Source organism: Oryctolagus cuniculus, chromosome 4 (genome assembly GCF_964237555.1).
Source record: "Oryctolagus cuniculus chromosome 4, mOryCun1.1, whole genome shotgun sequence".
NCBI lineage: Eukaryota > Metazoa > Chordata > Mammalia > Lagomorpha > Leporidae > Oryctolagus > Oryctolagus cuniculus.
In genome coordinates, this window is record NC_091435.1 from 154227082 (window position 1) to 154299170 (window position 72089).

The window sequence follows — 72089 nt, forward strand, 5'->3', positions numbered from 1 at the left end:
GGCGTGTGTCTGCGTTCCTGCCGTCTGATGTGTATGCGCGCGTCTCTTTGATTGCACACTGCTGTCACTCAGAGCGCAGGCAGACACCAGCAGATTCTGTCACAACAGCTGACTGTGCAGGCCTCCCTCTGTACTCCAGCACAGACATTCCTCTCAGACCCGGAAGGAGCTGCACTCCTGGCCAACTTTATTTTAAGAAATCGGTTGCTTTATTTACGGAGAGTCCCTTCCAAAAGGTTTCCCAGCAGAGCCTAGGAGGGCGATTTTCTGCAGAAGAATTAAAGCCCAGGTTCCAACTGCATCGTAGATGGAGGTCTGCCACATGTGTAGTGCAGCCGATGCGAGTCCCACATGCTTTATTAGATTGCAATCATTTCTGGCACTTAAACATTTTATGAAATTTGTTCAATTTTCTGGGTGTGTTTTATAGGAAAAAATTCAATGTTTTTTGGCAGTCCTGTGAGGTAGACAACGGCAGTATCTCTGAATAGTGTAGTGCCCAGAAATCAATGATAGAGCATTTTATTTAATCCACCCATTGAGAACTGAACTGTGATGCTTGTCTTTTCCTCTGGGGCACCCATGATCATCATGATGCATGGGGAGTGTGAACTTGACACAGGGATATCATTTTCCTAGCTAGGAAAACAAGCCTACAGCAACATATGAGGGTTCTTAAAAATGCCTGGAAAATGCATATTACGAAGACACTCTGCAAGGATTTCAAAATTTTCTGCACCAAAAATAAACCTATCTTTTAACTCTATTTTTCCCCTCATGTTGTAAAAGAATTTATTTATTTGAGAGGTAGAGTTACAGAGAGAGGGAAAGACAGAAATGTCTTCTATCTGCTGGTTCACTCTCCAAATGGCTGCAATGGCCGGGGCTGAGCCAATATGAAGCTAGGAGCCAAGAGTTTCTTCTGGGTCTCCTATGTGGGTGCAGGGGCTCTATCACTTGGGCTATCTTCCATTGCTTTCTCAGGCCATAAGCAGAGAGCTGGATCAGAAAAGGAGCAGCTGAGACATGACTTGGCACGTATATGGGATGCGGAGGCTTAGCCTACTATGCCACAGCACCTACCAGTCTCTATATGTTTTGAAGTATCCTTGCATACTGTGTCTTTGTATGAATTAGTAACATGCATCACAAGTCGGCATATGTAGTTCACTCATGCCCGGTCAGTCCCTTTGTGCAGTGCACAGACGAGCAAGAGCAGGGTGTTCCTTTGTCAAGGTCTCTGGTGCCCCCTCCATAATCATTGAGAATGAGAAGGCTGCCCCCCTCCCCCACCCTGCTTCCTTTCTTAAAGACTTTTGCCTTTGGATTGTACCCCCCCCCCCCCACACACACACATTGAATTCCGTGATCCCAAGAACCAGATAGTTCCATTCTGCTCTTAATTCATGAGTATTTACCATCTCATGAAGGCCAGAGCGTAGAAGCTCTTTGGCAAATGATTAATGGTGTTTTTATCTTGATCATATAGATAGAGAGATCACAGGAAAATAAATGTGATCCACTTTAGGTGCCAGAGATGACATTTGTCACATCGTGGCCAGAAAGGAGAGGTACTGTTTCCTTCTTCCATCCTGCCCACATTTCCCCCGTGTCTGGGAGGGTAGATATTTGCTTTATAGCCTACAGCTGGAAGGCAACAGGTCTCTGCTGGGGAAAACAATACAATTGTGGAAAACACAAGAGGATGCATTTTCAACAAATTTAGTGAAGGGCTATTAATAGATACAGTGTGTGGAATGGGAAGCCCTCCAAGGACACTCCTGTCTCTTAGGGTTCCACCCTTGAGTTCTTTCATTAGACATGACTTTGGGATGCTCTCGTGAGTGTTTGCACTCATGATTCCGTCCTCACACTCTTCTTCAACTGGAAAAAGAGGAAGAGGAAAAAAAAATCAGATGCTGTGGTCAGTGGTGGGGGGGGGGAGGAAGGGGGAAACCGTGCGAAGGCTGCAGCTTTCTGAAAGATGTTTTAAACATTGTTTCAGCGGCCGTGATACACATGAGCTTGAATGACCAAGTGACCAAGTGGCCTGGGACTGAGTGCCCTGCCTTTCATTTTCGGGCGAGGAAGATCTCCCAGGGTCAGAGGACAGGGAGCAACAGAAGCAGTGCTCTCCCTGCACTTTGACTATGACGGAGCCATCAAAAGTCAACACTCGATGGGAATGGCCTAGGGCTGAGGGACGCCCTGCGCCGTGTTGAGCGCGTCTGGGGCAAGGGTGGTTTGTGAAGTCACTGTTCAGGGGTTCCTAGTCATGGTCTGTGAGTGTTACACCCCTTCCCCCTGCCCTTTGTTGTTGTTGTTCAGTCCTAGTCTGTTCTCTCACTCTCAGCTGTCAGCCCTCACTTCCCCTCCACCCTACTGATGGCCTCATCTCCTTTTCATGAGTCATGACCAAAGGGGGAGGAACAAGAGGGACCAAACACATCAACAGCCTCTGTTACCACTGGCTCACAAGCTGCTTTTAAACAAGAGTTAATCCTCACAGCTTCCACAAGACCACCCTGGATGTCCTGAGGAGCGGAAACTGGGTGCTCTTTCGGTGGGTAGAGAACGGGGCTCCCCACCTGTGCTCACCTTTCCCTTTCTCTCCTTCCTTTGCAACAGCGCCCCTTCAAGGAAAGAAGCTGGTCCCTTCCCTTCAGTGGCTGCCGCTAGATAGATTCACGCGGGAGGCTAACTCCCAAGTCTTCGATTCTTTTCCATGGAAAAAGCCTTGGATTTGTAGCTGGGAACCCGAGGTTCAAATCCTGGCACTGTCAATTTTTATAGACACAGGATTTCTGTTTGCTGAACCCCATTTTTCTCACCTATAATAACAGATGCAATTGGCACACACACGACAGGAAGAACTTTCAACCAATTTAGGGAAGAGCTGTCGGTAGCTACAGGACACGGGTTTGAGAAACTCTCAAAAAGCCACCCTTGCCCCCAGGATCTTTCTGGGATACACGTTCTGGGGTTGCTTTGGAGGTTTTGAAAATGCAATGTACATCTAAGGGCTAAGCGGAGGCTTTGCACATGCTAGATGCTCAGTTAAGAACCACCAGGCAGAAAAAAGAAGAGTGAATCAGACAGCAGAAATGAGAACAGGGAGGCATTTCTATAGTCAATGTCATCTTATAGAAAATTACTCATTGAAAATACATGAAAGGAAAACTCTTCTAATATCGAAATGCCTTGCTTTCCCGTCCCCTCCTGTAGCTAAAATGTCCTTAGACTGTGACAAAGCTTATCTTTCCCTCCCTCCACACCCCAGTTTTAGGGAGGGATCACGGGAGCAATAATTGACAGTAGAAGCACTGCAGAGGGGGAGGGAAAATATATGACACTCAATAAGGAAAGGAACATGGAGAAAGGAAGCTGAGTGAGGGGTGGGCAACTTGATAAAGCCCACTGCAGGGCTTCACAGCAGAGGTCAGTGAGGACGGTGCAATAGCGCTAGCTACATCCGCTCTGCACACACCAAGGCATTATGTGGGAAGTCTTTACACTGGAGCCCAGTTACACCTAATGGAATAGTGTATCTGTCTTCAAGCACAAAAAGACAGGCAAATGAATAAGGTTTTTTTTTTTTTTTTTTTTTTTTTTTTGGTTGCATGCTGCAGGCATGCGTAGGTTGGTCACCCAGGACCAGAGCAATGGCTCAAAGAATTTTCATCGTCCCAGTGCCTTTCCAACTTCTTGCCTTGCCAACCTTGATGGATGGCATTTACGCTCCAGATGGGTGCTCCTCCTGCAGGCAGTCACGTACACACCCAGAGAGAAGAAAAGCAAACGAGGCAGACAGGAAATTTGATTTTACATAGGAAAGAAAAAATGCCGTCTAACAACTCTCAGCTCTCTTCTTAGTGGCCCGAATTGTGTGCCGTGGCCACCACCTCTAACCGCAAGGGATAGTGGAGAAGAGCTAGTTAGTACATGCATGGAGACTCCATCCTCCATGGTTGCTAATGTAGCCTCAATCAAATCCACCTTGCTCTCTGTGGCTGCAGTGCCCAGCATGACAGCCAAAAGTCACGTGTAGATAGTCATACTTAAAATGTATTAAAAAGTCACTTTTTTTTCAGTAGTACTAGTGCCACGTGACCAGTGGTAATCATTTGGGGGCAGTGCTGACACAGAACACTCCCATCATCACAAAAAGTCCTCTTGGACAGATGAATGTGAGGAGTCAGAAAGTCTTGCAAAAGAGTTGGCAGAAGTACGAAACAGACTCCATAAAAGACAGCTGACATCCTTGGCTATGATTAGAACTTAGTGTTGATGGCGTGGGCGGGGGTGAGGCCGAGGAGCCTGGATGGGGACCAAACTCCAGAATGTTTCTGAGGAGTTGGTGGCAGAAGCACAGAGCCAGTACAGCATATGTACAAAACTGTCCCGGTCTGTGGCCTCCTCCAAAAATACCCGAGCTCGCCCTCTAGGATCAGAAAATGGACTCAGCTGTAGTCCCTTTGCTTGCGTTGTTGACTGAGCGCAGCTCCCCTCTCTCAGATGATCATGCAGAATACATTCCGAATTCAATTTTCTCTCCAGCGAGCTCAGCCCGGTCGTCAGGAGCCCACAGAAGTTAAGGGGTGGAGACATGACATAATTCCCAAGAATTTAGCAGCATTATTTGCCTAAGCATTAGGGGGAATTATTCAGCTAAGTCCCCACAACTTGACAGCAGGTGTACCTCTGAGAGCGCACCTCCCCTCAGCCTCATTACTTTGTACTGTGTCTCGTGCTGGAATCACACAAGATGCTCATCTGTCCAGAGGCTGCTGACGAGACGCTGAATGACTTGAATTTCACCTTGGCTTTGAACTTGGTTTTTCTCTTTCTGCTTTTCCCAGCCCCGTGCACAATTGGATCACACGGTAATTTATTACACTCTGGGCTGAAACAACGCTACAAAAGACACGTTCCATTCGTTCTCCCCTCCTGGTTCTTTACAAACAGGCAGCCCACCGCGTAGCTGTGAATGGGGGACACCGGCTCTGCCTGGGGAGAAGCTGTCCTGAGGGCTGCTTCGTGTGGTTCCACCGCCCGACGTTTTCTCTTCCAGCTCTGGTTGAAACTAGTTACACATATTGCTTCCCTTCTCATTTATCTTCACGTCCAGAAAACAGAAAGTGGATCTTCGGCGGCTCCACGGCCGTCACGGCAACACCAGTCATTAAATGACACAGAGTGCGTGGTAGCCACGCAGGAAGTGGATGCCGAACCGTGGACAGAGCCCACTGCCTCCGCGGGATGCTTTTAAAAACCCTCTTGTGCAGCGGCCCGCGTTGGCTCGCGGTCGGTCATAAATAAGGATGATGAGTGGCCTTAACTCGTGCTTTCCAGAACAGGGGTGCGTCGTCTTCTCTCATTTTGTAAAATGGCTTCCTGACAGAGTGGAATGTCCATGTCACCCTCACAGAAATATGGATTGGCCTTCAATGAAATATTAATGATGATCAACTCTCTCAGCTTTTCCTTTGTGAGGGCAGAAATAAAAAAGGAGCTGGATTTCTTGATAATGGGTTAAAACATTATTGCTCCAGGATCAATGTGCTGCCGCTTGGTCCTTCTTTCATCCTTATAGTTCTCCCTCGCCCTCATCCTTTTCCTACTTGCCCTCTTTTTAGAATGCCATGATTTTGAGGAGCACGGTGTGTGATTCTAGAATGGAACAGAAATAAGTCTTGTTTTCATCCCATGCTGATGTTCTTATAATAACCTTGGGAGAGCTACTTGTCTGTAACATGGACCCATTTGTAAAATGGGAATAATGAGTATAATAATAATGGTCATGATAATATCCCCCTTCCAGGTTTATGGTGAGAATGAATGAAAACCGTAAAGTCTGGCACATGGTTAGACCTCAAGATAATTAACTCATGATGAAAGCCTATGAATATTTCAAAACATGTTGTACACAATAAATATATACTATTGTTAAGATGTCAATGTAAAAAGCTCGTGTTATTTGGTGGTGTTGGGCAGAGGGAATAGGCAGGAGGTGACCTCCGAATCTGTCCAGCTGCCCAGGTAGCCCCCACCCAGGTTAGCTGCCCCCGTGAGAGACAGGGTGGAGGAGCCTGTCACAGGTGCAGCTGTCAAGGGATTTGGGGATTGTCTGTGGGTTTCTGGTTCTTGCCCTCTTCTGCCTCCTGATATCATTTGCGTTGGTTGTGCTGACTCTGGACATGTTCTGGAATCTTCTTCCCCCTCTTGTTGATGCCACCAGGATTACCGGGGGCAGCCAGAGGTGCTTCTGGGTTCTGGAATGAATGCGAGTTGGTTCTGGAAGGGGCTCAGACTGTAGTTCCCCGCTCTGGGCAATAGCACCTACAACCACCAGTGACATTGGCCTCCCTGGGGCGCTCCCCGCCCCCTACCCCCTCCTTAGGCTGCGGGCATCCTTCTCTGGACAGGGAGGGGGCTGAGGTGAGATGGAGCGATAAGCAGGAAGTGCAGTGGAATTTCATTCCTGGAAAAAAAAAAAAAAGGGACCTTGGCATGAGTTGCAGAATGGAGGGTTCAGGATGTTAATCACTGCTCCTTTTATCAGACAGCTTTATTAAGATCAATGTTTTTTGTTGCCAAATTAGAGTGGACCTAGAGCGAACTTCCCAGCAGTTATTAACACAAGTCCACATTTGCTGGAAGGATTGGGTACCTCCACGTGCTCAGCCATAGCTGGAAGTTACACAATATCTATATCATTTTTCACAGCTTTGTCATTAGCTGGTAATGATTTGATTATTTTGCAGATGAATCACAGTATAAATCTCTTTCACAAACACTACCTCCAAGTATTAATCAAAACCATTAAGGCAAAGCAGTCGGTGCAAATTAAAAAATTTGCATGTCTAAATTAAAAATTACAGTAATACATCATAAATAAATCTTTTAAATTCTCTATGGCCTCTATGCACATCCTTTCTTTGGTGTGTATATTCTATAAAAAGACCGTGAACACCAAGCATTTTTTCCATATATATATGTATATGTATGTTCTTGTGAGGATTATTTCATTTTAAAGGTAGCATTCAGGTCCTTAGGTGGAACCTGGTGTTTGAACATAAAAGGAAGAGGGGATTTTTCTCTTCCTTTCCTCATTTATTTCTTTTTTTCCCCAATGGAAGATTCAAAGACAAAGACGGTACAAAAAGGAAGAGGAGAGGAGCTCTTGCAGATAATTTGCCGTGTCTCCTTGTTGCAAAGTAAATATTTGCAAAAGGTGATGCTTCTTTTTCAAATAACTTTGAACTGTGAGGAAAATTACCAAGTTGTGTTTTAGGTAATATTTCATTTTGGAACTATTAACACATTACTTGCAATATGGGAGGAAATTAGAGGGCTTTGAGTGATGAAAGCACCTTTGGCATTAAAAAACTATTATTATTCCCTTGAAACGCCGAAGCAAATTAAAACAGGAAAATGAAACTTTCAAGTGCCCTGGATTTGAAAAGGCATTTTTCCCCCTTTCATTTGTCAAAAAAAAATTTTTTTTAAATGAGTTGTTTCATTGGAAACCTAGAAGAAATCATTTATAAGGCAGAACGTACTCTTTCCAAAATGCCTTTGTCAAGGAGTGTGGGCAGTGAGGTGGCCCCATGTGGCGGTCTGCACCGGTGCCGTGTTAGGATGGGCCCCTGGTGACAGGGAAGGAGATGTGTGGGTCCTGGTGACCCCGCGCGGCTCCGTTCAGGCACTGGGATAGCAGCGGCAATTAGAAAGCACTTTGGATCTGCCCAGGACTTAACCCAATTAACCTATCTGTAACCTATTAACCTAATTAAATAGAAGAGCTTCTCGTGAGGGAGGTGCACGGGTCTCTACCCATTTGTGGGGAGACGGTGGGGAAGAAGCCATGCTTTAGGGAATATTAATAGAGTTAGATCTTTTTTTTTTTAATACCAGAATTGGAACATCGAAACACGGTTGCGAAGTGCACCTCACAGGAGGCCGTGGAATTAACCAGCAGGTTAGTTTTATATTTACTTAGGCTTTTCTGACTTGAGGGGACATTACAGTACGTTATCTCTTCCTGAGACAGCAGATCAGTAACCAGGGCTGAGAGCCTTCTGCCTGGACACTTCCTCACTCCTTACTTCAAACAGACATCAGAGTACAGGGGAAATCCTTGGTGTTGTTTTCCTTTGTTTACTTCAATCCTCTGCAATTGCTTTAACACCATGGCTAAACATTTAACAACATAGCTGAAAATTCATTAAAAGGTAGGATTTCTAAGTGGCCTTTTGCAAGCTTGTGTGACCTTAACAAACTGCTTAATCTCTCTGGGTCTTCCGTTTACTGATCTGTGTAAAAAGAGTGGGTGACTGGAGATGGTCCCGTAAAGGTTTTTATTCCAGCTCACACTCTGGGATTTTATATCCTTTCTTCTCCCTCTACACCTCCTTTTGATTCCATTTTGAATGACTTTGCCTGGAACTGTGTGGCCCAATACAGCAGCCATGTATCTATTTAATTTTAAGTTAGTTAAGACTGAATGAAATTAACAACTCAGTTCTACAAGGGTAATAGCCATGTATCAAGTGCTCAGTAGCCATGTGTGACTAATGGCTTCCCATCAGTGCAGGAAGGTCCAGGGCTGGATGAACCTGTGGCTGAGTTCAGTTCTCACACTTTCACATCACTTGGTTTTGTCGAGCCCAGTCTCGTTTATGAGTGACGGAAGAAGCCACATTCTTAAGGCAAATTCATCTTTATTTGGTTTACCTTTGGAGACGTTTTGTAGCATCTGTAAAGTATTTAGCCACTCATTTGCTGGCTGGGTGATCTTGTTGTGTTCTTCTGGGCCTCAGTTTCCTTATCTATAAAGTGGGTTAATACACAGCAGGTATTGTGTAAGGTGGTTTATGTACAGCACCCGTCATGGTACTGGGGTAATAGTAAATGCTGAGTGACTGTTGCCATTAATAACCATGAAATAATAAAGCTCCTCGTTGGACTGCTGAGGAATTTTATTTATTGAAAAAATTGGATTGAGAATGAAATTTTAGAAAAATACCACAAATTCAGGTATTTTACTGTTGATAAAAAGGTCAGGAGAAATTAAGCCAAACAATAGCAAAAACCCATTAAGTCATGAATCTACTGGGGTAGAAGGAGAATTAAACACCTGTTTAGTTTTTCCCTTCAGTGCCTCTGATGTCTCCTCCCGAGCTTCCTGTCGGGTGTGATGGGGAAAGACCCTTTACTCATGCTTCTCACTCTCACATTTGGTACTTGGTCTAACTGAGAACAGAGTGTACTTGGGTCTGGCCCCTGGTCGGAGCTGCTCTTCTGTGCCTTTCTGGAAGATCCTCCCCGCACGGGTGGAGAGGGCATCTCCTTCCTAGTTGTAACTTCATTCTACCCAGTCCCCTCTTCAGAAAGGTATCTAAGCCTGGGGATTTCACGCCTTATAAGAATGATACTGGGAGAGGCTCCATAGAAGCATTGGCGTCTCCCATTAACTGAGGGCCAAGAGCAAAGAGGGGGCTGGGTGGGTACTCTGGATTCTTGTTTGAATATGTTGACGTCCATCTGCTCTCACAACTTCTTCTCTCATCCTCTCACAAGAGGGCAAGGATGGCATCTTTGTAACTTCAATATTGTAATAAACATTTGGGCAAATGCATCGCTCAACTGCTAACTATTTTGCAAAGGAAGATGTTTATGTTTCAGACTTTTCATAGTTCACGGAAGTGGTGTGATTGTGCAAGTCGGGAATGTCTCTTGACTTGGGCATCCCATTTTATTTTCCCCACACATAGCTTTCTCCATCTTTTATAATATTTATTACAATAATCCTACCACATAGATAACCTCTGTTGACATCTTAAAAATTTATGATAGGAGCACGTGAACATATTTAGAAAATTCAAAGGAGACAGAAAGGCACAAAACAGAAAATAAAGGTCTGCTCTTGCACCCACGCCTTCACTGAATCCCTGTAACAATGACAATCACTTGTATGCCCTTTGCGATGGGTTTAATCACCCCACAGGTATTATCCAGGTAGCCTCCTAACAGTGCACAGAATGCAAAACATAAGACACATAACGTTCAGAACTGCTTTTGTTTTTCTTTTTGCCTTATTGACATGTCCAAGATCTCTTTGTATTGTATCCTACAAAACACTCAGTTTTCATTTTATTAGCTGCGGTCAACCATATGGATATTCTATTCCATGATATATTTAATCCTTCCCTAATTGATAAACATTTAGGTTGTGTCCAGGTTTCCTTCTGCTCGGACAACCCATTGTTCATGTTTTATACCTATAAATATCAATAATATATATAGTATACATATTACATAAACATATATAATTATAAAATTTTATAATATATGTAAACATACATATCAGTAATATGTTAAATATATATAAATATATATGTCTCAAGTCAGTTTGTAGCTCTGTAATATCCAGGTGAAAGACAATTTTTTTTATTTTGGTAGCTATTGCTTATGGTCACCTAAAATGTTTTAATTTATTAATACCTTTATCACCAGAGTTAAGAATGACTGCTTCCCTATGGGCTAATGAACACGAGGTATCTTCACTTTAATGTTTGCCTACCTATTAGGTGAAAGAGGTTTTTTTGTTTTGATTTACACTTCTTTAATTGTGAGATTGAGCATCTTTTTTGTGTTTTTGTTGAATATTTTCATTTGTGTTTTTCCCCCTACGCAGCTACCCCTTTTTGGGAGAGGTTCATTTTCTCCCCATTGTTTTCTTTGAACACTTTCTAAATTGACCAGAGTAGCTCTCTGTGTTTCAGTTTTAGTTTTTGTCCAATTTGTTGTTTGGTTCTAGACTTCAGTTATAGTATTTTTTCATTTTATATAGCCAATTCTCAATGATTTCCTTTACTACTTTTGGACAACTTAGACTTTTGATCTTCCTAAAACTAAAAGGAATGATTTGTAAAATCTGTTATCCCAAAGCAATTATTAATAGTGCTTTATTTCACTTCCAATAATATTTTAGTTTGTATGATAAATTGTATGGTCATCCTCAGATCTGGTCCTTCCCACCCCTATCTGAATCAGATGAGTTCCTCTTTGACCATCAAATTTAAACAATGCTTTTTGAGGCCAAATAAAATAAAATAAAAACCCACTGATATAGGTACTTCATTCACTTGTTTAGCAGAACTTAGTTAAACTTATGAACTCGAAATCTTGGCCTAGGCAATATGAGTAATTCAAGGACAAGCTTCTAATAGGAAGGGTATGAAAACCACTGCAGTAAAAAGAAAAGCATGTTTATCTGTAGATTCTCAGCTCAGTCCACTTTTGCAGGTATGTAAATACAAATTTTTCTCTAAGTGAGAAGCCCTCTTCCACTGCATTGAAGTAAAGGAGTTATTTAACAATATAGTTAAGTCATACTCTTATTGCTTTTTTCAGAGAGTAACATAAATTTCTCAATGGAGAACAGAAAAATGAAAGAGAATACTAATTGGTGTGGTTATTAAATACAGTTCAGACAAATATAAAGGATAGCTGACTGAGTGATTAATAATTTGTTGGCAGGGCTGGTGTTGTGGCACAGCTGGTTAAGCTGCTGCCTGCAATGCTGGATATGGGTGGTGGTTCGAGTCCTGGCTGCTCCACCTTTGATCCAACACACTGCTAATACTCCTGGGAAAGCAGTGGAAGATGGCCCAAGTCCTTGCATCCCTGCCACCCATGTGGGAGACCTAGATGAAGCTCCTGGCTCCTGGCTTTGGTCTGGCCCAGCCCTGGCTGCTGTAGCGATTTGGGGAGTAAATCCGTAGATAGGAGTTCTCTCTCTCTGTGTCTCTCTCCCCCTCTCTCTCTGTAACTCTGCTTTTCAAATAAACAAATAAATAAATCTATCTTACAAAAAAGAATTGGTTGGCTAATAGTAAACATTTGGTTTTTCAGTAACTGTTTTAAAAAGAAAAGCCTTCTTCAGTATTTTATATTGTATTAATATCAGTACTTTCATAGTTATCTTTAGAATTTTTTTGTCTCCTAATAACCAATGCAAACTGTGATCTTTATAGAAAAAATTAGAAGAACTACAGAAAAGTGTGAATGAGGAAAAACAAATTTCTTTTAAAAATTGGCCGGCGCCGCGGCTCACTAGGTTAATCCTCTGCCTAGCGGCGCCGGCACACCGGGTTCTAGTCCCGGTTGGGGCGCCGGATTCTGTCCCGGTTGCCCCTCTTCCACGCCAGCTCTCTGCTGTGGCCAGGGAGTGCAGTGGAGGATGGCCCAGGTGCTTGGGCCCTGCACCCCATGGGAGACCAGGAGAAGCACCTGGCTCCTGCCATCGGATCAGCGCTGTGCGCCGGCCGCAGCACTCCGGCCATGGCAGCCATTGGAGGGTGAACCAATGGCAAAGGAAGACCTTTCTCTCTGTCTCTCTCTCTCACTGTCCACTCTGCCTGTCAAAAAAAAAAAAAAAAAAAATCTATGGGCACCTGTTTGAGTGCTGGCTGCTCCACTTCTGATCCAACTCCCTGCGAATGTGCTTGGGAAAGCAGTGGAAGATGGCTCAGGTATTTGGGCCCCTGCACCCACATGAAAGACCCAGATTAAGCTCTTGGCTCCTAGTTTCAGCCTGGTCCAACCCCAGTTGTTGTGGGCATTTGAGGGGTGAACTAGCGACTGGAAGATCTGTCTTCCTCTCTGTAACTCTGCCTTTCAAATAAATAAAAATAAATCTTCAAAAAAATGTTGCAAATAATTGCTGATGGCTATAGATGCACCAGAATTAACTAAAGCACTTTTTGTTGACTATGTGGGCAGATCCTTTTTGTGTATATTTCTTCTTTTTTCCAATTATAAACAAAACAGGCATGAACATCTTTTCAGGCACATCTCCCTGTGTATTGTCAAGCAGTACATTGGCAGAGATTCTAAGAGAAATTACTTGGTGAGAGAGTATTTACTTCTCTCTAAAGCTCTTAAATCCCAAACCCTATTCCAGTTAGAGAGTGGACAATTCCTACTGCTGAACAAAATGTGTCTCTTGCTGCAGGCCCACTGTGCAAGCAACCTGGATCCTAGTTAAAGCTATTAAAAACTTTTTAAAATTATTTTTATTATTTTTATTTTTTAAGAATTATTTTATTTATTTGAAAGAGTTGCAGAGAGCAGTCTTCCATTCCGCTGGTTCACTCTCCAAATGACTGCAATGGCCAGAGCTGAGCTGATCCGAAGCCAGGAGCCAGGAGCTTCTTCCAGGTCTCCCACATGGGTGCAGGGTCCCAAGGACTTGGCCATCTTCCACTGCTTTCCCAGGCCATAACAGAGAGCTGGATGGGAAGTGGAGCAGCTGGAACTTGAACCACTGCCCATATGGGATGCCGTCACTGTAGGCTGGGGCTTTAACCCCACTGCGCCACAGTGCCAGCCCCGCTTCCAAACAGTGGCCCATGGTGATGAAGCAAGTAGCTCTGAGCTCTTTGTTCCAATATTAAAAATACTTGTCCTAGTGAAAGGGAATTTCATGTTAGCTTCTCTGTTGTAGATTTTCACCATGCGGTACAGTTCAGAGATTGCATAAGAATGATTTTTGACCTGTTATTTGTGCATTGCTTGGATAGTGCATGTTTTCTTGTTTTCCGTTCTGGGTCAACAAGCACACAGTCATTTGAGCTCATCCTCCGGAGTCCAGCTTGAGAATCCCCACTTGCTGTCTCTGTGGTTTGCCCTCAATTTACTCTCTCCTCTCCCCAACTCCCTGGAGGAAAATTTGGCCACATTTATAGTGTTCAGAGAAATGTGAAGAATCCCTAACAATCCCAGCCACTTTATACAGTGTGGCATGTTAAGCACACGTGGAGTGTTTAAGAGTGAGCCAGGACTTACAGAGGGAAGGTTTGTATTTAAACGGGAATAAATGACTGAGTCATTGGGGATGAAAACCTGTTTGGCAATCCTCAAGAAGGGGTAGATTACTTCTGACAGGTCTAAACAGCCCGGACAGATAGGATCATTTAACTACATTTAACGAACACTGACAAAGGAATGCTTGATTAATGTCTCCCACCCAAATATCCAGGGACTGGCAGGTCACCTTCTCAAACCAATAGGCAGTTGAAGCTACTTCAGAATTCTTCATAATGCTTGATTGCAACATGCTTTAAAAAGTCTGACGAGGACCTGCCCCACCAGGATCCTATTTGGAAGATCCATTGAATGGGGCACATACCTATGCTAGATTGATGTTATGCTGATGATATTAAAACAGTCAATAGGGGCCAGCGCTGTGGCATAGCGGGTAAAGCCACCACTTGCAGTGCTGGCATCCCATATGGGCACTGGTTCGAGTCCCGACTGCTCTACTTCTAATCCAGCTCTCTGTAATGGCCTGGGAAAGCAGTAGAGGATGGCCCAAGTCTTTGGGCCCCTACACTCGTGTGGGAGACCCGGAGGTAGCTTCTGGCTCCTGGCTCCTGGCTTCAGATTGGCGGAGCTCCGGCTGTTGTGGTCAATTGGAGAATGGACCAGCGGATGGAAGATTTCTCTCTCTCTCTCTCTCTGCCTCTCCTTCTCTCTGTGTTACTCTGACTTTCAAATAGATAAATCAATCTTAAAAAAATGTATGAACCCTGAAATCCCAAATATTAAGAACAATTTCAGGGGAACACAGAAATCCATATGTAGGGCTACAAAATAATTGAATTTTAAAATTACCATAGATGTTTTCATAGTACTTTAATAGTGTTTATGCCAAGCACTTCTTGTGGTGCCATTTGTTTTTATTATATTTCAATAATATCTGTGAGTTTCTCACTTTGAGTTTTATAGCAGAATCTTTTCTCGGGCTTTGCTATTAGGATTTTAGGAGGAATCTACAGCAGTTGTAAAATCAGAGGCCAACTCTCTGTCTAGTATAGGCAATTCTTGGAGCTTGAGCTGTGACGTCTCCCTTGCTGTAGCTAACGTTGCTCAAATCCTTCCGGCAAAGAACAGGAAGTAGCAATGCCACACAAGTCTTCTGGCCACGTTAACTAGATTGCCAACACTTGCAACCTTTTCATGGGATCTCTTTTGGATGGAGTTTTTCTTTCTTGGCACTTTTTAAGACCACAGCCCTTTCTAAGTTGGCACCAATTTTTCCATGCATGGTTTCTCAAAAAAAAAAAAAAATACTGAATAGAGTTAATCGTCTGCATAAAGATAAACTCTAGGACATGCGGTTTGGCACAGTGGTTAAGGTGCCTTTGGTTAAGACTGCTTGGGATGTCCTCATTCCATATCAGAGTACCAGGATTTGAGTTCTGGTTCGGCTTCTAATTTCAGCTTCCTGCTAACGCATTCCCTAGGAGGCAGAACTTGGGTTCCTGCCACCCAAGTGGGTGACCTGAATAGAGTTTCCACCTCGCAGCTTCAGCCTGCCTCAGCTCTGGCTGTTGGGGGTATCTGGGGCATGAACTAACAGATGGAAGCTCTCCCTGTTGGTGTATCGGCCTTTAAATAAATAAATGAATATTTTTTTAAAAGTTGAACTTTAGCTATACTCCACTAACAGGAACACTAAGTCTCTCCTTTGTTCTGGCCCCTAGAATAGGGCCTGGACATAGTAGCCGTTCAGAAACCACTTAGTGGAAGAAAGAAGGCATGTTCTGTGGATGTGTGGTGTCAGGAGGCCCCCATCAGAGCTCCGGAGTCTCACAGAGCCTAGCAGGAAGATGACCTTCTGCACCTGCTATTTCAAGAAAACAAGGAGCAGCCACCAGTGAGGAAGCAGTGGGCATCTTTACCAGGGTTGGGGTGTCGTATGTGGAGGGTGGGATGACAGTTTGTGGGCAAGGCACTCTACCTAACTCCAACTTATCTGTTAAGTCTGAAATTCCTCAATGAGGATTTTCATGAGTCCCTTCTCTCCCCATGCCATTATGTTTGGGACTGTATGAATGTTTTGTGGCTGCTGTAAAAATCTTATTTAAAACAACAGGGAGACATCAGTTCTTTAGGTCAGAAGTCTAATGCCAGCCTCACTGGTATAAAACCCAGATGTCAGCTGTCTCTTTCCCTCTGGAGATTCCAGGGGAGCTTTTTTCTGCTCTTTTCAGCTCCTAGAAGCCACCTACATTTTTTGGCTTGTGGTTCCGTCTGTCATCTTCCAACCCAGCAATGGCAGGTTGGCCTTCTTATGTAATATTCCTCTGCCCTCCTCTTGAGCTGTCAAACCTCTCTCTGCCTTCCTCTGCCACTTCTCAGGACTTTGTGAATAGATTGGGCTCACCTGGAGAATCCAGGCCACCCTCCCCCCATTTCCTTGGCTCTGGGAGTTAGGTCATGGATGTGGGCCATTGTCCAGTCTCCCACAGGGAGCATTTGTTATACACACCTATACAGCAAGCTGTAATTCACAACATTTTTATAACATTAGGCAGATGTTAATTATTCAGCTCATTCTGTGACTGTTCCTCTTATGTCTGTCTGCCCCACTACACATAACAACCCAGAAGAGCATGAGAATCACCTGTTTTGTTTTATTCGTATATCCCCAGTACCCAGCACAATACTTTGCTTCTGGTAAGTGGTAACTTTTTTGCTAAATCAGTGAGCATTATTTCAACTGTATTTCATTTTTGTTCCAATGCCTCTGTGGGACAGGGATGCCATTCCCAATTTAAAGAACACACTGAGGTATAGAGAGCAAATAGTCTTCTAAATTCTTTTTGGCCAGTGCCCCGTGTTTCATGTTTCACTTGTTTCCTATCCTCGGGTGGTGCAGGTAGATTAGCTGCCACAGCCATGAGGCGTGTCGGAGGGCAGTGGAGATATCATCAAATGCTGATGTCACTGCCAGGGTCTGATAGACTCTTTTGACTGGAAATGGTTGACTGTTTGTGATTTGGTAAACAGGAACACTCACTACCAAACAGGATTTCTTGGTTAGGTGGCTTGGTCATCAGCTGCCCTGAGTAGATGGCAAATTCATTGTGTGGTTAACAGATTTTTCATCATAACCTGGAACCTCTCTGCTATTTTTACACACTAAAAGAAAAACTCAGTGATTAAAAAAATGTTTCTGCTTTGGCATCTACAAAACCCTAATTTTCTCAAGCCTATGTAGGGATCTTAGTTCACCGTGTAGCCAATGTGTACAGTCATTAGGTTGGTCTGTGGTGGGGATCTTTTATAAATTCTGGCAAAATGAATGGCCCATGGTAGGAACGAGGTAAGAATCTGCTGAGTTATCTGAATGACTATTGATGGAAGTTAGTGTTCCTTGGAAACCACTAAGAAGTAAGTCAGTGTTGTGAGAGTGTGATAGAAATATCAATTTATTTATCCTGTTGATTTCTACCTTATTCCAGAAAGCATATAATTGACAGAGCTGCGGGTGTGATGGTGAGTGTATGAAATCTAAGACCAAGAATAAGCTCTAAACTACAGGATTTTTCATGGTATTCCATCAGCAGCTTTAAGAGCTACCAATTCTACCGACTAACTGATGTTGGAAAAAGATAACATGGTATGATGGAATGAGATCAGACCTTGGAATATGGCAATTTGGTTTGTATTCCTGGATTCACCATTTACTGGTTATAAGAACTTGGATAAGTTGTTTCATTTACCTGAGCCCCAACTTTCATCTATGAAAGAGGTAAATGCTTTGAGGTTTAAAATAAATACTTTATGTGGAAAATACCAAGCAAAGTGGCATTAAAAGTGTTATTTCTCTTTATCTTCCCTCCATCTTTAAAAAGGCTTAAAAAGGTTAGCTTTTGGATTGCAAACATTTCAGGTTTTTAAATTTCAGGTTAGTTTTTTTAAAAATATGTATTTTCATGTACTTGAATGGGAGAGAGGAGAGAAAGAAGAAGAAAGAGAATCTTCTACCTCTTGGTTCACTTCCCACATGCCCACAACAGTCAAGGCTATCCAGGCTGAAGCCATGAACCCAGAACTCTACCCAGTTCTCCTACATGGGGGGCAGGAACTCTGGCACTTAAAGCTTTAATCGCCATTCTCCAGGATTCACTATCAGGAAGCTGGGTTGGAAGCCGTGTATCCAGGACTCAAACAAGCACTATGATGTTGGGTGGTGTGCCAAAGCCCCATCCCTGCAAACACTTCTTTGAGGAATGTCCACGCTCCTTATCAGCATCATAAAAAATTAGAAATTGATAATTGGTCATTCAGAGACATACCATTATTGACTACATGAAATGACTAAAAACTTGGCACAGCCCTGGCAAAGTAAGTCTTACAAAGTAGAACAGATGCAGAGAGCGGGACCAAGAGCTACCCACCAATGTGGGAGCACCACATCTAGAACAGAAAAAGTCAGCTATGTGTTTCCACTTAGAGACGGTAAGGAAATACACATTCAAGTTTGTTTAGCAACTGCTGCTTCCCCCGAAAGATCTTGATGTGTTTACTGATGCACTTGCCTATATAAATCAGGATATGGTAAGATTTTGGGGTCTGTGAATGAGCTCTTTGTCCACTCTCATGAATAGGTGAACACAGAATTGTGACATCAAATTAGTTCCCCGGGAAGTAATTGTTGACACGGGAAGATATGTGGCAATGGGAAGGACTGAATCGACTCTCAACTTGTGTCAATGAAGAGGGAAAAAAAAAAAAAAAAAAAAAAAGGTGCCATTTACTCCTCTGAGTTGAACTTGAAGACCAGGTGCACTTGAAGAAACCTGATAGACTAATGTAACTCTTCATCTATAGAGCCTTAGTAGATTGGAAACTAGACTTGAAAAATACAGTGTGGCCTCCATGAACAGACTCAGATTTCCAAAGGAGCTCAGTATGGGGGTGCAAGGATCTCTGGAATTCCAGCTCCATTGACAAGGCTAACCCTGTCTAAGATGGCTGCGTTAGGTTTTCTCCAACTGCCACCTCTACAATTCACTTCAGTACCCACCCCACCTTGAATCTGGGAGCATCAAGCAACCTTCCGATCCTTAGTTTGATTATGATTGTTATCGCTTCTCGGCCTTTTGGCTAAGATCAAGTGTGATTATGATTGTCTCCCGGGGAGTGCAGTGGGAATAGGAGAGTCACGTGGCACCGGTGGTCCAGTGAATGCACTTTGCTTTGCATACACATTAATGTCATGATCTTTGACCAATTTACTGCCTAGGCTTAAGTGATGTATTACCAAGAGGTAGATTTCATCCACAGAGGTTAACTACCTGGTATTGTGAGGCTTTTTATGAGGATGCTGGCCTATTTTCTCAAGTAAAGAAATGTAACTTGTATATCCTTTCTGTGCTTCTGCCTGTGCTGAACTACCTTATAGATCAAGAATTAGAGAACTTTTCTCATTCATATCCAGGTAGTAATTCTTTTGAGCTTTGTAGGCCATCAGTCTCTGTAACAAAAACTCAACTCTACTTTTGTAGGAAAGCAGCCAGGATGATATGTAAATGAATGGGTGTGGCTTGTGATGATAAAACTTGAAGCGTTCTTTTATAGAGAGACTGATGAATGAATTTAAATATTTATTTATTTATTTGAAAGTCAGAGTTACACAGAGAGGAGAAGCAGAGGGAGAGAGAGAGAGAGAGAGAGAGAGAGGTCTTCCATCTGATGGTTCACTCCCCAATTGGCCGCAGCGGCCAGAGCTGCACCGATCCGAAACCAGGAGCCAGGAGCTTCCTCTGGGTCTCCCATGTGGGTGCAGGGGCCCAAGGACTTGGGCCATCTTCTACTGCTTTCCCAGGCCATAGCAGAGAGCTGGATTGGAAGTGGAACAGCCAGGTCTCGAACTGGCACCCATATGGGATGCTGGCACTTCAGGCTAGGGTTTTAACCTGCTGTGCCACAGCGCCGGCCCCATGACGAATGAATTTAATAACCCAGTAGAACAGAACCAGTCCCCAAAATTTATTTTGGAAAGAATGTATTATTGCAGAAAAAAAATCACTAATAGAACTTGGGAACATAGAACATAGCTGGATTTCTTTAATTAGAAAACAAAGTTGAGTACTGTTTGATTTTGAATTACACAAGGCAGTATGAAGGGAGATGGGCACCACCACACATCCCTTTGGGGATTAGTGACTCTGAAGACCATTCCCTGGCCATGACCCCTGGCTGCCAGCTTCTATTTGCAAGCATCCTGCCCTTTGGGGTCCCAGAGCACTGCCTTAGTGTCCCTTTATAGATGTTTTCATCCACTGCCTCCCTTTCTTTTTTTTTTCCCTTTTTTTTTTTTTTTTTTTTTTTGACAGGCAGAGTGGACAGTGAGAGAGAGAGAGACAGAGAGAAAGGTCTTCCTTTGTCCATTGATTCACTCCCCAATGGCTGCTTTGAAGCCAGGAGCCAGGTGCTTCTCCTGGTCTCCCATGCAGGTGCAGGGCCCAAGGACCTGGGCCATCCTCCACTGCCCTCCCAGGCCACAGCAGAGAGCTGGCCTGGAAGAGGGGCAACCGGGACAGAATCTGGCGCCCCGACCGGGACTAGAACCCGGGGTGCCGGCGCCGCAGGTGGAGGATTAGCCTATTGAGCCGTGGTGCCGGCCCCATGGCCTCCCTTTCACACCAATGAGACATTAGAGTTTCTGTCTTGTATTACATTGACTTTTATATTTGTCTTGTTCTACAGGGTATATTCTAGGAACACCACACAGCTTCATCTACCTCACATTTGGGATCAAGTACATCCTTGGCATCCTTTGAGATCATAGCTTGTGTGCCACCTCTCCCACGCATACCGCCAAGCACAGATTCCTCTACGCAGTGACTGCTTAGTCAGTGTGGAATGAATGAATGGACTTGATTTAAGGTCTCTGTGCTCTTTAGTTTGAACTTTGACTTAGAGTTCTCAGTTTCCGAATTAGACTTCTCTGCACCAGGGTTTCCTGAGTTCCTGCCTGTCTGTCGCTGAACTCCAAAGAGAGTTCAGGAATTCTACCAAAGTTCTGGGGATCCTTGAATGTATGGTATGAGAAAACCTGCCTGGGATTCCCCTTTCTTATAGTTTCACTTTGAGTAGAATATAATGCTAGAAATATAATTTACAGAAAATGTGCTTTAAAAGAAGAGATGAGGGATGTTACTTAAAAAAAAAGAGGGGTGATACTTATTTTGGCAAAATGTGCAACTTTTCAGAAATCATTTTAACAGCATGTGGGGGTTTGGGCATTGTAGTAATAGAACAACCTAAGCCTGTACTTACGAACCATGTATATGTATGTGAACAAAATGGGGCTGTTAACCAACTGGGGCATACATGAGGTGATGTATTTGCATTTTTCCAAATATTCATTTAAGTACTCACCTGTCCTAATGTGTATGTACATATGTATATATAAGTTTACATATATATGTGCATATATATGCACAAATCCATATGATATATATATATATAAGATATATAATTTGTATGTGTGTGTATCTATCCATGGAGAGAAAGGGTAGAGACAAAGAATTATTTTACAGAATTGGCTCACACAATAGTGGGGCTGGTAAGTCCAAAATCCATAAGGCAAGCTGGCATTTTGGAAACTCAGGCAGGAGTTCTTTTATTTTTAAAAGACTTATTTGTTTATTTATTTGAAGGGAGAGAGAGAGAGAGGGAGAGAGGGAGAGACAATCTTCCATCCACTGGTTCCTTCCCCAAATGACCCCCTACAACCAACTCTGGGCCAGTATGAAGCCAGGAGCTTAGAACTGCGTCTGGGTCTCCCACATGCTTGGGCTATAATTTGCTGCTTTCCCAGGTACATTAGCAGAAAGCTGGAATGGAAGCTGACTAGCCAGGACTCGAACCAGCACTCTGACATGGGATGCTGGAATTGCAAGCAGAGGTTTAACCCTCTGTACCACAACATCGCCCCTCCAACATCCCCCTGCCCCGCCAAACTTATTTGTGAATAACTAACGAAGGCCACCTTTGTATTTAGAGAAGAGTCAAAGATATGATTCATCTAATTTCTGGGTAGGCAGCTTATCTTGTAGCTTCTCCTGCAAAGGTTTATATTTAATCTCCCTAGGAACTTCACAATATGTATACACCAGCATGTGTGTATGAGTGTGTGTGTGTGTGTGTGTGTGTGGTGTGTTATAAGTATTGTTGATTTATTTTTGTATTAAACACTCTCCAATAGTTTAGATTCTGTTACAAAATCTCAGCATGGTAGGTCTGGTAATAAGAGTTGCTGTTTTGATGCAATCTCATTATGAGACATTTTGCTACGCCAAGTTTCCATGTGCAACTATGTATATAAATAATATATACAAGGATTTCACAGTTCTAAATGGCTCCAACAAAGTCTATACATTTGTTTTACATCATCAGTTAATGAAGTCTCTTGCCTAGCCAGACTGTTCTTTGTGTGACATTATTTTGAAGTTTGCTGAAAGAACCATGACATTTCTAGCTTACGTGGTTTGTCCTGTTGTCCTTGGCTAAATTTTCTTTGTAGCCTAGTTAAAACCTGGACACCTGGGAACTTAAATCATCCCTGTAGGATATTAGTATATTAGCTACCTATAAAAATGAGATTTATATGAGGCATCTGTTTACATTGAGCATCCCATAAAACCGAGGCAGAGAATTCAAAGGAAAAGGCTCTCACATGAAGGTTTGATAGTCAAGAGCAAAAGACTCTTGATAATGGCATCTAGCTAACTAATTCTCATGTTATATATTGAAAGAATTTTTAATAGATGAAAGATCTCATTTTTCCCCCAAATGGCAGCTTAGAATATACAATATACTTGAAGCCTCTTTCTGTTTATATTGGGTGCTTCAGTTTTGTTTATTTCACAATTATGGTAACTTCCAGGATAGAACAGGAGAACGGAGGGGTTTTATTCTCCAATTGTTATTTGATAGCAACAGATCTTATCAGCAAATAAAAGTAGTGGAAAGACCCAAGCATACATGAAGTCAGATCCCGATCTTGTAAAAGTTGTGTTGAAAGAAGTCACTTTGAATCCACAGTCTATTCATGCTTCTAGATGAGTCCCCCCAGTCCCTGGCATTCTTTGCTTGCAAATGCATAGCAACTAGCTATGCCTAACTAAACTCCATACATAAAAAAGGAAAAGAAGGGAATGTATTTTTAAGATATATGATAATCCAGATACGAGGGTACTTCAAAAACTTTGTGGCAAAATGGAATTAAAAGATAAATTTATTCCGGTGCAAAACACTTTAGAAATCCATGCATATTTTTCCACAGTATATATTTTCCATGAGCTTTTTACAGTATCCTCACATAAGGCCTGGCTAAAGACTGGAGATTTGGGATGAATAGGATGAAGGCAATCTAGAGATTATACCTGAAGTATGTAACTGCAGGAACATAACCTCACCAAATGGAGCTGATACTGTGTGAACACCTGCTACAGGTATAGCAGAACATGCTGACTGAAGAAGAACCATACATTTTGGAAGAAGGCCCCAACAGACAGTCTCTTAAAGGAATTCTCACAGTAAGGGGACATTTGTAATTCTTTTCCCACTTGGTGTCACTTCTTTTGAGAGGAAGAGCTGATCTGTGTAGCTTGGGCTGTCAGCCTATCCCTCACCAAGGGGAGGGCACAATAGCCAGATTTACCATACAGCAAGCCTGGAGACAATAACAGACTGACAGCTCCTAAGGAAAGATCAAGGTGTTACTCCCAGAAAGTGAGGTTGTACACTGGGGAGACAAAACAAACAACCACCAAATGCTACATAAATGTCACTAATTGCAATGGAATTTGCATGCAAGTGAGTCACCTACTGTCACTCAGTCATGCTCTTTTTCCTCCTGGTCTGGCCCTTTCTCTAGTCTTTTACCTCTTCTCCTTCCCATAGTATTTCAACTACACTGTGCATTAAATAGATTTGAAGAGTGGAGAAGTCTCAGGGATGTAAGCATCACTATGATGTTGTTTCTGTGAAAAAAAGTTTTGTTGCATCAAGAAGAGAACAAGATATTTCAGGGAGACCGTGAGACTCTTGGTTCAGGTCTGACAGCTCTGAAATGGTTAGAGGGGAACTCTCCTTGGCATTTTTTCCTTGAAATGTGGTTATCAAGAATGTAGATACACTAGGAGCTGGTCCTGTGGTGTAGCAGGTAAAGCTGCTGCCTGTGCCCCCAGCATTCCATATGGGCAACACTTCAAGATCTGGTTGATCCACTTCCAATCCAGGTTCCTGCTCTTGTGCTTGGGAAAGCAGCAGAGGATGGCCCAAGTCATTTGGCCCCTGCACCCACATGGGAAACCCCGAAGACGTTCTGGGCTTCTGGCTTCAGTGTGACCCAGCCCTGGCTGTCATGGCCATTTGGGGAGTGAATCAGCAGATGGTAGATCTCTCCTTCACCCACCCACCCAACCATGTAACTCTGACTTTCAAATGAATAAATAAATCTAAAACAAACAAACAAAAGAATATAGACACAAGGACATTCCCAAATCAAGGGGAGAATTTCCTAATTCAGCTTCCTTATCCCTTGCATGCATAGACCAACCTCATCACATATATCTGCTGGTGCTTATGTATTGAGAAGAACCAATGCATAAATATTTTTAAAGGTACATATTACTAAGCATAAGAATATGTTTATAGGAAATACAGATAATAATAGCTGCCAAGTGACAAGCTTTCTCCCAGAGCCTTGACACACGTAACAACACTGAATCACAGTAAAATTTGACCTCACTTCAATAGCAGTTACCATTTCATTCCCTTTCTCCACTTATCCACAAAAAAGCATCTATTCTCACTTTCTCAAAGTTTTCTTCTTCTATTAACTCTTTCTCAGAGCTGTAGGCTTCCTTTACCACCATCATTACTGTATCCAACTGCTCTCGCTAGTAGTCATGACCTTGAAGTTGCCAAGTCGATTCTCAGTGCTCACCTTACACAACCTATTGGTAGCATCTGCAATCACTGATCTCCTTCTTTCTGAACATCTCTCCTAACTTTGTTTCCACATGTGGTTTTTCTCTTCCTTCGCTTATCTGTTATCTTAGTCGTTGGTCCTCTTCCCTTTCTAGCTTCAGTTACTTGCCTGTTGAAGTCAGCCAGACTCACTGCTCAGAAATTTCTAAACGCTGATGACTCTTGTGTTGAGACATCCGATTTATACCTCTTCTTTGAGCTCTAGACTCATAGTTACACGCATCCACTGGACATTTTTACTTGGATGTTTAATAGACGTCGGAAAGTTGTGACTAAGCTAGATTGCCTGCTGGTGGATATTCACTCTCCCCCTACCCCCAGTTACCCAGCCCCAAACTCTGGAAGTCTGCATTGATTCCTGTCTCTCTCTCTAGATAATATTCAATTCATCAGGAAAACTGCCAGCCTTTCCCTTCAAACCAGGTTCATACCTTCACAGCTTCTCACCATTCAACTATTATTACCTGCTTTGTTCCTCACACACATTCTTCCTCCTAATGGGTTGTCCTATCATTATCCTGCATTCACGCCATTGAGAAATCTCAATACAGCAGGCTGGGGCTCCTTTCAAAATTATTTATTTTTTTAATTTGATTTTAGTTATATAAGTTTCATATATTTTGTATATACAGATTTAGGTCCTTTCAAAATTAGGAATCTGATGGTGTCACTACCTTGCTTCAAAACCACTTGAAGCATGTCCATTTCCTGCCGAGAAGTCCAAGATCTCGCAGTGGCTTTACTGCCCTATGTCATCCGGCTCTTCTTGTTCCTCTTGCATTTCCAGTTTCTCCATTAGTTGCTTTCTCCCACCATGCTATGGTCATTGATCTTGGAGACTTTGCTTAGCTGTCCCTGTAATTCTTTCGCCTGCCCAATACCACTTGTCTGACTAAATGGCTCTCTGAGTGTCTTCTCAGATCTCCCCTTCTCCCTGAGCCCTGACCTGATCATGGCCTTTAGCAGCTCGGCACTCTCTCCCTACTTCCACCCTACAAGGTCACCAAACTCCAAAACCCTTGACTTCTTCTTTCTCCTAGAGCGTTTACAACCTCCAGCACTTCACATAAATTACCTATCATTTATTGTCTGTCTTCTCCCAGCACACTAACACTTTCACTGTCCACAGAGCTATTACCACTGCCTAGAACAGGACACTACAAGAGTACTGCTACTTCAGAAAGTTTATGGGAAGATGGAATGAAAAGATAAACTTATTTTGATGCAAAATATTTGAAATCAATATATATATCAATATATATATAATATATAATAATATATAATATATAAAATGTATATAAATCAATATATATAAGGACTTTTCACAAAAATCATATGAAAAAACTATGCACAGATTTCAAATTTTTAACATATCTAGTGGATCTGAATGGTTTTATTTATAGAAGAGGAGACTGAGACCCAGAGGGGTTAAGAATCAGGAAAGCTCACAGAGCAAGTAAGTGTGGGACTGAAGTTCTAAACAGATTCATTTCCAAAATCCTTGCATGTATTCAAGCTTATTGTGTTGGTGACTCCTGTCTTTAAGTGCCTTTTTTAACTCAGAAAGATTTGCTTTTACTCGCTGGTGTTTGGGTTTAGTTCTTCCTAGGGGTGGGTTAGGGGACATTAGGAAAGGTTAAGGATAACCAATTTTTTTTTTTTTAATGCCAGTCCATTAATGGCATAATGCTTTGAGTTCAGGATTTTGATTCTAGCACTCCATCATGCATCATTTCAGTCATATGAATGAACATGCGCAATCTAAGTATGGGACAGAGTATCTGAACTGCAAAGAATGAAAACTGTGAAGCCCCCCCCCCTCCCTGCCCCAGGACTTCCTCCACTGAGCTGGAGGGAGGATCGGAGCCCTGGCTGGACTTCGGCTTGATGAAAACTAAGGCGAGAAAGCTATGTGTGTGATGTGGTTTGTGAGGATCAAAATTCAATATTGCAGGCAAGTCAGTCCTGAGGACTAATTTTCAGCAAAACTGAACTGTAGCAAAGTTTTCCGTGCAGGAAAGAAGGAACCATGCTTTTGGAGGTTTTACCTCTTCTGGTTATTTCTAAGGAGTGGGAGAGAAGAGATCAGATCTCCTTCACACCTCAGGTAGCAAAGTGGGTGATTGTGGATTTGCTTCAAGTTTTCATGGTGGCTCCCCCCACCCCCCAACCCCGATCCTCAGCTGTAGGTGACATTTTGGTCTCCACACTGCAAATCTTCACCTGCTCTGTCATCTCTGAATTTAGGTTGCACTTTCTGGTATCAGCCCAGTGATCTTCTCTTTCTCTTTCTTGCCTTTGCACCTCTTTGCTCACTCACTTCCTGACAAAATAAAACTAATTTTCATTCTGAAACTCTATTTAACCCTCTTCACTATTGCCAGTAATTCAAAACCAATAATTCCCCAGATGGCTTAAATTCAAGGAACTTTATTAAATGTTCAGGTTACTATAATGATTTTCTTTGAGAAATTTGAAAGAAGCCTTCTCACCATGCTTTTGCACTTCGAACTGGTAATTCAGAGCGTCTTCCACCGGGTTTGCAAACCCTCAGTCTCTTCCAGTGCTATCTATGGTGATCACAACTGTCAGTGGGTTTCCTGGCAGTGAACTCAACAACCCAAAACACCCTGCATTGTGGAGGCCCCGGGAAATGTTAAAAATAGCTACTTGGGGGAAAGGTTTAAGTTTTGGGCAGAATGGGGATAAAGATTTTGATTGAAAATGTGTCACTATGTTTTTAAATCTGTACACACAAAATACATGAAATTTGTAGACATTAAATAACATGTAGAAGAATGAAAGGAAATTAGCCCTGTCCTTAAGCTATTGCCACCATAGCTGCAGAACTTCTGACTGGGTGAGATTTCAGTCACATGAAGATGTTTTTGTACTGTATGTGTGAACAGACCACTTGCTATGGACATTTAGTTGTGCTAAGTCCACTGTAGCTTTCAGCATGCTACCTGAACCTGCTCTCCTCTTTAGACTTTAATTCTGGTTCTAGATTAGCTAGATGCCTGTTACGTTTTTAAGAATTCACATTGCAGGGCCACCGCTGTAACGAAGTAGGTTAATCCTCTGCCTGTGCCGCCGGCATCCCATATGGGCGCCGGTTCTAGTCCCGGCTGCTTCTCCTCTGAGCCAGCTCTCTGCTATGGCCTAGGAAAGCAGTAGAAGATGGCCCAAATGTTTGGGGCCCTGTATCCCAGCAGGAGACCCAGAAGAAGCTCCTGGCTTCGGATTGGCACAGCTCTGACTGTTGCAGCCATTTGGAGAGTGAGCCAGCAGATGGAAGACCTTTCTCTCTGTCTCTCCCTCTCACTGTCTATAACTCTAATTCTCAGATAAATAAATAAAATCTCTCTTAGAAAAAGAATTAACATATGGAGGACTGGACAAGCAGAAATTCAAATGTATACAAAAGTTCTCAAAGTAATAACAAACCCCAACCTGAAACATGCATAGCATTCCCCTACTTTGAGGAGTACAAAATCATTTAGAACAAAAACAAATAGGGAAAAAATATTTTCATCATTTATTTTAAAATAATTTTGCATAAAATTATTTTAGTTGATTTTTGCAGTACCCTTGAGAAGTGAATTTGATGTTTTAGCAGTTTCTTTGTTTGACCAGAGTTAAATTTTCAGTCAATGAAGTAAATGACAACCCTAAGGTCACGGAGCTATAAGTAGCAGAGATGGACATAAATATATATGTTCTTTTATTATTATTATTCATTTATTGGAAAGGCAAAGTCACAGAGAGTCAGTGGCAGAGACAGAGATAGAGAGAGGTCTTCCATTCGCTGGTTCACTCCCCAATTGGCTGCAACAGCTGGAGCTGCGCCGATCCGAAGCCAGGAGCCAGGAGCTTCTTCCGGGTCTCCCACACAGGTGCAGGGGCTTAAACACTTGGGGCATCCTCTGCTGCTCTCATAGGTCACAGCTATCCACAGAGAGCTGGATCTAAAGTAGAGCAATTGGGACTCAAACCGGTGCCCATATGGGCTGCCAGCACTGCAGTCGGTGGCTTCACCCACTATGCCACAGTGCTGGCCACAATATATATGTTCTTGAATCAAAACCCTGTGCTCTTACCATTGTATAAAATTGACATTTTATGAACCAAAACGAAACTGGACTTTAAAGAAATGATAGTAATAACAAAATAGAATAAATATTAATATTATATTAAATAGTAAATCCTCCACAAGCCAGAAAATCAAAACAGGAACATTAGTTTTTTAAAAAGACTGACTTCAGCATGGACCTGGATGATTTTCTTTCCATGAATTTGAGCATTACAGTGTACAAAAAAATAAAGAATGGTCATAGCCTTTTTATATAGGTTGGAGAAAAGATGCAATCATGTTCCTTTGGCCTTTGGAGGAGGCAGAGAAAGAAATTGCATTTTTCACAAGGCTAGCAAAACTGCTGAAAATGGATGAGTCACCGAGTTTGATAAGATCCATGACTGGGATCATAATTTGCAGTGATTCATCTGTGATTTCTTTCCCCTTCCAAAATAAGGTCTGAAACAAAACCAAAGCTTGAGGAAAAAGATAACAACTGGCATTTTTATCTCTTTTGTGTGTTCGTATGTGTGTGAAATGGAACTTATGATAGATTTAGAATACATCTGATTCTGCCACAGTAAGCGATCTTAATGATCATCTGGTCCACCCCCTCACTGCCCTTCCTGCCCTTCCCCCAAATTCTGGGGCTGAAGAGAATGAGGCCTTGGGGATGGTCCTTCATAGTTCATGTCAAAATCCAGTGCCTGTTCTGTCACATTGATGGTTCTTGGGACACAGCATTCCTTATTCCTGGCTTATTTCAGGAAGTAGGGAAAAGTCATAGCTGTTTCCTTATACCCTTCTCAGGTGCCAGAGCGTTCCTTTGCCAAATGTTATTAGTCACGTTTCTTTTTCTTGAACTGGTATGTAATTCAGCATCTTAGTTTATAGCTAAATGTGCAGTGTCCAGATCCTATGCAAGGTGGCATCTCATGCCTTTTCTCTTTTTTTCTGGTGCCTACGTTGCTCAGTAAAACTAAAACTCACATCCTCATGTGAAACTACAATCTCTAGGCATTTAACTCTATATGATTGTAAGATCTATTTTGCAGGGTTCCCTCATTGTTAAATTTGTAGGTGAAATTTAGTTCTGAATTGAGAAGTTTAGAAAAGAATTTATAAATATTGGAAGAAAAAAATGATACAGCCATTTTTTTTTTTAAAAAAGGCAGAGTGATAGAGAGAGACACAGAGAGATCTTTCATCTTCTGGTTCTCTCCAAATGACTTCAATAGCCATGACTGGGCCAAATCGAAGCCAGGAGCAAGGAGCTCCCTCTTGGTCTCCCACATGGGTGGCAGGGACCGAAGTACCTGGGCCATCATCCACTGCTTTCCCAGGGACTTTCACTGGCAAACGGATTGGAAGCAGAGTATCTAGGACTCTGACTGGTACTCTGATATGGAATGCAGGCATTGAAAAAGCAGCTGGGACTCGAACCGGTGCCCAAATGGGATACCGGCACTGCAGGCAGTGGCTTAACCTGCTGCACCACTAGGCAAGCCCCTTGCCTTTTTTCCTGATTACCATTTAGATACCATTTAGCCAAAGAGAAAGAGAAATCATTCTGACTATTGACAATTCTTGCTTCAGGAAACTTTCTCAAATGAACTCTGGTGAGATTTATGAGTCACACAGATCAGTCACATTCCTGAGCAGGATGTTACCGGCTTTCCTCGTGTTTGGAGATGTTGCTTTAGATAGAGGCAAATCGCAACAGATACTGAAGAATGGTAGACATTGTTGGACTTGTGTGTGTATGTGACCATTATTTGTTCACAGTTCAATAATATGGAGGATAAGAGGAAGCAAGACAGTGAGCAATAAAAATATATATTTTTTTTACTTCTTTTCCCCTTCTCATTCAATTTTTGACATTTTAGAACAAAACTTCTTTGTAATCAGAGGTCATGCCTTCCTAGATATTTTATTCAACCGTTTGAGTTTCCAACAGCCAACAATGACAATAACATATTATTAAAAATTACTTCTATGTAGCTTTGCAACAAAGACAGTTTCCAGCTTCGGATTTCAATTGGTTAAATTTTGAACCTGTGTTTCAAGCTGTCAATATTTACCCTGAGTAACTCTCACTCAAGTTTTAAAAATCTTTCTCTTCTGGCCCATGTGGAAAGGATTAGGGTAATGTTAAATTATTATGGGAAATGGAACTGAGTATGGGCAGTGAATATTAATTCGCTGCTCCCAATCTCTTTCTGTTTTGGATCCCAGTATCTTCGTGATAAGCGGGTCTTTACTGTCTCGAGGGGTTGGCAGGTAATGAAATATAAAAGCAGAGAAAATGGGCATTGGTGAATGCGATGCATCTTTGGGACAAACGACAGAAGACAAATTTGCAAGGATAAAATATGGGCTCACAAATGAACTCAGGAGGCTTGTGGCGATCTGTTCCCAATCACAGTGTGCACTCAGCCATGGCCTCAGCACTTCAGTATTTCTAAAATAATAACATGGAGAGTAAATAATTTGTCCTGCAATGCCCAGGGTGGGAGGCAGTATTCGGTAATGGACTGTGGTAGCGAATGTTTTGGACCTACTTGCCTCCCCAGCATTGGGCCCCAGACTGAAACCTCAATGTTTGAGTGGCAGAAGCAGCAATATTTAATCAGGGTCTCAGCAAAGAAGGAAAAGCACACTGAAAGGAACCCTTAAAAAAGACAGACAGACAGACAGACAGACAGAAAGAAGTCCTTTCCTGATATACAGACAATGTTAAAGGAAACTGAGGACTGGTGATACTGGGGAGATACTGCCAGCCTTGGTTCTTAGGGGATAAGTGGAGGAAGTGGTTGATGGAGGCCAGACAGAGCCCCTATGATGGAAGACATGTACATGAGAGGAAGGGTGGTTTTGCAGAAAGGGATGCAACCCATTTCTGAGTCACAAGTCAAGGGGCTTCAATCTCCTCTTCTTCCCTCCAGTATCCCAGTGGTGCCTACTGTTGGTCAAATGAGCTGGAAACCGGAGGACAAGGGGATCAGTTGACGCGGCACACACAGGTCAGTTTGCTGGGACACTGGTCAGGTAGGAGGGGCTGCAAAGTACCTCTGGGGGCAAAGGTAGTATGTTGAGACCAACTCTAGATAACTCCAGGCTTCTCTGGAGGAGATGATGAGGTATGCAGGCTGAGTGCTTCGACGGCAAGGATCCTTTGAAGCTCCAAGTTATGGAGGGGCAGGGGCTTCCATTTCTTGTAATGGAGCTGGGGGAACTGGATCTGTGAATCTCCAATTCATTCAGTGGCCTCCTTCTCAGGTAACATGTACCCAGGCTAAAATAGTGCTAAGGCAGGCATGTTGATTCAGAAAGGTCTCCAAATTTTAACATTACATATTCTACTAATCTTTATTGCCACAAATCCTAAATCCTATTATGACAAAGAATAAGCCAACTTATAACCAAAACGTTTCCATATTCACCAATATTCTGCAGAATATGAAGTTTGTATGGCAAATTTTAGGTTAAAAATGTATAGCATTATTGAGAGTCAATTTTACTAGTGTACCTTAAAAACACAAATGAAACTAATAATGAAATTAGTAGTTAAAATTGTTATAATGCTGCTGAGGATCTTTATCACTCTGATACTGAAACTCAAAGATAGTAGATGAAACATAGAAGTTGTATTAATAATAATGAATTTTTATTGCTAAACTAAATTTAACAAACAAAAGTAACAATTATATGATACACGAATTGTAGCCATTAAGACAGGACATGAATAAAGTAATGTAGTGTCTACTCAAGAAACCATTAAGTATCATTAATATTTTAATATATCGCATAAAATACTCATCCAAATATTTGAAATATTTCTGATAGATTAACCAAACATTTATAGTAACAATTACTTTCCATTCCTAACAATTAAAATGAAATTTAAATGATTAGGTTTCTTGGTTAGCATTAGTATTTACTCCTAAGTGCCTGGGTGAATTTGTTGTTAAATTAAAGATGGAAGTCACATATCCCTAGGTATAAATATTTTATATCTGTTTTATCAACTAAAGTACAAACTAAACTTAGTTCAGAACAGCACTAGTAAAGAGATGATTCGCGCAATGCTGTTAAACACCTACAGTGATTTTGTAGGAGGAGTCTTCAAAACATTTATGGAAAATACATATTATGAAAAAACTATTGAAGATTTCAAGTATTAGGCATTAAAATGAACTCATACTAACTTACTATGACATGTCCAAAGAGGTCTAGTTTGAGGCGCTAAGGAAGGTAAGGCATCTGTTTGAAAAGAGCCCGTCAGAGCAACGTATTGCTACAAATGTTGAAGCAAGAACAAACATCAGAAATTGATGGTATGGTGCAAGCATTTTGGTGCAGCAAGATAATTGCTGCCTGTGATGACTGCATCCCATAATGGGCACCCGTGTGAAATCTGGCTGCTCTGCTTCCAATCCAGCTCCCTGCTAATGTGCCTGGAAAAGCAGCTGAACATGGCCCAAGTGCTTCAGCTTGACCCAGCCCCTGCCCTTGTGGCCATTTGAGTAGTGAACCAGCAGACAGAAGATCTCTCTTTCTCCCCTCTCCTTCCTTGTCTCTGTCACTCGGTCTTTCAGTAAGTAAAATAAATATTTAAAGAAAACAAACGCTAGTGGTGAGGGTTGAGTTGTGATATCACTGATGTTTTCCAAAAGCTTTATTGTACTGTGCCCCAAAGAAATCAGCAGTTTATGAATGAACAACTCATGTCAAGAAGGGACAAGATGATGTTGAAGATGAAGTCCACAGCAGAATCAATTTTCATCAAAAACTTAATCTTATTCATGCCCTAATTGAAGAAGATGAATATTTAACAGCAGAAACAATATAATAGACATCTCAGTTGATTCAGTTTACATAATTCTGACTGTAAAATAGTAAAGCAAACTTTCCACATGATAGATGCCAAAACTATTGCACCCAGATCCGTTGCCGACAAGAGTAGAACTTTTAATGGAAATTTTAACAAGTGGGATAAATATCCTGATGCATTTCTTTGTAAAATTGTGACAGGAGATGAAACATGGCTGTACAGTACAATCCTGAAAACAAGGCACCGCCAAAGCAATGGCTTCCAAGAGGTGAAAGTGGTCCAATCAAAGCAAAAGTAGACCATTCCAGAGCAAAGGTCTTCGTAACAGTGTTTCTCAATGCCCACGGCATTTATTTGGTTTGTTGACTTTCTGAAGGGCCACACAATGATAACTTTAGTGTATTAGGAGACTGTTCAGAGAAAGTTAGCCAAAACTTTGGGAGAAAAACAGCACGGAAAGCTTCCTTAGAGTTCTTCATCACAGCGACAGTGCTCCTGTTCATTTCTTTCATCAAAAAGGTCAGGACTGGGTGTTTGGCACAGTGAGCAAGATGCTCCTTGGCATAAACAAGACTAGTGTCTGCAAATACTAGCTGATAGAATAAAAAAAGGGAAAGAACGATCCAACATGGGAAGCAAGATACACAGCAGACTCATAGAATGGCAGATGTCCTAAACAGCACTCTGGCCTCAGAATCAGCCCTTAAAGCATGCGGATCCGGCTGAAAAGCCCATGAGAGTATTTCAGGCATGGAAAGCCAAGACACTCTGGCAAAAAAAAAAAAAAAAAAAAAATGACCTAAATGAAAGATCTCCGTGAGTGAGATCCCAGTGGAAAGAACAGGTCATCAAAGAAGGAGATACCTTTCTCTGAAGGGAGGAGAGAACTTCCACTTTTACTATGACCTTGTCTAAATATGATCAGAGTCAGTGAGCTCAAAAGGTTTCCATAGCCTTGGCAACTCATGACAAGAGCCTAGGGTGATTACTGATGCCATAAACAAGAGTGTCAATTTGTTAAGTGAACAACAGGAGTCACTGTGCACTTACTCCTCACGTAGGATCTCTATCCTTAATGTGCTGTACATTGTGATTTAATGCTATAACTAGTACTCAAACAGTATTCTTCACTTTGTGTTTCTGTGTGGGTGCAAACTGTTGAAATCTTTACTTAATATATGCTAAACTGATCTTCTGTATATAAAGAGAATTGAAAATGAATCTTGATGTGAATGGAAGGGGGGAGGGAGAGGGAAAGGGGAGGGTTGCGGGTGGGAGGGAAGTTATGGGGGGGGGAGCCATTGTAATCCATAAGCTGTACTTTGGAAATTTATATTCATTAAATAAAAGTTAAAAAAAAAAAGATGCTCCTTGGGATGCCCATGTGTGGGGAGCAACCCGGACTGGACTGAGTTACTGGAATTAAGACTTATTCTATGCATCTGCTCTCCCACAATATGGTGCTGGGAGAGGAGAAAACAGCTTCTACGCAGCTGCCTCTTGCCAACTTGAGTGATGACCTCCAGGAGCTGATCCTGCTCCTGATTGGAGGAGAGCAGCGTACTCGGCGTGTGGGCAGCCGAGTTGGGATTGGTGGAGGAGGACTATAAAGGAGGAGAGAGACAACATGCGCCAGGAACATCTAAGGGGAACATCTATCTGAAGGAACACCTGTGCAGCCCCCGAGAGAGCCGGCCGGCGGTGTGCCGCTCCCCCGCGGAAGTGGGGAATGTGGCAGGGGGAACTGCCCTTCCACGGAGGTGGAAGGGACGGTAGCCAACCCGGGAAGAACCAGCAGCAAACCCAGGGAGGGCCAAGCAGACAAAAGAACAGCGCAGGGTCCTGTGTCGTTCCTCCACGAAGACGGGGAGCGACACCCATGTTCCATTTTGGAGTGCCTGGATTTGAGTCCTGGCTCCACTCTTGATTTCAGCTTTCTGAAAATGTGCATCCTGGATAGCAACAGGTGATGACTCAAGTGGTTGGGTATATGCCCACCAACATGGGACAGCTACATAGATCCTGGGCTACTGGCTTCAGCCTGGCCCCGCCCCAGCTATTGCAGGCATTTAGAGAGTGATCCAGAAGATGGGAAATCTCTGTCTGCCTCCCTGCTTGTATCTGTCTTTCTGCCCTTTAAATGATTGGACAAACAACAACAACAACAACAACAACAACAAACAGTATAATTTTGCAAGAGCAACCATGGAATACCATCTCAATGTCCTAATTTGACTCCTTTTGACTTCTTTTCATTTCCTACTCTCAAAAAGTCTGTAGAGGGCACCTATTTTCTTCAGCTGTTGGTGCAGAAAAAGGCTACGTGGAGATGGTTAAATTCTCCAGGAGCTGCAGTTCTTTAGGGATGGCCTAATTATCTGGCATCATAGCTTACAAAACTGTTTTGACCTGGATGGAGTTCATGTGGGGTAATATAATTTATATTGTTTCTGTCTTTTAATTTTGTGTTTCCATGAACATTTTGAAGTACTCTCATGTTTCGAAGGCACTAGAATGTTTATGGCTCTTATCTTTTAGGCTGTCTTAACAGAGTTCTCTGAGGAGTCATTTGAGGTTCTGTAAGATGTTAAAGTTTATTGTTGGCAGAGTGCATCACACTACTCTCACTGTTTTCTGCCCACCTGCAGAAGGTGACAGATAGCTAATCCTTTGCAGGTAGAAGATGTTAGGTGACCATGGGAATTAGGTAGGAGGAATTCTTCTTTATTGTTATGTTAAAAGTGAACAAACAAAATCACATTATATTTTTGTCATTTCTCTAAATTAATGTTATTGTCCTATTTTATCCCAGTGGTTAGAGAAAGAAGTTGCACTCTGCTTACCTCTTATTTCCCTCCCTTCTCCTAATTGCTGAATGAATTTCTACTCATTCTATCTCCCTTTATGAGCTATGTGTGTGTGGGGGGGGGGGGAGCAGTTTTCCTTGATTTTCTAAGGCTGGAGGGCACTGCCTTATGCTATACCACTTTAGCATCTTCTTCTATTTAGCGTTCATCACACACAATTATTTATTTCTGAAGTTATTTATTTATCTGTCTTCCCAGTGTACAGCATCTTAATGAATACCAAGGCCAACTCTTCTTAGTCTCATTATAATCCCCAGTAACCACTCCCCATTACATTCTCAGTTAAGGATTCAGAGTGACTAATGTTTCAATCTAGGGTCTTTTCTCTTGAATGGTATATAAGAAGCTATGGATACCCATATACCCTCAACATATTTCTGAGCTCATCATATGACATCTAACTGCCAACATCTGTAACTACTCACATGAGTACTTTGATGGAAACCACTGCAGGAGAATGTTGGGTAGCCATAAACACATGGGAATCAGTGTTTCTTTGAGTGTCCCTCGACCAATGACTGATAGGACTTGGTGGGTTAGTACCCTAGATCCTTTGTCCCTTGGATAAGAGGCTCTGAGGCTGCACTGCACATTGGCTCCCGGAGTTTCCCAGTGAGTTGAAGTGCTGGTGGATCCAGTGGGAACTTGTACTGAAGCATTTTACTGGCTTTATACTGTACTTTTCGGGAATCATCTCCCTAGTAAATCAGTTGTGTGTGAATCCTATCTCCAGGCCTGCTTGTAGGAAAACCCAAACTAAAACAGCCTGCTTCATGGAAGGAATTGGATAGGTCCAAGCCAGTGAGTGGAAATGTGTGCACATATCTCCATGCAAACACATTATGACTTCAGCCCTAGCTTCTTACTGTTTTGTCCCTTAAATGATTTTTCTTTCACATACCTATTTCCAACAGTGTGTTTGCAAAAAGCTGAAGGAGATGCACATAATATGTCCAATGCAGGACAAGATCTAGTAAATGAGCATAGTGCCAAATGCAGTATATTCCCCACTTCCCAGTTACATTATCCACTCTGCCAGTCTTACGCCACGTTCCAAACCTAATCCCAAGCACTGCTTACTGTGTGCTGCAGCGCTGAGGGTTGAGAGTGGCAGTACAGCGGTGAAAGGGATTCCATTTCAATGCCTTGCAGGGCAAGTGACTGGATTACAGCTGTGTCAAAATGCACAGTTACACTGTCAACTTCGCAGGGCTGGGCTGCCTGGTGTCTAGTTGCCCCAATACTTGATTGTTTTCTGGAATGTACTACGTAACGTCTTCTTCAGAGCTTGCCCAAATTTCATCTTGTCAGTGAAACTTTCCTTGAAAACACTCGGGAAGTCTTAAACTCCACCTCTGTCCTCTCCCAGCACCCCTGCTTACTGTTAAATTTTCATTCATAGAACTTATCACTGGCATTCTTTTGAAATTTGTATGTATTTGATTTTTATTTATTGGAAAGGAAAGAGGAGGGGGAGAGAGAAAGAGAGACAAGCTATCTTCTATCTGCTGGATCATTGCCAGGGGTGGGCCAGGCCAAAGCCAGGAGCCAGGAACTCCATCCAGGGTATCCCATGTGGGTGGCAGGACCCAAGTACAGGCTGTTGCTAGTCCCTTGTCCTTATAGTGACATGTATACTTATCAGACTCTAAAATTGTGGATTTTGATTGGAGGGTAAAGTCATTTTAGAAATTGAGAATCTTTCCAATATCCTAACCTAACTGATAAAACTGGGTAGCTTTACAAAGTGGTATTTTCTATGGTATATTAAATAAATGTCGATTTTTAAAGATTCTATAGTTATAGTTGGACCTTACTTCTTTTCTAAGATCTTCAGGAATGCCAAGGTATTACACAAAAATAACCAAGGAGCAGCAAACACCAAAACCCTCCTCTCTTCATCTTTTTCTTTTCTTTTCTTTTTTAAGATTTATTTATTTATTTGAAAGGCAGAGAGAAAGAGAGAGAGAGAGAGATTTTCCATCTGCTTGTTCATGCTCCAATTGGCTGCAAGGGCCAGAGCTGCTCCGCTCTGAAGCCGGGAGCCAGGAGCTTCTTCCGGGTCTCCCACATGGGTGCAGGGGCCCAAACACTTGGGCCGTCTTCTACTGCTTTTCCAGGCCACAGCAGAGAGCTGGATCAGAAGTGGAGCAGCCAGCACTTGAACTGGTGTCCATATGGGATGCCTGTGCTGCAGGCGGCACCTTTACCCACTACACCACAGCACCTGCCCCTCTTTATCTTTTTCAGCCCAAGATTTTCCTTGTCTTTATAACTTATCTTTGTAGCCCAATCTATGAATTCCTGCCTGCAGCCTGCTGAATGCCTCATAATCAATAACAGTGCAGCAGTCAGGCTGGGATGGCTATAGGGGGTTAAAAAAAGGACAGAGAAACCCTCAGCCTAGTGTTATCTGTCACTCATCACCGCTTCCTCAGTACAGTTGCTGGTGTCAGGAACTTGCCCAGGTTTCTATTGTTTTGCTACAAAATCCTGGACTGTGAGAATGAGACATTCCGTTTGCCCACTAACGCATCGTGAAAAACTACTCAAGTGTACATTCTGTCTTCCTCTTATTCTTGTTTTTTCTTCCCTTTCCCACTTACTTTGCTAACTACAATCCCAGAAGCACTGATAGCCTGCACGCTTGTCTTATTCCAAATCTTGAAGAGAATGCCCGCAACAATGGTTGCCATTAAGTATGTAGGCTGTACATATCTTGGTAGAAAACGTAAAAATGGTTATTTTTAGCCTACGTTTGCTAAAAGAGTGTTTTCTAAATATAAATGAATTCCAGTTTTGGCAAGGCTTTTCTAAATGTCATTGATACGTTTATGCACTTTTTTCTTTGTTTATTGGAATGATTTGTATACAACGATTTTCTAATGTTAAAACACCTTACAAGCTTGGGCCAACCTTAACTTGGGAAAGAACATGTGTTTCATCTCTTTATATATTGCTGGATTTGGTTTGCTAGTATTTTAAGTACAATATTTTCATCTCCATCCAGTTGGGCATGCAATTTTATTTACATGTTCTGTGCTCATCATGTTTCGGCATTAAGGTCATTTTACCCTCATGAAATGAACTAGAGTGTGATTTCATTCATTCCTTCTGCAGAAGATTTTGTGATTGTTTGCATTACTTGTTTGTTGATTTTTAATAGAATTCATCAATAAAATAATGTGAGAATAGCCAATGCATACCTACTAGAGTAGGTAAAAAGAAAAAAATTTTAATGACTTATGCAATGCTTTCAAGGATGTGGGGAGACAGAAAGGCTAGTAGGAATGCAAATTGCATTGGTCACTTTGAGCAACACTATAGCAATTTATTACAAAGTTTAACATAGACTTCTCATATAATCCATCAATCCCAATGCTAAGTATTTACCCAAGAGAAATTACAACATGTCTACACAAAAAGCTCTCAGAGACTAGCTATTGAAACTTTACTCATAATTGCCAAAAAAAAAAAAAAAAAAAACAACCTGGAAACAAACCAATTGTTCATCAACCAGTGTGCATGGATAAACAAAGTGTGCATTCATAGAATGGCACACTCAACATTAAAAAGAAATAGACCACTGATTTACACAGGATGGGCAAACCTTTATGCTATGTGACAAAAGGTCAGATAAATTGCTATATATTGTATGATTTCATTTACAAGACATTTTGGAAAAGAAAATTCCTGGTTCACAAATCAAGTTAGTGGGTATCAAGAGGTGGACTACAAAGGCACATAATGAAACTTTTGGGGTGATATCTGGATTGTGGTGATGGTTACACAACTATATACACAGTTGCCAGGGCTGTGGCATGGCAGGTGAAGCTGCTGCCTGGTGCCAGCATCCCATATGGACGTTCGTTTGAGTCCTGGCTGTTCTGCTTCTGATCTAGCTCCCTGCTAATGCGCCTGGAAAAGCAACAGAGGATAGCTCAAGTGCTTGGGCCCCTGTATTTATGCACGTGGGAGACCCAGAAAAACTCCTGACTCCTGGCTTCAGATCGGCCCAGCTCCAGCCATTTCAGCCATTTGGGTAGTAAATTAGTGGATGGAAGATTTCTCTCTGTCTCTGCTTTCTGCTTCTCTCTCTCTGTAACTCTGCCTTTCAAATAAATAAATAAATTTTTAAAAAGATTCAACTGCCTTTAAAAACAACTGACTATGCTTGTCAAAACTCATTGAACTGTGTATCTAAAATTATGAATTTTACTTTATGCAAATTAAACCTCCATGAAAGCAACCCTGGGACTAGAGTTACTTCATAAGAATATTGTAAACTATTAATTCAGTCCTTCAACTGTCGGGACTATTTAGATTTTTCAATTATTCTGTACCAATTGTTTTTACTAGAAATTTGTGTTATTTTTTGTGTTTCTACGCTTAGGATTATCATTTAAATATTTTCAATATGGGTAGATATGACTTCATTTTCATTTCTGATAAAATTTAAGCTTTGCTTTTTACTAAGTCAAACAGATGTTCACACTTCATTAAAATTACAAATCACAACTTTTTGGTTTCTTCAATGCATTCCATTGTAGAATTCATTGATTTTCCTCTTTTGTATTTTTCCACTCTTCGTTTGTTAATTTCCTTTCTTTAATTTTTTTTGTACTTGTCAACTTCTTGCATTAATTTTTAACTTCTTATTTTCTAACATAAGAATTTAAGACACTACATTTCCTCTAAATACTGCTATAGCTGAATTCCACAGGTTTTAATAGGTAATGTTGTAAAATTCTTCATCTCAGGTATGTACTATGATTTCTTCCTTGACCCTTTTCATTAAAGAAAATTCCAGTTTTATTTTTAATTTATTGAGGTTCTCTTTGGTTATTTGCAAATCTGCTTGCTATTACAGTTTCAAACCTCTTTTTATTCTGGAACGTTAGGACACATAGTTATTGCATATTCTGTGTCTGATTCTATGCTAGTATTTATTATCACCTTAATGCCATGGAGTTAATTTCCTTGAGGGTTTAGTAATTCTTGACTGAAAGTTGTCCTTGAAACTTTACCTTCCAAATTCTCTGAGGCTTGTGAGGAAAATTATGTTTTTAAAAGATTTATTGATTTATCTGAAAGAGTTACAGAGAGGGAGGAGACAGAGAGAGAGAAAGCGAGCTTCCATCCGATGGTTCACTCCCTAGTTGACCGCAATGGCCAGAGCTGCACCGATCTGAAGCCAGGAGCCAGGAGCTTTGACTGGGTCTCCCACGCAGGTGCAGGGGCCCAAGGATGTTAGCTGCAGTCAATTGGGAGCAGTTAACTGTAGTCTTTAGCTGAGGATTCTGAAGCTGTGTCCAGACCCAGAGATAAGAATGCTGCCTATGTTTGTGATATTTTAGATTGAACTGAAATGGACAGTGGTGATGGATGGTATATATGCTATACTGTCCTTCTAAACAAATCTTCTGTTTATTTTGAACATTTCAAAGACTGATCATTGGACTATTCCAATGCTACTTATGATTTTGAATTCCAAAATGTAGTGAGTAGCAGTCTTCCTGAAATATTCTATATAGAGATTTCAAGTCCATTGCTTTAACCACTCAGCCACGACTACCTTGTATAGAGATTTCAAGGCTTTAGTATTTGAATGGACTTATTAATTAAAGGAGAATATTAAGAGGTCTATTAGTGAATTTCTAATGGTCATCACATTAAAGGCAAAACAGTCACAGCAGTAACTTTAGATGGTACCATGCATGAGTAGGATTATCTGGTTCCATTTGTCTCCCATATTTTGTTTCCTGTTCTTTTTTTTTTTTTATTTTTTTGACAGGCAGAGTGGTCAGTGAGAGAGAGAGACAGAGAGAAAGGTCTTCCTTTTGCCGTTGGTTCACCCTCCAATGGCTGCCGTGGCCGGCACGCTGCGGCTGGCACACCGCGCTGATCCGAAGGCAGGAGCCAGGTGCTTCTCCTGGTCTCCCATGGGGTGCAGGGCCCAAGCACCTGGGCCATCCTCCACTGCACTCCCTGGCCACAGCAGAGAGCTGTTTCCTGTTCTTACGATCTGGTAAGGGGCCTGCACTGTGGCATAGCAGACTAAGCCTCTGCCTTCAGTGCAGCATCCCATATGGCCTCTGGTTCCAGTCCTGGCTTCTCTACTTCTGGTCCAGCTCTCTGCTATGGCCTGGGAAAGCAGTGGAAGATGGCTCAAGTGCTTGGGCCCCTGCACCCACATGGGAGACCCATGTGGTCTCGCTGCCTCTCAAATAAATAATAAAATAAAAATATTTTTAAAAAGAAATCAATATGGTATGAAAAATAAGTAAGTATTTTGGAGCTATCCATAGTCTTTTGGAGGTAACATCTTTAAAATATTTTTATGGTTATATTTTTCAGAGATGATATTAACTATGAGTGAGCAGAAACTTGAGAAAAGGATTGTAGGAAGTTGGTGGTAGGCAGAAAAGTCATTGGATTATGTACTACCAATTTGATTATCCCTTACAATAGAAATTAGCCAATAGTAGACCACAATGTAAACACCTTATCTTTGCTGAAATTTAAAAAAATTACATTTTAAAATCAAATGGCTAGATATATGCAGATTTCTTAATAAATAGAGCTCCTGTTCCCGATGAGGTTTTTTACTGGCTGTGTGCTACCAGCTTTTTCATCATCTAATAGCTTTTATAAGTAAGAGTAGCCCTTCTCCAATCCCCTGTGGATGACTGAGACTGTAGACAGTACTTAAACATGCATACAAAGGATCTCCAAAAATTTTGTGGGAAATGCATATTATGAAACCAGACGTGGATTTCAGGTTTTTTTTTTTTTTTTTTGCACTGAAATAAGCATATCTTTAAATTCTGTTTTTCCCAACACTTTATGAAGTATGCTCATAGACTGTCTTTTTCCTATACCTTCATACCTATACCTATAATAATGTTTAAGTTATAAATTACCCACAGTCAGGTATGAACAGTTGCTTACTATAGAGGTTAGCAACCTCAGGATATGGTTTTTTTCTCTTTCCTTATTAAGTCAAGGATTTCCACCTTTTCGCTTACAGGAAGCACTTCACTGCTTCTCTTTTTCATATGTGAATTGCCAACATCACTACTGCATGCCTTGGGACTATTGTTAATTAAAACAGAGGTTGCTTGAACACAAGCATTGTGATACTACGATAGTCAATCTGATGACTGAGATACCTAAGTGCCTAACGGGAAAGTAGCATATACAGCTTGGATACAGTGGACGAAGAGAGGATTTATGCCTTGGGTAGCATAGAATGGGGTGACGTGACATTTTGACATGTTAATGAGGACGGTACATAATCTAAAATTTCAGAATTTCTTATTTTATGTATTTATTTCTGAAAATTTCTATTAATGTTTTCAGCCCAAGGAAGGCCACAGGTAACTGAAACCATGGAATGTGAAACTACAGATACGGGGGCCTACCGCACCTAATGTGAGTCTGGAATTATTTTAGGTTCTATGCTAGTTGCATTGCAAAAAAATGAAGGACTTTGTTTAATGTTAGCATAAACAAAAAATGTGGTAGGACAGAAATAAAGTCTTCCTAGTTGGCACGAGTAAATACTTTCATTGGTGGACATTGTTCAATACTGATAATGACATTTAATAGAAAGTGGAGAGCAGGAAATTGAAGAAATAGCATTTAAAATTCAAGCAGAAAATATGAGAGAGAAGAAACCATGTGAAACAGTGAATGGTTACCAGATCTTTCCACGACTGGAAACCAATAAAAAACCAACCACCTCTCCTGAGCCTGGATTTTATCTCCTCCTGCTTCCTAAAATGCCACCTTCTGTTATCTTTTCTCCAGAATCTCCTACTCTTGTCTTTTCTCTCCTCAGCATAGAAATGAGCTCAAGCCTCTCCCATTTTAAAAATACACAAGCAAACAAAACATGCAAAACTATGTTCCTTGACCTTAAATTCCCTTCTGTTTCCTACTTATCTTTCCTACAAAATGTCTTAAAAAGAAGCTTGTCCTCATTGTGTCCTCACCTACGCATTGTGCTCCCACCTCTGCCGCACCACACTAAAATCCTCTCTCACCAAGGCCACCAGGCGGAGTTCTTCAATCCAGAGGCACAGTGGGCTCCTCTCTCTACTTAGCGCTCCGCCACATGGCTGCACCCTTTGCTAATACCGGATATCAACCTCACCGCCTTCACTAAACATCTGCAAAGTAGCTTCATTCCGTGGAGTGGGGCAATTGCTATGTTCTTAATTTTCTCGGGCTCCATTTCAATCACCTCCAGCAGAAAGGAACTTAATTCTTAGTGTAGTCTCCTTATTGTAAAGGTTAAGACTGTTGAGGGTGGTTCAAGTGCTGGTTGGGATGCCTGCCTCCCGCATTGGAGTACCTGCTATTTGATACTCACCTGTGGTCCAAAGCCAGTGAGGCAGCAGTAATGACCCAAATAATCAGGTCCCTGCCACTCATGTGGGAGACACGATTGAGTTTCTGGTTCTTGTTTCAGACTCCCAGCTGTTGTGGGCATTTGGAGAGTTCACCAGCAGATTGGAACTAACATGCTCCCTTTCTCTCTCTCCCTCTTTTGTTCTCCCCCCCCCTCTCTCTCCCTCCCTCCCTCTCTCTATGTCTAGATACACACAGAAATTATTGAGCCAGGTGGTAATTTAAAATGTATAGGGAAGGTTTTTGTTTTGCTTTTTATTGTTATGTACATGAGAGGTCTTCAAAAAGTTCATGAAAATGCATGTTATGAAAAACTAGGCATAGGTTTCAAGTTTTTTTGCTTCAACATAAACTCCTCTTTCATTCCATTCCTCTATGAACTTTTTGAAGTATCCTCATAATTTTTAAAGACAAATTGACCACAAAGCTCACAACAAGAGTCAGCAGTCTTTTATCCATCCTTACCAATACATCTGCTCTCAAAGGAACCCACTTTCCACTCTTAAGAGTTGTTGTTTTGCATTTAATTTCATGTTTTTCAAATATGTGTGTACAGCTATTTCCTGAGTTTTCCACTCTAAACATTATTTACTGAATTTCTATTATGCTGGTGAGGATTTGAGGCCTTTGCTTCCTTCTCCATTATTGAGGAATCAAATCAGCATTCATTTTCTCAGTGTTTATATTTTAATGTCTTCCTAAAGATTTTTCACTATAAGACCAAAAGATGAACTATAATTTTGTTTTCTTGCATGTACAAGGTTTGTTCTCCTTAATTGAATAAATGTGTCAAATGTTTGTGCTCTTTCTGTGTTTTATGTCTATATCACTGATCACTGTTTTTTTTTTTTCCAACTTGACAATTCAAACATTACTACTGCCTATAATACTTTTTTGCACTATTCAAATGAGTCAGGTATGTTACCTATTTTTAATCTACTAATTTAAAAAAATTTATTTGAAAGGCAGACACACACACACACACACACACACATGGGGGCAGGGGGAGGGAAGGAGGGACAGGGAGGGAGAGACAGAGAATCTGATCAGCTAATTCACTCCCTGGGTATCAAGAATAGCCAAGGCTGTCCCAGGCCAAAGCCAGGAGCCAGGAACTCCATTTTAGTTTTCCACGTGGGTGGCAGGGACCCAAGTTCTGGGACTATAACCTAGTGCTTCCCAGGTTACACATTAGCAAATGAGAAGCAGAGACAGCGCTTGATCCTAGGCACTCGGATAGGGAATGCTGGGATCCCAAGTGGCTGCTTAACCTACTGTGCCTCAATGCTTTTCTCTATTTTTATTTAAAACAAAAAATATTAGGGCCAGCCTTATAGTACAGTGGGTAAGGTTTCCACCTGTGCTGGCGACATAGGCACCAGTTTGAATCTCACCTCTTCCATTTCTGTTCCAGCTCCCTGCTAACGGCCTGGGAAAAGCAGCAGAAGATGGCCCAAGTGCTTGGATCTCTGCCACCCATGTGGGAGATCCAGATGAAGCTCCTGTCTCCTGGCTTCAGCCTGACTCAGCCAGGGCCATTGTGGCCACTTGGGAAGTGAACCAGCAGATGGAAGTCCACTCCCTCTCTCTCTGTAACTCCGATTTCAAATAAATAAATACATCTTTAAAAAAAAAAAAGCAACCTTACTCTGATTCTATGTCTCCCTCCTAAACATTCTATCATCTTTATCTAATCCAGATATGTCTTTCTGTAGGACCACCACTCCGTCATCTAGGGACTTCCCATTACCCTCACCCAATGAAACTTACGTCTCTCTCTTGGCCAAGGTGCTCTGTCCTAGGTATGTGACTGTGGTCAAGCATTCTCCTGGCTTTTGGTGAAGCACAGCCTAAACTAGCTTCAGAGCAAGGAGTCCTAGGAGGTCTATGCTTTAACACTTTTTATTTCTGGTATTTTTATTCTATTCTTAAATTTGTTTTTTAGCTTTTTTTAACTTTCATTTAATAAATATAAATTTCCAAAGTACAGCTTTTGGATTATAGTGGCTCCCCCCCCCCCATAACTTCCCTCCCACCCGCAACCCTCCCATCTCCCACTTCCTCTCCCATTCCATTCACATCAAGATTAATTTTCAATTATCTTTATATACAGATCAATTTAGTATATATTAAGTAAAGATTTCAACAGTTTTGCACTCCCACAGAAAGTGTAAAGTACTGTTTGAGTACTAGTTATAGCATTAATTCACATTGTACAACACATTAAGGAAATTTGGTTGCTAGTTTGACAGAGCACAGCATTTATGTCAAAAATCATTGTTCTCCCAAATATTAAAGGTGTGATTCCCTCTTCTTCCTGCTTCTGGTACTGTTAATGAGAAGTTCGTGTTGTTTTGATGTTCATTCCTCAATATGTGACACTCTCCCTGGCAGTTTTTGGGGAAGACCTTGCTTTGGGTCATTTTTATTCGTTGTGCTGGGTGCTGAGAGCCGGAGAGAAGGGTGCTAACGATCTCATAGTTTTTTTTTTTTTTTTTTTTTGACAGGCAGAGTGGACAGTGAGAGAGAGAGACAGAGAGAAAGGTCTTCCTTTTGCCGTTGGTTCACCCTCCAATGGCCGCCGCGGCCGGCGCGCTGCGGCCGGCGCACCGCGCTGATCCGATGGCAGGAGCCAGGAGCCAGGTGCTTTTCCTGGTCTCCCATGGGGTGCAGGGCCCAAGCACCTGGGCCATCCTCCACTGCACTCCCTGGCCACAGCAGAGAGCTGGCCTGGAAGAGGGGCAAACCGGGACAGAATCCGGCGCCCCGACTGGGGCTAGAACCCGGTGTGCCGGCGCCGCTAGGCGGAGGATTAGCCTAGTGAGCCGCGGCGCCGGCCGATCTCATAGTTTTGTGTATATGGATCCTCTTAATCTCTCTCTTTTCATTCTTTTTTAAAAGATTTATTTATTTATTCATTTATTTGATAGCCACAGTCACAGAGAGAGAGAAAAGAGTCAGAGAGCGAGACAGAGAGAGATCTCTCTCCTGCTGGTTTACTCTCCAAATGGCCACATTGGCCAGGGGTGGGCCAGGCTGAAGCCAGGAGTCAGGAGCTTCATCCAGGTCTCCCACATGAATGCAGGGGCCTGAATACTCATGCCACCTTCCACTCCTTTCCCAGGTGCATTAGTAGGGAGTTGGACCAGAAGTGGAACAGCCAGGACTCAAATGACAGCGTTGCAGGTGGTGGCTTAGCCCACTGCACTACAATGCTGGCTCCTCTTGTCAACTTTAACTTCACTTTGCAGATTTCTGGATCCAAAACTTTTCAGGTTTTTTTTTTTTTCTTAATTTTCTCACAGATGAAATTTCTGATCTCATGTAGTGTCCATTTGGCTACACGGGGTGGGGAGAGCGCAACCGAGAATCTCACTGAGTACTGTTGGGATATCATATCAAATTGTGGATTTTTAGTCTTATGCCTCACCCTTCTTTCTCCTGTCACTTCATATCTGCACGTTCCTTGGGCTCTGCACAGCAACCCTGCTTGCTTCTCTTTGCCATTCCTCTATACCAGAGGGATGCCTTCTCTGCTCTGCTAAATGAGTAACAATTTGTTATGAACCGAATGTTTGTTCCTGTTTGAAGCAGCAATTCCCCAGTGGGGCTGAATTTGGACAGGTGCTTCTAAGGAGGTACTTAAGGTTCATCGAGGTCAGAAGCATGTCTTCCAATTCCAAGGGATTCCTGCCCTTCTAAGAAGAAATATCTGGAGAGCACACATTGAGGAAGGGCCATGGGAGGGCACCATGAAAAGGCACAGTCTACAAAGCAGGGAGACAGCCATCATCAGAAACCAAATCAGCCAGGCCCTTCATCTTGGACTTCCGACTTCCAGGACTCTGAGAAACAAAAAATTGCCATCGTTTGAGCCACCGGTTGATGGTATTTTGTTGTGAGAGCCCAGGCTTTCTAAACCACAATTCTTCCATCTACTTTCCGTGTGTGTGTGTGTTTCTACATGTTGACAACTCTCTTTCTTGTTGCCTCATTTCTTGGGCTTTGTGTTCTTTTTGGTTTATCACTTTATTTATTTATTTTTGCTTTATTATCATTTCACTTGGTGTTTGGAAGGATCAAAGGTAAATATTGCGATAGTTAGTTCTCTGTCAACTTCTCTGGGCCACAGTGTCCAAGATACGTTTTCAAATGTGTCTGGAGGTTGTTGTGAAGATATTTTTAGATGTGATTAACATCGAAATCAGCAGACTTTGAGGAAAGCAGATTGCCTTTCATCATATACATGGATTTCACCCGCTCAGTCGAAGGCCTTAAGAAAAAAGACTGACTCCCCCCAAAGGAGTCAAAGAAGGAATTCTGCCAGCAGACCTCCTCAGAAGCAAACCGCCGCTTCCATTGTTTCCGGGTCTCCAGCCTAGGACCCCACCCTTCAGATTTCACACTTGACATCTGCAGCAATTGTGTGAGCCAATTCCTTAAAATACTCCCTCTTCCCCTTTCCTCTGTCCCAAATATTTCATATCTTTTTTGTTTAACTGGAAAAAATTTGACTTTCCTTTAGTATGATAAAGATGTCAATTCTCCTCTAGTTTATTATATTTGCATAAATTCACATATTCTCTTCTTCTTTAAAAAAAAAAAAAAAGTGGACCAGTGCTGTGGCGTAGCAGTTAAAGTTGTCGCCTGCAGTGTTAGCATCCCATATGGGCGCTGGTTCAAGTCCTGGCTGCTCCACTTCCGATCCAGCTCTCTGCTATGGCCTGGGAAAGCAATGAATAGGTGGTCCAAGTCCTTGGGCCCCTGCACCTGCATGGGAGACCTGGAGGAAGCTCCTAGCTCTTGGCTTCGGATTAGCACAGCTCTGGCCACTGTGGCATTTGGGGAGTGAACCAGCAGATGGAAGACCTCTCTCTCTCTCTCTCTCTATCTCTCTATCTCTCTATCTCTCTCTGGTTCTGCCTTTCAAATAAATAAGTAAATCTTTTTTAAAGTGGCATTTTTAGTGTTTTGTACCTTGTTTTTTTCCAACCTAAAATTGTCCTGAAGAGTATTCTATTTTTGTATGCAGTGATGTTTTTCATTTTTTTATACTCCATTGTGTAGTTGTCTCCTAAAGATGGACATGGAGGTTGTTTATAATATGTTGCTGTTAGAAAAATTTCTGCAAGGAGTGATTTTATACACAAGCAGATTTGTACTTTACCCAGGTTAACTTAGGAATCAATAATTGGAAGTGGAGTTATAGGGTCAGAAAACAAAGCATGTGCAATTTTTCTAGTTACTAACAAAATCCCATCCATTGAGTTTTTATTATTTTATATTCCCATCAGTAAAGTAAGAACCTTTCTATTTCCATACAGATTTGTAAGCAGAACATGTTGTCAAACTTTGGGTTTTTGCCAGTCTGATAGGTGAGAGGGAGAACCTCTTTTTTCATATATCTAAGGAGGTATTTTTATGTGTTATTCTGTAAACCATCTGCTCATGTCTTTCCTCATTTTTATATTAAGGTGTTCATTCTGGTCCTCAGATTTTAGGAGTTCTTTGTTTTTTTTTTAATATTTATTTATTTATTTGAAAGTCAGAGTAACACAGAGAGAAGAGAAGAGAGCAAAGAGAAGAGAGGTCTTCCATCCGATGGTTCATTCCCCAGATGACCGCAACGGCTGGAGCTGCGCTGATCCAAAGCCAGGAGCCAGGAGCTTCTTCCAGGTCTCCCACGTGGGTGCAGGGGCCCAAAGACTTAGGCCATCTTCTACCTCTTTCCCAGGCCATAGCAGAGAGTTGAATCGGAAGAGGAGCAGCTGGGACTAGAACCGGCGCCCATATGGGATGCCGGCACTTCAGGCCAGGGTGTTAACCCACTGCTCCACAGCCCCGGCCCCAAGAGTTCTTTATTTTTTAGAAGGCAACACCTTTTTTAAAAAAAAAAAAAAAAACTTTTTTAAAATTTTGATTTATTTACTTAAATGGCAGCTAGATGGTAGATAGACGGAAGGATGATAGATAGATAGGGAGAGCCGTTGATTCACTCCCCAAATACTTGCAACAGAAGCCAGGAGCCCAGAACCTAACACAGGTCTCCCATGTGGGTGACACAGACCCAAATACTTGGGCCGTCTTCTGCTACCTACATTTGTGGGAAGCTGGGATGAGAAGTGTAGCCAAGATTCAAACCCCGGCACTCCAGTATGGCATGTGGGCAGCCCAAGCACTGTGTTCACCACTGCACCAAAAGTCTTCCCCAGGAGTCCCATGTTTATGAGAAGTATCGATGCTGTATAATATAAAGTTTTATTATGTTTGGTTGTTTTTGTTTTTATTATTTTTGCATTTATTTGGGGTACAGCACAATAATTAAGTAACTGTATATAATTTGTAAAGATCAGATGAGGAAAGCTCACATTTCTTCTGCAAATATTATCATTTTTGCATGTTGGGAAGCTTCACGCTCTCCTTTAGCTATGATGAAAGGATAAATTGTTGCATGCGTAAGTTGCCATGTTACGCTCTAGAACACTAGAACTAATTCCTCCTTATCTAACACTGCTCTGAAACCCTTTATCCAACCTCTCTCCTCCATTCTCCCACCCTCCCCAGCCTTTCGTGACCACCATTCTGATCTACTTCTATGTGATCAACTTTTTTAGCTTCCACCTGGGCATGCATGCTGTATTTGAGTTTACGTGCCTGGCTTATTTCACCTGACAGTGCCTTTCAATTCTCTCCATGTTACCACAAATGACAAGATTTCATCATTTTTATGTTTAAATGATATTCCATTGTGTGTGTGTGACAATTATATATATATGTGTGTATATATATATGCATTTGTCTATTGATGGACACTTCAGTTGATTCTACATCTAAGCTATTGTGAATAGTACTGAAATAAACATGGAAGTTCAGGTAACTATTTGACATAATGATTTCATTTCCCATGGACATATATCTGTTGGCGGGACTGCTGGATTATATAGTATTTCTATTTTTAGTTTTTTGAGGACCATCCATACTGCTTTCCATAGTGGTTCTACTAATTTCCATTTCCACCGACAATGTATAAGAAATCCATTCTCTCCACATCCTTTTCAACATTTTTTGTTGTTTTTATAATAGTCAATGCGATTCAGGTGAGTGATATCTCATGATGGTTTTGATTTGCATTTCCCTGAGGATTAGCATTGCTCAGTGTTTCTGATATACTTGCTGGCAGTTTGCATGCCTTCTTTTGAAAAATGTCTGGTCTTTTGACCCTTTTCCAATCAGATGATTTGGTTTTTAGGTTGTTGAGTTGAGTTCTTTATGTGTTCTAGCCATTAGTCCTGTGTCAGTTGGGTAGTTTGAAAACATTGTCTCTCATTTTGTAGGCTATTTTTTCATTCTGTTGATTGTTTCTCATGCTGTGCATAGGTTTCTTGGCTTGATATAATTCCATTTGTCTAATTTTTCTTCTGTTGCCTGTGGTTTTGAGGTTTTATCCATAAAAGTCTTTGCCTATACTGATGTTTTGAGGTATTTAGTCTATATTTACATAGAAAATTTTCATGTCTTATATTAGATCCTTGATCTATTTTGAGCTGATCTTTTTTATGGTGAGGATTGTAAACTAGTAACACTTTTCTGTATATGTATATCTAGTTTTCCCAGCACCATTTATTGAAGAGAGTATTTGTTCTCCAATGTATGTTCTTGGAGGCTTTGTCTAAAATCAGTTGGTTCTAAGTATTTGGACTAATTTCTGTTCTAGTCATCTGTGAGTGTGTTTTTGTGTCAGTAGCATGCTGTTTTGTTTACTGTGGCTTTGAAGTATGCTTTGATATCAGGTATTGTGATGCTTCTAGCTTTGCTGTTTTTGCTAAAGATTGTTTTGTGTCTTTGAGGTCTTTTGTAGTTGCTTGTGAAATCTGTGGTTGTTTTTCCTATTTCTGTGAAAAATGTCTTTTGTATTTTAAAAGGGACTATACTGAATCTATAGTTCATTTTGGGGAGTATAGACATTGTAATAATATTAAGTCCAATCCATGAACATAGTTTGTTTTCTTGATTTTTTATAACCTCCATAATTTCTTTCATCAGTGTTTATAGTTTTTGTTGTAGAGATCTTTCACTTCCTCAGTTAAATTTAATACTAAATATTTTATTTTTTGCAACTATTGTGAATATGATTGCTTTTTGGGTTACTTTTTCAGCAAGTTCATTCTTGGTGTATAAAAATGCTACTACATATTTTCGCATGTTGATTTTGTATTCTGCAACTTTACTGGAATTCATTTATCATTTCTTATGGTTTTTTGTGGAGTCTTTAAGTTTTACTATACATACTAGCATCATCTGCAAATAGAGACAATTTGACTTCCTTCTTTCCAATTTGAATGCTTTTTATTTCTTCCTCTTGCATATTTGATCTGGCTAAGACTTTCAGCAGTGTTGAATAGAGTGTTGAAAGTGAACATTCTTGCTTTCTTCTGGATCTTAGAGGAAACACTTTCAGCTTTTCCTCGTTTAGTTTGACGTCTACTAGATTTGTCATGTTTTACTTGGGCCTTATTGTCTTTTTTTTTTTTTTTAAGATTTATTTATTTACTTGAAAGTCAGAGTTATACAGAGAGAAGGGGAGGCAGAGAGAGAGAGAGAGGTCTTCCGTCTGCTGGTTCACTCCCCAGTTGGCTGCAACAGCCAGACCTGGGCCGATCTGAAGCCAGGAGCTGGGAGCTTCCTCTGGGTCTCCCACGTGGGTGCAGAGGCCCAAGGACTTGGACCATCTTCCACTGCTTTCGCAGGCCATAACAGAGAGCTGGACTGGAAGTAGAGCAGCCAAGACATGAACCAGCACTCATATAGAATGCCAGCACTGCAGGCGGTGGCTTTACCTGCTACATTATAGCGCTATAGAGCTGTCCCATGTTGTCTTGAATTATGTTACTTCAGTATGTAATTTGTTGGGATTTTTGTTAGGAAAGGTTGTTGAATCTTATTGAATGCTTTTTTCTGCATATATTGAATTGACTGTATACTTTTTGCCCTTCAATTAGTTGATGTGAAATACTATGTTTATGATTTGCATATATGCATATACATATCTTTAACAATTTATTATTTATTTGAAAGGCAAAGTTACAGAGAGAGAGGGCAAGATAGACAGAGAGATCTTCCATCTGCTGATTCACTCCCCAAGTGGCCACAAAGGCCAGTGGTGGACCAGACCAAAGCCTGGAGCCAAGAACTTTAAATGGATCTTGCACAAAGCTGGCAAGGGCCCACATACTTGAATCATCTCCTACTGCCTACTCAGGTACATTTACAGGAAGCTGGACCAGAAATGGAGCAGCTGGGTCTCAAAGACATCCATATGGGATGCTGGCAATGCAGGAGGCGTAACCCACTGCACAATGATTCTGGCCCCTGATTCACATATATTGAAACATCCTTGCATCTCTGGGACAGATTGTATTTGATCATGATGTATAATCTTTTGGATGTTCTACTGGTTATAGTTTGCTAATATTTTGTTAATAATTTTTACATTTATGTTTGTAAGGGATACCAATTTGCAGATTTTTTTTTTTTTTTTTTACCGTGCCCTTGTCTGGTTTTGGTATTAGGGTCATGCTTGCCCCACAGAACAAGTATGGAAAGTTTCACTCCTTTTCAATTATAATAGTAGAGTTGGCATTAGTTTTTCTTTAAGTGTTTTTAGAATTCAGTAGTGAAACCATCCTTTTCCTGGGCTTTTATTTATTGGGGCATTTTTTATTACTGTTTCAATGTCATTACTTATTGTGGTCTTTTCAGGATTTTATGACTTTTAAAGATTTATTTAATTGTTTGAGAGGCAAGTTGGGCAACAGGAGCAGGAGGAGAGAGAAGATTGAGAGTTCTCTCATCTACTGGTTCACTCCCCAGTGGCCTTCATTCACCTTCACATGGGTGGCAGGAACCGATTCTGTGCACTACCACTGCTGCCTCTCAGGATCTGTGTAGCAGGAATCTGGAGTCAGGCGCCATAGCTGGGAATCCAACTCACGGTCTGCGATGTGAGACAAGAGCATCTTAACTGCGAAGGTAAACACTTGCTCCCTTACATGCCTTTATGATTTAGTTTTGGTAGGTTACATGTTTACAGAAATTTATCCATTTCTTCTAGGTTTTCCCAATTGTTACCATATAGTTGCTTGCAATTGTCCTTAGCTATTTTGTATTTCTGTGGTGTCAGTTGTAAAATTTTCTTTTTGGCTCTGATTTTATTTGGGTGTCCTCTCTTTTTTTCTTGATCATTTGTCTATCAGCTTGTCGATTATGTTAATGTTTTCAAGAATTAATCCTTTATTTCATTGATCCCTTGTATTGTTTATCTCGTCTCCATTTTGTTTACTTCTGCCCTGATCTTTGTTATTTATTTCTTTGGGATTGGTTTCTTCTTGATTCTTTTTATTCACTGAGTTGCATTGTTAGGTTGTTTATTTGAAACTTTTTTTTATGTGGGTGCTTATTGTAATAAATGTCATTATTTTGCTTTTGCTATATCCCATAGGTTTTTATATATTGTGTTTCTCTTTTCATTTTCTTAAAAAATAATTAAAGTTTTCCCTTTGATTTCTTCCTTGATCCATTGGTCATTCAGGAACATGTTGTTTAGTTCCCATGTTCTGCATAACTGCTGAAGTTTCCCTTGATTTCTCATTCTATGTTATCATGGTCAGGGAAAATACATGATGTGATTTTTATTTTTGTGAATCTATTGAGATTTGCTTTGGGGCTTTGCACATGATCTACCTTGGAGAATGTTCCATATGCTCATAGGAAGAATACATGTTCTGCAGCTGTTGGATGAAATGTTCTGTACATATCTGTTAGGTCCACTTGGTCTACAGTACAGTTTAACTCTGCTGTTTCTTTAAAAAAAAAATAAAAGATTTATATATTTGTTTGAAAGGCAGAGCTGGGTGGGGAGGAAGAGAAAGGTCTTCCGTCTACTGGTTTGCTGCCCAAATGGCCACAACAGCCAGGACTGGGCCAGGCTGAAGCCAGGAGCCAGGAGCTTCTTTTGGGTCTCCCACATGGGTGTAGGAGCCCAAGCACTTGAGCCAATCATCTGTTGCTTTCTCAGGTGCATTAGCAGGGAGCTGGATCTGAAGTGGGGCAGCTAGCACTTGAACTGGAGCCCATATGGGATGCTGGCATTATGGCCATGGCTTGACCTGCTATGCCACAGTACCAGTCCTTCTTTGTTTTTCTTTGTTAGGATGATCTGTTCATTGACGAAAGTGGGGTGTTGTAGTCATCCATTGTTAATGCACTGCAGTTTGTCTTTCCCTTTGGATTTAATATTTTTATATAAAACTGGGTGCTCCAATATTAGGTGAATATACATTTACAATCTTTATATATTCCTTTTGAACTAAAAAGGCAAGACAACACCAAGCCCCAATTAAGTAGAAGTACATAAATAACCTTAGCTGGTCTGGGGCTGAATCTAGTAGCCAGGAATGCTATTCAAGGTCTCACATATGGGTGGTAGAATTCCAATCCACTGCCTCCTTGCTTTAGTGGGAAGCTGAATTAAGCAGCTGGAGCCAATAATCCAACCCATGTACTGTGAAGTTGGATATGAGCATCTTAAGTCAGCATTTTAACTGACTGCTATACTAAATTCTGTCCTACCCCCTTAAGCATTTCTATAAGGTTTATCAAGTGGTGGTGGGTTCCTTCAATTTTTTTTTCTTGTCTAGGAAAGACTATTTCTCCTCATTTCTGAAGGGTACCTTTGCTGGGTATAGTATTATTGATTGGCAGCTTTCTATTGTTTTCATTCAGGCTCTGAATGTGCCATTGTCTTTTGGCCTATCAGGCTTCTGCTGATAAACCCACTGTTACTCTATGACCACTCCTTCACAGGTGGTCTGCTCCTTTCCCTCGCTGTTTTTATAACTCTTTGTCTTGGACTTTCGGCATTGTAACCGTGAAATGTCTTAGAAAGCTCCTTTTTTGATTGATTGAGTTTATTTAGGTCCTTTGAGTTTCCTGGATCTGGACACTTGTATCTCTTCCAAGGTTGGGAATTTTTCCACTGTTATTTCATCATATAGAGTGTGTGTGTGTGTGATTTTTTTTTCGTCTTCTTTGCTCCTTTGGGAATATCCACAATGCACAACTTTGCTTAATTATGTCCCATCAATTTTATAGGCTTTCTTAATTCTTTTAAATTCTTTTTTCCTTTAAATCTGACCAGGTTAATTCAAAGAACACATCCTTAAGTGTAGGACCCCAAAAGCGGTGTCCTTTTGTGACGACCCCAGAAACACAGACTCCAGACCAGACGATGCAAAAGAACAGGAGGTAATTTTATTTCATTTGCGCAAATGGGCCCTCTGCTGCTGCAAGCAGCGAGAAAGAGAGAGGAGCCCCGAGCAGCTATCTCACACAGCTTTTAAGGGGCAAAACCACAAGATTAACATACCATAGGGTGGCGTAAGTTTATTGGGTAACTACAAGGGGAGGAGGTCGTCGAGGAGGAGAAACGGGGGCTACGTGCCCTACGTGTCTAAGCTTGGACAAGGGGAGGGGGTCATTGAAGAGCAGTAAGGGGTGGCTACATGCCCTACGTGCCTCACGGTTTCTTTGTTAAGCTCGAACAAGCACAGGGGAGGGGGCTTATCTACATATCAGGATGTTCTGTTGCCCGTATCTCTGGTTAGTAGCTAACTGCTTTCTCTGTGAACCGGTTTACTCCCCATTTCCCAAGGCTGTCTCTGGAACTGTTTGTCTCAGGAGCCCCATTTTTTTTTTTATTAAGGCTATTTTTATGGTGGCTCACAGCCGCTTCTTTCATAAGTTTAGAAATCCTTTCATTTATTTGGTTTATCTGTTGCTTAATCTCTCAATTTTATTAATTTACTGAATTCTTCAGAATTAAGATCTCTCTTTGTTTCTTCTCTATCCTGTTGATCTTTTCTCTGAAGTTTCATCCAGATTATGAGTTGTGCTCATCACCTTGTTGAATTCTCTATCTGTGCTCGCTTGCGTTTGGTTGAATGTTCTTAGGAGCATTGTTTAGAGGTTGCTCTCAAGGGTTTTGGAGATTTCCTTTACTTTGGGGTCTGTGTCTGAGAATTATTTTGTCCTTTTAAACACAGTACTGAGACTGGCACTGTGGTATAGCAGGTAAAGCTGCCGCCTGCAGTGCCAGCATCCCATATGGGCGTTGATTCAATTCCCGGCTGCTCCATTTCTGATCCAGTTCTCTGCCACGGCCAGGGAAAGCAGTGGAGGGTGGCCCAAGTCTTTGGGCCCCTGCACCCATGTGAGAGACCTGGAAGAAGCTCCTGGCTCCTGGCTTTGGATTGGCCCAGCTCTGGCCATTGCGGCCAACTGGGGAGTGAACCAGCGGATGGAAGACCTCTCTTTCTCTCTTCCTCTCCTTCTCTCTCTGTGTAACTCTGACTTTCAAATATATAAATAAATCTTAAAAAAAATAAACGTACTACTTACTGCTCTTTCATGATGCCTATGTCCCTATGTTGATGTCTGTACTTGTGGGATAGCAGTCACCTCCTCTAATTTTTCAGAGTGAGTGTCGTAGGGAAAGACTTTTCCTGTAGATGAGTTTTAGGGTTGGTTATATAAGGTACTCTGAGTGGAAAAGGAGTGTAACTTTCATGTGAATTCCACAGCTCTAATCAATATCGGTCTGTCTGTGAGTGTCTCGATGCTTTAGACTGCTCGTATTTGTGGAGTTAGTAGTGTGTCTGCAATGGATGTGGGCTGTTTGGTGTGTGTGACCTCAGGTCTTGCAAGGGTGAGCATCAGTTGTGTGTGGGGCCTCCATGGGTAGCTGCAGTGATGCCAAGAGTGAATTCAAGAGAAACGTGTCCTTGGTCCAGGAGAAGCAAGTCTTGCTAGCTGTGAAGGAGCCGGGTAACGGCATGTTATATACAAATTTCCAGTGATTTTTATTTCTTATATTTGATGATTTTACATTTTTAGCATTAAAATTTCTTTATGTAATAAAATATATTTATCTTTAGTCATTTTTAGATCCAAATCTTAGTTACTCCTAAGTTAGAAAGTTATCACTCAGTCTGTATAGTTTCAAACTTTACATTTAGCCTTTTGGTTTAAATATATTCATGATGTGTGTATGACATGCACATTTATTTTTATATCTACTTATTTTCAAAATGGCTATCCAGTTAATTTAACACAATTTATTAAAAATTGCATCTTTCTAGCATGGATTTATATGGAAAACAATTCCTTTAATCATTGTGCCTTTTCTCCTGTTTGTCTCTACATTTATTAATACAACAAAATTTACCATATTTGTTGCATACCTACTAAATATTCATTTTTATCTGATTTAAAGGTAGAGAGAGAGAGAGAGAAAGAAAGAGAGAGAAAGAACTTATATCTGCTCATTTATTCCCTAAATGCCCACAACAGCTAGAACTGGGCTAGGTCAAAGCCAGGCTTAGCCTACTACACCACAGCACCAGCTCCTCCATTGATTCTTAATTCAGTAAATGTCTCATAAGATTGGCTGTCAAATTTTGTCAGAAGCCTTTCTATACTCATAAAAATAATCATGTAATTTTTTATTAAGTTCTGTTAATCTGATAGTTTGTTTTGTTAGATTTTAAATATTGGACTCCTTATATTCCTTGAGTGATTCTCATTTGGTCATATGTATTATTTTTAAAAAGCTTTTTGATGAGGGAAAACTTCAAACTTGCTTTGAATTATTGTGAGAGTGGTGTGAAAAAACTTCTTTGTAACTTTAAGCTTCTCTGTTAACATTTACCTATATTTCTTGTGTAGAAATGTTTGTTTATGTTCTTTTCTGTCTCTCTCCATATATATGGTTTATTTGGATATTCATTTTATCTAGATGATCTAATTAATTGGCACACATTTTAACGTGTATCACAAATTTATTTCTTTTTTTTTAATTTTTTTTGACAGGCAAAGTCAGACAGTGAGAAGGTTATAGACAGTGAGAGAGAGACAGAGAGAAAGGTCTTCCTTCCATTGGTTCACTCCCTTATTGGCCACCATGGCCAGCACTACACTGATCCAAAGCCAGGAGCTGGGTGCTTCCTCCCGGTCTCCCATGTGGGTGCAGGGACCCAAGCACTTGGGCCATCCTCCATTGCCCTCCCTGGTCGCAGCAGAGAGCTGGACTGGAAGAGGAGCAACCGGGACTAGTACCCGGTGCCCCAACGGGACTAGAACCTGGGGTGCCGGCACCACAGGCAGAGGATTAGCCAAGTAAGCCATGGTGCTGGCCTGTTCTATCCATTATTAAAAGTTGAGTTAAACATCTTCAACTATTCTTGTTGAATTGTTTATTTCTCCTTTCAACTCTGCCAGATTTTGCTTCATGCATTTTAGAGTTGTATTGTTAGCTGCATATATGTTTATAATTGTTCTGTCTTCGTGGTAGATTGATCTTTCCATTATTATATTATTATAAAATGTTATTTTTAAACTTATTTATGATAACATTTTTATTTTAAAATATGTCTTGTCTGATTATTAGTATAGTCACTCTGGAAAATTTTGTCCCCTATTAAAGTTTTGAAAAATATAAAAATTTTATATAAATTTTGAAACAATCATGGAGATTAGTTTATGGGCATGGACAATAGATGATTCCAAGAAATTTCTTTAGTTTTATGGTCTTATGGTTACATATGAAAGTGTCTTAATTTTTACTGATACATATTACAATGTATAGGAACAAAATGACACAGTATCTGGGCTTGCTTTAAAATACTTCCGCAAGGAAAAATAAATCTCAATCTTAATAGCTACTAAAACTAGATGTAGTAATGTAAGATTTTGTTGTATTATACTTTCCTTTTTGTGGTATTTTAACTTTTTTTCATAATATAAAACTGACATAATTCTAACCCAGATTTACTTTATCAGGATTTTCAAGTATTAGGCTCAGGCATTTACTAAAATCTTCTCAGGCAATTGAAGATATTACCTAAACCCATGAGAATAAAGAGAGGAGAGGGAAACGTTACCAGCCAAGAGATGTTAACAAACATTCTTGAGCCAGAAAGGATATGGAGGTGTAGGAGTCAATAAGGTAGAGTTTTTCCCAGAGGAGGTTAAGGAAAAGGCGAGATAATGAGCACTGGAGGCTCAGATGTATCATTATGGTGGCGAGCAAGAGTGAATTGTGGGGCTGAAAACAGGAGGAAACTTGATGAAAATTCTGTATTTGGAAGAGCTGTCCTTGCTACTTCTTGCCAGAACAAGCACATTTTCCTGGCAGGTGCATCCCTCCAGGATAGATACTGGTGTTTGTTCCTCTGAGGCATTCAGTGGCCCCAGATGATGGATGTTGGTAGGAGCACCTGCTCTGTATCCAGCATTGCATTCACATCGGGAAATGCCCAACTTCCTTGGAGAGAAGCTACCTTTCAGCGTAGCTCACATGGCCTCTCCTGAAACAATGAAGGGTCACACCAGATAGGTCCCACCTGCCACAAGCGGTATGACCTGCTCCCACTGTGGTATCATTCTCAGGGAAAGTTACCTAGAACATTCCAGTATTTGAAGCAGGGTTGCTGAGATTCCAATGCTGCCTTCACCTCTTACTGGATTGAATTTCCCAGATTCCTTTACAGTGATGCTTGGACAAGGTGAGGTGACTAGAACCAGTGTGTAGAAGTTCAAGACCTCTCCAAGTTTTCCCCCAATCAGTTGACCAGAATGGAGTTAATCACCAAGGTGAAATTGGTGGCTTCAGGATGGTAGGTACTCAAGTCCATTGGTTATTGCTTGGGAGATTATTGTCTACTTAATCTGTAATACTTGGCTTAGACTTCAGATGAGTGAGAAATGCATTTATATTACATCAAATCACCAAGATTTGGGAGTATTCTCTGACAGAGGCCAGCTTTCCCAAGCTACTGCACCACCATTTCCTACTTTCTTATTCACCTCAGGAAAGGAAAACACAGGTCCAGCTGTATCCAAAGTTCAGGGAAAAAGGGATGTCTTTGCTTTTGCTCTTTGTTCCCTTGCAGATAAGTAACTGGCTGTTCTCCACGCTGCAGGGGAAGCAATGGAATGTTTCAAAAGACCACAGAATGCTCATTTCCAATAAGCCATGGATAATAACAACAATAACAGTAATACCATTAATGGCAATAATAATAAACATTAATCTCTCTTCAGCAGGCCCCGAATGTCATTCACTAGCCCAAAGGCCATTATGACTCGGGTGTGACTAGGCCCTGCTGTGGGCCTTTTCTTGGGCAAAGGAGATTGGGGGTGGGGGACACAAATCTCTGAGCCTGGTACACAATAGACCATAACCTCCTTCTCTCCCCAGCTTTTCATAAGAAGCCAGTGGAGATCTGTCAGTGGAAAAGCTTTCTACGGAGCCTCCCAGAATGAGAACGCCTGGTGCCGAACGCTTTTACTGGAGAGCACCAGGCAGGCATAATGAAGTCAGTAATTTCTCCTGCCCGCAGCCTTAAATTAGGCCACATGGTAGAGCTTTTTAGGCTGATGAAAAAAGAAAAAAAAACACAACAAAACAGAGAACTTTAGAAAAATGGTAACGCCTTATTAAATTATTTGAAATCTCTGGAGTTGCATCTCTTTTATGGCTCCAAATTGGCATACCTGTTACTTTAGAGCGTTCAGATTTCTCTAAAATATTATTATATTTAAGACATAGAGCCATCCCCAAGCTGCACATGAATTACAGAGCATCAGGGAAACAGAGAAAGACTCACCATTTCCCGGCTTAAAAACCTTTACCACAATTAGTAGTTAGTAGCTTTCAGAAACATTTGCTGGATAAGTAACCATGGTCAAATCACATAATTTTGCCCCCACCCCCTCCTCCTCTCTTTTCTTTTATTCCAGGGTTTTGAGTGCTGGTCTAAGAGCTATAATTTCATCTTTAGGCATATTTCTTCAAGCATTGTTAATGAGGCATTTGATTTGTCCAGTCCTGCCTTCCTGAATTCAGCCTTTGAGGGATTTCGGGTTGAGAGAGTGTGGGAAAAAGGGAACGTGGAACACCACATGCTGCTGAGAAAACACGATCTAAGGATTGGAAGAGAAGACTGTAAATTAACTTTTTTTCCCCTTCAGGCAGTGCTATATCTAAAAGTATTCTAGACGGGCAATTTTCCATTCTCAAATATTTATTTCATGTCTATTGTGTATCATGCATATTCTAGACATGAGATACAAAAATGAATTTATCTCAATTTTAAAAAGCTTTCAAATACATAGGAATTTCAGTAGCTATGAACTTCCCTTCTGAACTCAGCCTAAGAGTAACTAAATATTCTACTTTATTGTTCAGCAGCTTTGTGACAATGTGACAATAAGAAATAGCCTGTAAAAAACTCAAGTTTTGCCTATCATGTTTGCTTAATTCTGAGTGTCTTAAATACAACCCCAATAAAGTTTTTGCCCTGTGAGTAAAAGAAAAATGGGCAAGAAAGACCTTTAGGTAATTCTCTAGTAATTGAAATATGGCAGTTATGCTAATATGCATGATATATTTCCAGAAAAATGAAATACTTTCATACTGGAGCATGGATTATTGTTTATGTCGCCTTATTTTGTGTGTGTGTGGCATCCCTAGTGGGTAACTTAGTTAAAATTTCTTTCTAAGGGGAACTGGAAACTCAGAGAAACAATGCCATAAATCATCATATGTCACAGATCTATACCACAAAAATTCATTTATATATATATATATATATATTTTGACAGGCAGAGTGGATGGACAGTGAGAGAGAGAGACAGAAAGGTCTTCCTTTACCATTGGTTCACCCTCCAATGGCCACTGCGGCCGGCGCACTGTGCTGATCCGATAGCAGGAGCCAGGTGCTTCTCCTGGTCTCCCATGTGGGTGCAGGGCCCAAGCACTTGGGCCATCCTCCACTGCACTCCTGGGACACAGCAGGGAGCTGGCCTGGAAAAGGGGCAACCAGGACAGAATCCGGCGCCCCGACTGGGACTAGAACCTGGTGTGCCGGCGCCGCAGGTGGAGGATTAGCCTATTGAGCCGTGGTGCTGGCCAAAAATTCATTTTCAATGAATTAAGTAAAATATTTTCTCCAAAATGAATATATTCTGATATTGAAATTGAGTGAGAAACCATGTTGTTTGCTGATTTGTTACGTGAGAAAGGCAGGTTTTCTACAGGAGGTGCATGAGAACATAGATGTAGACACATTTGGCAGAACTTTAGGGTTGAAGTCTTGAGCTCTATCTCTGACTTGAACAGGTTAAAGCATTTGGTTTTTTGTGTTTCTTTTTGCGAGGAATGGGTGGGAGTAGAGTTAATGCTTAGAAATGCTTTTGTTTTCCTTTTTAAAATTTTGTTATATTGGTAGAAACCCCCTTTTTTCCCTCAGGTAATATCTGAGGTTCACCAGTGAAAGAAAAATGCAGGAAAAGGAAACAGAAAAAATTACCATTCTGAGGGAAACAGAAAATGATTGGAATTAAGGCACAGCCAACAAATTTCCTTTTGTACAGCAAAGGAAATGATCAATAAAGTGAAAGACATCCAACAGAATGGGAAAATATTTATAAATTACCTATCTGACAAAGGCTTAATATCCCAAATATATCAACAACTTTAAAAACTCAACAGCAAAAAAACCCAATCCAGTGGAGAATGGGTAAAGGACTTCATAGTTCTCAAAAGAAGGAATACAAATGGCCAACACATATATGAAAAAATGCTCAACATCACTAGCTGTGTGGAAAATGCAAATCAAAACCACAATGAGATATCACCTCACTCCTGCTAGAATGGCTAAAATCCAAAACACAGAGAGTAACAAATTCTGACGAGGATGTGGAGAAAGGGGAACACTCACACACTGTTGGTGGTAATGTAAATTAGTGCAACCACTGTGGAAAACAGTGTGAGGATTGCTTTAAATACAAGAAATGACTTGCCATGATCCAGCAATCCCATTATTGTGTATATACCCTGAAGACCTGAATACGATGTATCAAAGAGATACCTGCACCACCATGTTTATAACAACACTGTTCACAATAGACAAAATTTAGAATCAACCAAGTTGTCCAGTGTCAGATAAATGGGTAAAGGAAATGTGATGTATGTATGCACAGTGGAATATTATTCAGCTGTAAGAAAAGAATGAGATTGTGTCACTTTCAGCAAAACGGATGCAACTGGGGGACATCATGTTGAATGTAATAAGCTGGACCCAGAAAGAAATTAAATACCACGTGTTCCCCCTCATATGTGGAAGATGAAATTTAAAAACTGAACAAACAAGAAGAAATTAAAAAAGAAAGAAATGTCTTTGTGCATTGGTATTGCTACAAGTGTTGTTTTGTAGAATTTTGTTTTATATCTTTGTCCAACCAATGGTTAAAGATGTTATGCTACTATAGTTTTAATGATCTGTGATTACTTTAAGATGTACTGTGTATGAGTGAAATGGTCATTTTTCTATTCAATTATTGTTTATAGTCATCTATATTCCCACTGCATTAGGGTCTTTTTGCTTTTTATTTGCTAAGCTTCTCATTAAATGAAGTAGTAAGCCTTGTTACTGTAGTGTAAATTTAAAATATGTTATCTCAAAAGCTAAAAAAAGAAAAAGAATGAGAGTGGACAGGAGGGAGGGAGGAAGGAAATATCATTATGTTCTTAGAATTATATCTACAAATCACATTGAATCAGTTAAAAACTAATTAAAATTTTTTAAAAAAAATTAAAACAGAGATCAGGAGATGGGTGGGAGTGAGGACAGTGAGAAGTGGAATATTGAGATCTTGGAGCCCAGCATCTGTGCAACATTCCTCCTTCAAAGGGCAAAAGTGGTGACAGAGCAAATACCAAAACTGGAGGTCTGAAGGGTTGACTTTGGGGTGAAGTCAATTTTCTGGAGATGGGAGGTTGAGGGGTAGAGTGGGTCTTTTTCATAGTGCCCAGGAAATTGTGCCAAGGTTTGGGACCTCTGATAAAGTGCTCATCTTAGCACACCTGTTGCAGGCATCAGAAGCTGGGGTAAAGGTGCCAGAGACACATTTAGATCCAACCTTTCTGCATTCAAGAGGTTTGTGCAGATTTGGACAATGAGCATCTCAGATGTGACAACAAGCTGAAAATAAGAGGCTCCCTCCAATGTCCCTGGGTGGCTATAGCAGTAGGTTTCTTGCAAGATTTCAGGTGAGGGGGAAAACCAGTATCCAAGATGACTGGGAAGGGATTTCTTGGAACCGTGATGTGTGAGGATTGCACTAAATTTAATGTAAATTAGAAAAACAAAGTGGTATATTCTGCTGTGGAGGTGTCCTGACATGCTTGTTTTTATAATTTTACTACATATGCAGTGGTCCATAAAAGTACATAGGATTGTTTTGAGTGTTTTAGAATTTATATAAATGGCATCATACAGTTAAGAGGGATGTGGTAAGGGAGTCGAGCTGTGTGTATGCTGTGTTATTTATTTAAAAAAAGATCTGAAGCGAACATAGTAAAATGTTAACATTTGTTAAATCTGGGTGGTGAAGATGCAGGTGTCTTGTAGGTTTTTATTCCTGTACTTTTCTGTATGTTTGAACATTTGGTTATTTTTTAAAAATAAAGAGAAAAAAAAAACAACAAAGACAAAAAGCCAGGAAGACATTTCTGGACTCTAAGAATCATGAAGTCTCGAGACTGGTTTTACTTGAAATGTTTGTGGATTGGTTTGTTGCAACTCTTCAGGGCCTTTAATAGCTTGGCTTGCAGCCTTGCCTGTCTGATGACACACTAGCATCGCAAGCTGGCCATGCAGCAAATCACTCTTAACTTTTACCATCATACCTGGCTTCTTCCTCATGTTAATCGAATTTACAACTAACTGCTCAATGGCTCCGTCCGGAAACTTAACCATTCTCTATCATTCCTCTTTTCCTCTAACTTACCAATTCAAGTCACTGATTCTGTCTCCAAACATACACACCAGATTCAGTCCTTTGTCTTCATCTCTGCTGCCACCTCCTTCTGTTGAGCCACATCGGCTCTCCTTGGAATACTGTAGCAGTCTCCCAACTGATCTGACTCTTTTCATATCAGTTCCTTATATAGATGTCAACCGAAGTGACTTTCTTAAAAGTAGAAATTAGATCATTTTATCCCCTTGATTAGCTTAGAATGACTTTTCACTGCACTTGGAATACAATACAAACCTTTAACATGGATTACAAGCCCTGAAAGATCTTACTCCTGTCCATACCTCCAGCCTCGGGATATGCACCCTTCCAGCACCCTTTTTATGCTCCAGCTGTTATTAGTTCGGGAACACAATAAGCCCCTGCCCCACCTCAGGACTTGTGCAGCCAGATCTTACACAGCCAGATGCTTCCCTCTGTAGGCTAAAGTTTGCAGCAGCCCTTATTCCTCATTGACCACTATATTTCAAGTTTCCACCTCTTCCCTCCAAGCACCTTGTTTCTATTATGGAGGGAGAGGGGGAAGAGGAGATAAAGAGCTTCCATCCACACAAATACCTGCATCTGCTGACTCTGGGCCCAGGTCAATGCGGGGACCTAGGAAATCAACACGTCTCCCATGTGAACAGCAGAAAATGGCAGAAACTCTGTTACTGGAACCATTACTGCTGCCTCCCAGGAAACTGGAATCAGGAGCTGGAGCCAGGAGCCAAACCCAAACACTCTGATATGGGACATGTGTGCTTGGCAAAATTCCTGCCCTCATACCCATTATTTATTCTTTATTTTCCTGGTTTTGCTCCTTTCATAGAAATTATTGCAACTTTCAACTATTTTTGCAGTATTGATTGTTTGATTGGTTGCCACCTGTTGTGTTTTTGGCTTCCCAGGATCTGGATTCTCATATATATGAAGGATCTCTCACATAAAGAACCTAAGCCTGTTCTCTTTATTTGAGTTAAAAATGGCAAATACTCATTTTTTTCAGTCTCCTATATCACAGACACACAATCTAAACTGTGCCATTTGAATCCCTTGCCCTGACTCTGACATAAAGACTAGTGCATTTGGTGAAGGAAGAAATATGAGATCTCAAGGGAAGATCTAGAAGCTCACTAAGTTGCCTTAGGCATGAGGGTCAACACATAGCATCTACTATATCCACAGAGTGAGAATATGGGACTCCCACTGTTGCACTGGAGGAAAACTTTTCTTCTGCTCTCAACCCTCAATGACGTATCCTCCTTAACTTGCTATAATTAAATTGGGTCACGTGACAAGTGCTGGTCAATGACTTGTGAGCAAAAGTTACATGAGTGTGTTTCAGACAGGAATACTCAAATGTAGAATGAAACTAAAGATCTTATGCCCTCCAATGAAGGGCATTTTCCCTACTAAGTTCTCTGGAATCAAGAGACCCAGCAAAGATGTTTGAAAAATGCCAGTTATTTGTGAATGGCATGCTTGCCAAATGGGAAGGTTAATTCAAATGTTTTTTCTTCAGTCCTCTTTCTCTCTCCCCTGCTTTCTTCTTTGTCACAATTATCATAGCTAGTCCCTCAAAATTAATTCCATCTACAATTATTCATTTAACAGAGTAATGCATTGCCCTAGCCTATGTGTGGCTTATAAATAGTGTGTGATTCAGCTCTGCCAATGAAACATTCCTAAGTCTCATGCAAAACTTTTGTGAAGGTTGTCTTACTCTAAAATGAAAACACAAGAGCAAACAATTTTCCTTATTTCTCTCTCTCTCTCTCTCTCTCTTTTTTTTTTTTTTTTTTTGACAGGCAGAGTGGACAGTGAGAGAGAGAGAGTGAAAGGTCTTCCTTTTACATTGGTTCACCCTCCAATGGCCACTGCCGCTGGCGCGCTGTGGCCGGCGCACTGCGCCTATCCGAAGGCAGGAGCCAGGTGCTTTTCCCAGTCTCCCATGGGGTGCAGGGCCCAAGCACTTGGGCCATCCTCCACTGCACTCCCTGGCCACAGAAGAGAGCTGGCCTGGAAGAGGGGCAACCGGGACAGAATCTGGCGCCCCGACCAGGACTAGAACCTGGTGTGCCGGCGCCGCAAGGCGGAGGATTAGCCTAGGGAGCCGCAACGCCAGCCTCCTTATTTCTCTTAAAATGTCCATGCCTACTGTGATGCTTGGAATTGCCACATCCATTTTCCTACTGGCCCAAGGTTGAGGCAAACAGCGAAATTCTGAGCCAAGAGTGTTGCTTGCTCTGGACGTTCATTATGGGCGTTAATAAGTCCTTACATTATTTATATTAGTTTGATTTAAGTTTACTGCTAGTTGGAGCCCAAAATATCCTGTTGTGACATACTATCATTCTTTGGCTTCTTTCTCATTTTATTTCCCCAAACAGATTTACATCAAACAAAAAAGCAAATTAATGAAGAAATAAGGCCATATAGCTAGTAGACCCATCCATGCAAATGTCTCGCTAAGGATTCAAGGGAACATTCATGAGTTTTGGAAAACAGAGTAAGAGAAATGGAGACAGAAGTATGAAAATCTGAAAGTATGAAAACTGAAGGTGTTTAGTTTGAAGTAGGAAATTGAGAATGTGGATTAAGCTGAGTGCTTCAAGATTAAATATGTGAATGCAACTGGAATATTTCTTTACCCAAAGCTTCAATATCCTTAGCCAATAAAGCCTTCATATTTGAAAGGAAATGACAAAGTGCTTTTGATTTTTCCATCTTGGGCATATTTTTATAAGTTATTTGATATAAAGATAATGTCAATATTTAATGACACAGAACTGTTTCCAAGGATTTTCAATCATGTCATAGAATAAAATACATTGTGTAATCTTATATTAGGAATTTTGTGGTAACTTTTGGTCGTAGCTGTTGCAAAACAGTTAATAAGCTAAACATGTTGAATGTCTATGAAATCAAAGTCATTGAAGTTGGGGTTGCAAATATAAGATGATTGCCTACTGTGGCTCTCTAAGGAACAGTCAAGTCATAGAGATGGTCTATACATCACTAACTTTAAACATCTGTCATGATGGAACTAAAAGTATATGAAAAAAATAATTCTTAAGATGTGCTATGTGCTGTTAGAACTCTTTGGAATGATCATTTCATTCAGACCAGATAAATCAAGAAATGCTTGGAAGAAGAAGGGATACAACTAGGTCTGACTTGAAAAATGGGTCAGGCTTTCAAAAACTGGAAAAGCAGTGACTAGTATAAGACCAGGCATAGAACAAGGAAACATCTAGGACAATAAGAGATTCAGTTAAGCTGAATGGAATTCACCTGAAAAGTCTACTGGGAGGTAGCCTGCACAGATACATTGGCATCTGACCTTGTCTGAGTACCGTGCAAGGAGTGAAGCTGTGTTCTGCAGGCTAGTTGAAGAAACTGCTTACCCATTGAATCATGGGTAAGCTGGGCTGTAGTGCTGGAGTTAAATATTCAGGAATGAGAGCAAAGATGTGTGTGTCAGGAAGACCTCTTAAGGAACTACTCTGATGGTACCCATGAAAGACATAGAATATCTGAAAAGGAACAGTGTCGGTGGAGATGGAAAAGAAGAAAAACATTCAGATCCCAAAGAGTAGAATCCAGAATTTTGAGGGACATTGCAACAGAGTTCTGACCAATGGAATGTGGTAGAAATGCAATAAACCACTGGTCCTTTAGACTTTCCAGTTTCCTTTCCCCCTCTGAATGAGGTATACCAGAAGGGGTAGCCACACAGCGGGGAAGCCCACATATTTTTGTCACAGGTCACCTAGGATAGCCACCTGATGTTTACTGGATTGTGACATGGGGTCTGGGTTCTGTTTGTTACTGAAGTATACCTAGTTCATGATAACTTACACTCTTGTTTTTGGAGAAGTCCAGGATTTCGATTTGAGGGGAAATGAGTGGATAAGGCCAGAGTTTGCAGCATTTTCAGTACCTGTGAAGCAATTGGAAAGGCATGATTGGTATTCAAGAGACTGTTGAGACTAGAGGTGTCACTTTGCTATTTATCCACATAAAAATTCTATGCATAAAATAATTAGTGTACACAATATAAAGAGAACGAGAACCTTTATTTTTTTTCACATCGAACAAAAACTGTGCAACTAGAATTAGTTCCAGAATTGGAATTCTTTTAAAAGAATTCTATAAGCCTGTAGTGTTTTGTTTTTCCTTTTTCCCAGTTTTATTGAGGTATAGTTGACAAATAAAAAGATCTATATTGAAGGTGTACAATGTGATGTTTTGATATAAGTATACAGTGTGTAATGGTTGCCACAAGCAAGCTAATTAGCATACCCATTATTTCATATTTTTTTCTGAATAAGCTGCCCCACCTCTATCTTCAAGACCAAAACTTCAGGAGGAAAAACCTGCTCCATCCTTCCAATGCTGGGCTGCAGCACACAAGAGCAGAAGAAATCTATTTGTGTGATGTGGAGGTCAGCGAGGAGGGCTAAAAGCTTCTAAAACCTCTCCATCAAAAGAGATTAAATTGGCAACTGAACAGAGCTTTATATCATCAGGCAAACTTCCTCCTTTAGGAATAAAAGCCCGTTCAATCAGATATGTGTTCACTCTTCTGACTAAGAGAAAGAGCGTCTGAGAAGGAGCAGCCTGGATTCCTGGAGCATCTATTTATCACACAAATCTGACCTTTGTCCCCCTGTCACTGATAGGAACAACCTTATACAATCAGGTCATAGGATCAAGGCCTGTCTGTTGGGTTGCTGTAAGAAAAAGCCATCGACTGAGTGGCTTGTCAGCAAGAGGAAGTCCTCACAGTTGTGGAGGCTGGGAAGTCCAAGGTCAAGGCTCTGGCATAGTTGGTGTCTGGATGGCCGGTTCACAGCTCCCAGGGCAAAATAAGTGAGGCAGCTCCCTGGGGCTTCTTTCATTGGGGCTCGTGTTCCATTCATGAGCACTCTACCCTCATGACTTAATCATCTCCCAAGACCCTGCCTCTTGATACCATCACCTTGGGAGTTAGGCTCCAATCTATGAATATTGTGAGGGACACAAATACTCAATCCAGAGTAAGAGCTTTCTTAGGTCTCTTCATGTTGACAATAATACACATCTATAAGGAATTTACCAACATCAACCC

At 41.2% G+C, this 72089-nt stretch overlaps 1 long non-coding RNA gene across 1 annotated transcript; it reads left to right on the plus strand.

The window, feature by feature from the left end:
* Nucleotides 1-7831: 7831 nt before the first annotated feature.
* LOC103350357 (uncharacterized) lies at nt 7832-46694 on the plus strand. Its single transcript, XR_518354.4, has 4 exons — nt 7832-7981; nt 31888-31965; nt 44006-44077; nt 46473-46694. It is a non-coding gene; the product is annotated as an uncharacterized lncRNA (long non-coding RNA).
* Nucleotides 46695-72089: the final 25395 nt, after the last annotated feature.